Below are 72,089 nucleotides of genomic sequence, written 5' to 3' on the forward strand. Positions count from 1 at the left end.
ATGGCTTGTTTTTTTGCTGTCAGTGATGCAGAAATAACATAATGAATAATTGCATTGGATCATTTCATCAACTTGGAAGTGGACAGGTATTTCAAAATCCATGAATTATCACATAGGAAATTAAATTAAAAATGTAAAGATATTATGATAAATACATTGAACCAAAAATATAATTCTGGAAAACAAAGTATCACTATTGGTGACTATCTTATATTTGGGTTTTAGCTATAGTTAGGTAAAACAAAAAGAAATATCTGTTTTTATAAAATCAGTGTGTGTTCAAATTAATTTTTTTTCTGGCTGGGTATTTTGGGTTGGAAAGCTCTGATCAAATGCTCTTGACTTTGGCTGGAATATTGGTGATATTTCCTCCCTTCTAATTTGAGTTTCTCTGACCTTCCGCAATCTCTGTATTTTCTCTCTGCCAAACCCTCCTCCCAACTGTCAGGCCCATTTCATGTGATGGTAGTTCGTGCCCAGCTATTCTGCAGTGGGTGGGTCTCTCCTGGGAGGCTGTCGCTAACCTAGTCCCTTGCCAAGTCCTTTGTCATGTCATCCATTTTTAGCTTCTTTTCTAATATTCTACCACTCCTCTTCCCTTCTCTCCTTAAAAGTCTTTTCCCTCGGTTATCTTATTTTTACCTTTGTATTATGTAATAAATACGTTCTCTGCCCTTTTGAGTCTAAAACTGGGTAGCTAAATCTTGTAAGAGTGATGTTATACTAAGGCTGGTGATCTTGTCTTGGCTCCCTGCTTTTATGGTTTCTCTTATCACTAGGAGTGGTTTTCCCTGAAGCAATTCTGAAATTTATAAACATTCTAATAAAAGACTCATTCAATCCATTGTGTCATTAGTTTTTAGTTTCTTTTAACATTTTATTTAGAATTTTTTTTTTGCCTTTAGGGTCACACCTGGCAATGTATTGGGATCAATCATGGCTCTGCACTCAGAAATTACCCCTGGAGGCGCTTGGGGGACCATATGGGATGCTGGGAATTGAACCTAGGTCGGCCTTGTGCAAGGCAAACATCGTACCTGCTGTGCTATCGCTCCAACCCCCAGAACGGTTTTTATTTGATTAATGTGTTTGTATGTTTTTTGTTGATTCTTTTTTCTTTCTAACCCATTTCCAATAGTAATTATGGTGCTGTCCTCCAATTTAGTGTAAGATTAAACCAAGGAATGTTTTGTTTCTCTTAGTTTTATATTCTTACTGAAACAAAATATCTGTGCAATAGCTTGTCAGTGTTAAATCAGTTAACTGTTTTGAGAAAGCACTGTCACTGTCCTCCTGTTCATTGATTTGCTCGAGCGGGCCCAGTAATGTCTCCATTGTGAGACTTGTTGTTACTGTGTTTGGCATATGGAATACGTCATGGGTAGCTTGCCAGGCTTTGCCGTTTGGGCAAAATACTCTTGGTAGCTTGCCAGGCTCTCCAAGAGGGGCAGAGAAATCAAACTCAGGTTGGTCATGTTGGCCACTTGCAAGGCAAATGCCCTACCCACTGTGCTATCACTCCAGCCCTTCAGAAAGCAAGTGCCATAAATTTCAAATTAATTTAGTGACAAAGCAACAAGGCCCAAACTGTGGAATTCGTTTACAAATTTATTTGAGCTCATACACTAGAAATTTATGATATATGAAATATTAATTTCACAAATGGTATTGTCATTATTGAAGTATCCTATTATCTATAAATATATTATGTCATAGTTTTCTCATAGTAGCCTAATTAAGGAAAGATTTGTTGTATGTAAGAGATACTGAAGCAAAAAAGAATGGAATTATAGTATAGAAGTAAGCTGTTAAAAACTGGTAACAAGTGAAGAAGTTTTAAATTGAGTTTAGGCATTTTTGATGTCAAGGTCTAACTTTATATTTTAAGTAAATATTTTTAAAAGATTTATTTTAGAATATTTGAAAATTATTCACCGTATCTAGTCTATTTCAGTTCTCTGAATTTTTGTCGAAGATTTTACCATTGGTCAGTATCAATGATCCTATGCTAATTACATGCCAGCTCCAACAATTTTCCTAAATGTGTAGCTTAAATTCAGTTTTCAGCATACAATGGGTAGGAATTAAATAACAATTGCTGCTTGAGAGGATTTACAAATTTACAAAGAATTAGACCCACTACCTATTATGTATGAGGCATCGGCTCTACCACTGCTTTATATTCCTGGAGAATAATAACTTTTTTTTTTTTTACTAATCCCAGTGTGCGGAGAGTGGTCTCAGCATGGTGGTGGCTGGTCCTGGAGGTCTTCGGCTGCCGTAGCCCTGGTCGGGGCGGGGAGGAAAGCTCAACCTGCTCCCCTCAAGGGACTCCGGGAAGGAACACCCAGGCGCGGGGGCAGAGACTGCACTTTTCTCGTCCGGGATCTGGATTTTATAGTCTCTGAGTCTTGGCCGCTGATGGGACTACACGGCGCCAGGGGGCCAGGTGGTGGGTGTGACCCCCGCCTACTGGAATTTGGAGGATCTGGGTGGAAGATGCTCGACTCCAAATCGAGTAGGCTTGGAGGTCTCGGCCCCGGAACACCTGAAGGTACTGGCAGAGGGACAAAGCCACGCGGGTTCCGGGGCCGAGACCTCCAAGCCTACTCGAATTGGAGTCGAGCATCTTCCACCCAGATCCTCCAAATTCCAGTAGGCGGGGGTCACACCCACCACCTGGCCCCCTGGCGCCGTGTAATCCCATCAGCGGCCAAGACTCAGAGACTATAAAATCCAGATCCCGGACGAGAGCAGTGCAGTCTCTGCCCCCGCGCCTCGGTGTTCCTTCCCGGAGTCCCTTGGAGGGGAGCGGGTTGAGCTTTCCTCCCCGCCCCGGCCAGGGCTACGGCAGCCGGAGACCTCCAGGACCAGCCACCACCATGCTGAGACCACTCTCCGCACACCTGAAGGTACTGGCAGAGGGACAAAGCCACGCGGGTTCCGGGGCCGAGACCTCCAAGCCTACTCGATTTGGAGTCGAGCATCTTCCACCCAGATCCTCCAAATTCCAGTAGGCGGGGGTCACACCCACCACCTGGCCCCCTGGCGCCGTGTAATCCCATCAGCGGCCAAGACTCAGAGACTATAAAATCCAGATCCCGGAACCGCGCGGCCGCATTCGCGGCCGCGGGACATCTTATTACCTCATTCCCACTTTGGACAAACTTGCAGGCTATCGAATGTAGCCTGCCCACAGGGCAGAGTCTGGCAAACTCCCCGTGGCCTACCAAATATGCCAAATACCAGTAACAATGATGGGTCTCATTCTCCTAAAGAGCCGTGAATATAATCTCAGGGCTAGGATGAAAGAGACGTTACTGGGGCCTGCTCGAGGCAATCGACTAATCCCAGTGGATTAGGATTGTTTTCTTTAAATGTCCTCACTTAGGGAAAATAGCTCTCAAATTGGGATATATGAGTTGAGAGATTGATTAATCAAATTAAATATAATGAGTTTCCAAATTTAAAATATTTCGATCAATAGCACAGTGGTAAGGTGTTTGCCTTGTGTGCAGCAAGCCTGGCCGAGCCAGGTTCAATTCCTCCACCCCTCTCAGAGTGCCTGGCAAGGTACCGAGAGAAACTCGCCCCCATGGCAGAGCTTGGCAAGCTACCCGTGACGTATTCGATATGCCAAACACAGTAACAACAAGTCTCAAAAAAATGGTGACATTACTGGGCCTACTTGAGAAAATCAATGAACAGCAGGAGGACAATGTTTGACATGTTAGCATAAATTATGTCCCAAAATACTATTCATGGTGAAAAAATGTGAAGATTAAAAAAATTATTTTTTTTAGTTACATTATTGGTGGGGGCTGGGAGTTAGAATCATACTTACTGGTGTGCTGGGCTTTCTCCCTTGCTCTGTGTTCAGAGTTTACTGCTTGTAGTGTTCAGGGGACCATACGTGGTGCTGAGGATAGAACTAGGGTCTGACACATTCAAGGGAGGTGCCTTCACCCTTGTACTATGTCCTCCTCCCTGAAGATTTTGTTTTTAAATCTGCTGCCATGAGCTTTTTTTGGTAAACTATTAAAGTCTGCAGTCATTTATTAAATGTTTATTTTTCTTCGTCTGAACCTTTTTGTTTTCTATACATACAACTTTGCTTATTCCCCTTGTTCCTCAACGTACTGATTTCATTTTTAAAATTTTCTAATCTTATTTAACCCACCAATACTTTATTCTCTTAGGTTTGCTTTTTTTCTGTTTTGCTAAACATTACCTTATTTTTATATGTGCCCCTGGAAGTCAGTGCTGGTAAAGTCACTCTAAATCCCTTCATGGCATGAATACTTAGGTGCTTTCAGCTTCACTAAGGTAGCCGCATCAGTAGATAATTCATACCTGACAGCAGATTTCAGGAAACATTTTCATGTTGAGGCAAATTCATTTGAGTGTGCGTGTGTGTATCTGTGTGTGTGTGTGTGTGTGTGTGTGTGTGTGTGTGTGTGTTAGAAGAGAGTTTGCCACCATCTCAACTTGGAGTGGAGGTATTTGATTCCATCGCAAATATAATTTAGCTTTGTTCTTCAAATGCATTATCTCCCTTTTCTGCCTGTTTCCACCCTGGAGAAGCATATGCCCTCTCTTTGACATATATTTCCCCATCCTCTTCCACCATATATTTCTAAAAAAAATTCAGTAAAAGCAATCTTGCTGCAATCACAAAAATAGAAAAACATTTAATGGAAATAAAAGCATAAAACCGGGACAGTTTTATTAAAGAAAGATAGTACATAGCCAAGATAGGGGTTGAGGTAAGATGAAATTTTTGTTTCTATTAATTATCCCAGGACTAGTATACTTTTGTTGAAAAGTGACATGTCAAGTTAGAAAGGAAACTGTCCCTACCCTTAAGGGTTGGTTTTTGTTGTTGTTTATGTTTTATGTGAGTCAAAGGGTGAGATGATTCTCTTCATAGGCATGTACTGGAGAAATTCATCTACCTCTTTTTGCTATTATATCTCAAGCATATTCTAGTCTGGTTTGTTATCTCTTTCTTGCATATGTCATGATTCAAGGATATAACACACTAAGATACGTTTTTTTTCTTTTCTTTTTGGGTCACACCCAGCAATGCTCATGGGTTACTCCTGGCTTTGCACTCAGGAATTACTCCTGGTGGTGCTCAGGGGACCATATGGGATGCTGGAAACTGAACCTGGGTCGGCCACGTGCAAGGCAAATGCCCTACCCACTGTGCTATCACTCTAGTCCCATAAGATATTTTTTTTTTTTTTGTAGCACCGTAGCACTGTCCTCCCATTGTTCATGGATTTGCTCGAGTGGACACCAGTAACATCTCACAACAAATTGTGAGACTTGTTACTGTTTTTGGCATATCAAATAAGTCATGGGTAGCTTGCCAGGCTTTGCTGTGTGGTCGAGATACTCTTGGTAGCTTGCCAGGCTCTCAGGGAGGGACAGAAGAATCGAACCTGTATGGGCCCGTGCAAGGCAAATGCCCTGCCTGCTGTGCTGTCACTCTAGCCCTACTTTTTTTTCTGTATCATCTCTTAATAGCACTCAAGATGAGGTGGTGAGTCATTCCTTATTTTTCACTCCTAAGACTGTCTCCTTCAGTGTCCATTTTGCTAATCCTCTATGTTTAATGACCCATGGGGAACTAAGAAATGATCTGAATTCCAACCTATACTCACCTACCACCTCTGTCCCCATTCATTTTATCCTATGAAAGAGTTGAATTCTTGAGCATATTTTTGTGACTAGAGACACATGTGTCTTATGTCTTTAAAATTCTCCAAAATTCTCATGGCAATTAAAGGGGATCAATATAGGTGAATCAGTGAAGTAATCAAAAATTGGCATAAAGGCTCATGTATTTTTAGAAACCAATACATAGTCTCATGCTCTACCGACTGAGCTAACCGGGCACATGCATAGTAGGGGTTTTATGTTTTGTTTCTTTAGTTGAGAAATTTCTACCATTCTAGACATATATGAGACTTTTTAAAATAAGGATGAAGGGAATAGTTTCTTGCCAATTTTCTACTTTTATCATTCTGTATATATAAGGAAGTGCATCATAGAAACTTTATATAATAACATATATAGAAAACAATAAGGCTGAAATATTAGTCCTCATGGTTAAAATTGTTTATCATTTCTATATGAGCACAGATAGGTAGAAATGAAATTTTTATAATCTATCATTTAGATTGGAAATTTCCTATGTGTCTGGAAGTCAACTGCTATTCTTTCTGTTCAAGTTATTTACAGTTTTAATTAAAAATAATATTTTTTATTAATTAAAATTTTTTGAGCGTGATCTTCCCTGAGGTTCTTGGAAGCCCTGGGTTATTCTCATCTGGCTCTGCGTTAAGACATTTTCATGTAATACAAAAGGTCATAAAGATTCATAGAGATTATTTGATTTTCTAGTAGTCCGATATTGGGAGGTTGGATAATCTTTCTGGTCTGTTGCCCATAGACTAAACCATGATAAGTATTTTACTCAGTTTCTAATGTAAATTAATTTATTAAAAATATTATTGAAACAAATGTATTACCAAGTTATGAAAGGTTGAGTAGAATCAGCATCAGAATGGGTAAATTATTCCCATTATATTGATATATTTTTAAAATGTCCTTTGAATAAGCCTTAAATTCATAAATATTCAGTAAATATTTGTTTCCCAAAAATGATCTGTATCTGAAATGTTAAATATCACAAGAATTGGAATGCTATTTCTATTTTAGAAAAAGCAATTATGGAAACTCATAGACATTCTCACTATTTTGATATCAACTTATAATTATTTAAGATTTGATGATCTCCTATGTGAAATGTGAAGGTTCCTGCTTTCTGATATTCTGGTTTTTTTTTCATTTTGTTATTCATTAACACCTGTCCTAAAGTCAGAGAAAAGAGCAAGGAGAAATGATGAAGCTCCAGGCATTCAGTGTATTTACTTGTTAATGATAACTGAAAAAGGAGAAGAGGATAGGCAGAAAAGCAGTTTTATTATCCTTCATGCATTTAAATGTGGCTCACTGCAAAATAAAGAGAACACAGGGAGTGATGGTGCAAAATCTTTTAAGATTATTCAACTGCTAAAGAAAAAATAAAGAATATTCAACAGCTAAACAAAAAAAATGTTCAATTGCTAAAGAAAAAGGCCTATTATCTAGTAGATTAATCATCAATAAAATATACATTGATGGTATTTTTCACATTTTTGTTGACTTCTGTTTTTCATCAATATAAATGCAAAGTAACCAAGCATATTTTCTTGTGGTGACTCAGTATAAGTCACTCCAAATTATGCCACTTTGGGTATGTTATTTTGAATTAAAGTTACTGTAGAAATAGCGATGCAATAAGGACACTTCGAGATAACTCTTTGCTCTGAAAGCAGGAAATCAAACTCCCGTATGAATGGTAAACCCTTATATGCGGAAGCAGCATTATTGCCAGTTAGAGGAAACTCAAGGCATGAGGGTTGCACAAACTTGCTCAGGTTTCTTTTCCTTACTAAAGAGTACCAAGCCTGTTTCTCACTGTTACCAGCTCTTCACAGCACAGCGGTAGGGCGTTTGCCTTACAAGCAGCCAACAAGGCTGACCCGAGTTCGATTCCTCCACCTCTCTCGGAGAGCCCGGCAAGCTACCGAGAGTATCTCGCCCGCTCGGCAGAGCCTGGCAAGCTACATGTGACACATTCGATATGCCAAACACAGTAACAACAAGTCTCATAATGGAGACGTTACTGGGCCTGCTCGAGCAAATCGATGAACAATGGGAGGACCGTGATCGCGACATCTAAAGAGTATAAAAACTGGACTGTAGAAACTGTACAGTGGTTGGTGTTTACCTTGCATGTGGCCGACCCGGGTTTGATCCCTGGCACCCCATGGGTACCCTCAGCCCTGCCAGGAGTGCTCCCTGAGCACAGAACTGGGAAAACCCTTGAGCACCTGCTGGGTGTGGCCAAAAAATAAAACAAATAAGTATAAAATCTGTTTTCACTTTGATTACTTCTTAGGTTTCATCATTTATGAGGACTCTATTCATGAAATTCATTTTTTGTGTTAATTTTTTTGTGTCTGTGGTTTTGGAGTCAGACCTGGTGGTGCATTGTAGGATAACACAATGTTTATCCTAGTTTTGTCCTTCCTGCATAGCTTCAGGTAGTTTAGGTATATTGGGTTGCTCCCATCACAGTGTTCCCATTCCTCTGTGTTTATTTGTGACTTCTTTCTTTGTGCTCTGTTGACTTGTAAATATTGTTTTCCTCCCATCTAAGTTCTTTGCATAGTTTATTCAGAGCAATGTCCTTTTTGTATGGACACAAGAAGATATGCTTTTCTAATGTGAGCCTCAGTGATATTTCCCTCCTGGGCATCTGTTCTCTCACCTAAGCCTCAGCTGCCTTTACTTCCTAGTGCCCCCTCCAACATCTCCACCCCCTAAAACAGGGTCCGACGAGGAACTGGATGGAACCAGAGCAAGCATATGTGCTACCCTGGCATCGAGATGGGCCTGGTCAAAGTGCCATAATGCTTCACTATAAGTTAAGAGCTTGGTCATGGAAAAATGCTGTCATGATCCAAAAACTAATAACTAGATTTGGACCCCATTAGGGTTAGGAACGATTAGTCTGGCCTGAGTGCTGTAGTCTGAGTCTGTGGCAAGATATTCCCAGGAGAGCTGCTCTACAAGCCTCAATGTTATCTCTTACGGTGTCCATACAAAAATAACTATTATTGAGATGTTGATAGAGTTATTGGACTGAGGAAAGGAGAAAAACACCTTAGGAGGCATTTTGCCTCTAATGAACAATGGGAGGACTGTGATCGTGACATCTAAAAAGTATAAAAACTGGGCTGTAGAAACTGTACAGTGGTTGGTGTTTACCTTGCATGTGGCCGACCCAGGTTTGATCCCTGGCACCCCATTGGACAGCCAGGAAGGGCTTTGGAATACCTCTTAAGTGGTGTTCCCTTTGAACCTGCTGGACCCTCAGGAAGGGCTTTCTTGTTGATTTTGCTACCTGACTGGGTGCCCCGTCACCCCAAGAGTGCTTGGCCCTTGTCTCCTCCACTGCCCTACGGCTCGGGCCACCCTGGCTACTGGAGCAGCTCGGGCCCACCCTGAACGCTGGTGGCGAGGGGGAGAGCCATCGGGGGCCCCTGGCCACGCCTAAAGATTTTATACAGTGCATGACTGCCTTCTGGATTTCCATTCAGGGATCATTCCTGGCATTATCTGGGAATCATAGGTAGTGCTTGGGATCGAATTCAGGTTGTCTGCATACAAGGCAAGCACTCTACCCACTGGACTATATTGCCTAGGCCCCTCCTTGTGTCAGTTAACTACTAGAACAAAAAAAAGTGGTATAGAAGAGAAACTTTTCTCCTCTGAATGCTCTTTTTTTTTTCAAAAGAATTCTTTTCTTTTTCCTTCTGAAGTTCAAATGACCGGAAAATCATCGGGAGCAAGTTCTTGAGTCAAAAGAAAGTATACCAAAAGAAAATGTCACTATTTCTGAATACATTATCCTTTCCAGAGGTCAAAGCTATTATAAATTTGTTGGGAATATTTCCAAATAATTTATTACAAATCATTATAAATTTAAATGCAAAATTTTATTTTATTTTTAAGCATAGAGATAATGTATATAATTTTTGTTACTGATTTTTATTTTTTACTTTTTAAAATTTTTCATAAAAGTCATTCTAATTCAACTATAATGCCACATGTATATGATAGCCCTATATACATAAAATAATCTTCTTCAAAATATCTTTTTTTTTCTTCTTGGGTCACACCTGGCGATGTACAGGGGTTACTCCTGGCTTTGCATCTGGTGGTGCTTAGGGGACCATATGGGATGCTGAGAATAGAACCTGGGTCAGCCACGTGCAAGGTAAATGCCCTACCCACTGTGCTATCACTCCTTAATCACTTAAATCACTTAACTTCCTGTTAGTCGTCGATTTGCTCGAGCGGGCGCCAGTAATGTCTCCATTTGTCCCTGTCGCGTGCTAGTGTAGCCCAATGGCATCTCTTCGCTCCGGGAACATGGAGGGCCTCAAACCGATCGTTCATGATCTTGACAAAGAAGTCTGACCATCTGGTAGGTGGGCGGCCACGCGGTCTCACTCCAGCCCCCAAAATATCTTTTAGTAGCATTTATTTTGGCTATTTCATGGGTGGTAATAGGAAGTTACAATATAAACTTTTAATAGTTTAGGATTAATTCAGAAATAAACTAGGTGAAAAGAAATTCTAATTTGTTTTTCCTAACTGCTAATGTGTTCTAGAACTACGTGAACATTTCCCTACTAAATGTTTTTAAAAATATAACTAGTACATTACTATGTACAACAAATTATGCATTTAAATAAGGTAAATTATAAAGGATCATAATAAAGTAATTGTAAAAACATTCACATCTGAAGAACTATTAAAGTGTGGATATCACTAAAGCAACTAGAATATACTTTTTTATCTTTCCACTGACTTCTCTTTCTGTTATCTCTGTTAGGACTTTTCTGTAGTTTTTTTTAATTGCTGGATTGGAAACTCATTTTCCTGCACAGGTACATATTCATAAACAAATTACAGCTTACTATAGATGAAATTTGGAGCTGGCAGAAGCATGCTCTGAAGATAGACTCCCCTGCATTTCCAGCAGACTTAGCTTGATGGAGAGAAGGATTCAGTTAGCCTGCTGTGCTGTTAAAATCACTGAGATTTAGTATCTGTCCGGGTGCCCAGCTACAGAAAGCTACATGGAGCTTGCTGTCTATCTGTGCAGTCCTGGAGACTGGAGTCCTGAGACTGTGGTGTCCCCAAGTTCTTTACCTTCTCTTTCCTTGGTCTGCGCTCTGTCTGTTGTCCTTCTATCCATGGATTTTGACTGCCACCTTTTCCTATGCTGCTTGTATCTCTGGCTTTTCACTTTCCATCTTTACAAACCAGGTGTGTGGGTTACTCCTGCAGTCTCTGATAAGCTGAAAATGACTTCCATAAAATAGCAATAACCGACCATAGTCGCTTGGTATTGTATTTTTGGAACTTTTTTTCCTGTGAAGTTTATATTTCACCCTGTTTTAATGTGTTTTTATTTATAATAAGCAGTACCTCCATGAATATTCATGTATGTCTGTAGTTCACACGTGATTAAATTTATTTCAGAGATGTAATTAGAAGTGCATTTTGTGAGTTGTGGGACATCTTCAGCTGTAGAAAATAATGATGAAATTTTTTCCAAAGCAGGTGTGCAATTTAAAGTCCCATAAAACACTGAATAGAAGTTCCCAGTGCTCTATAGCCTTGCCTAGGCTTCACCTTCAATAAGCATTTGTCAATAAATCAAATTTCAGGACCACTGTTTTCTTAGTTGTAGTAATCATATTCTCTTTCTGTGACTACCAAACAGCTTTTTCTAGTGAAAATTACCCTTTTACTTTAGGGTAATTTATGACCATGGTAATACAATTTTACAGCCTGTGGTGCTCAAAGCTTACTCTTGGCTCTGTGTTCCGGCATCACACCTGGTAGTTCTTGGGGAACCATACATGTTCTGGGGATCAAATCAGAATTGGAAGTATATAAGGTAAGTTATTTAAACCCTGTCCTGATTTTCTGAGACTCCTCAAATGTTTTTATTTTCTTCTTTTTTCTTTTTTAATCTTTAAGGATATTTATTCTTCCTTTTTGTTTTTCATCTGGTGGTGTTCAGGACTACTCTGCACTCAGAGATCACTCCTGGTGGGACCATATGAGAGGACTATTTGAGGAAGCAAATTGAACCTGGGTCTGCTGCCTACAGGCAAGCACCTTACTGCTGACCTCAGGATCTTCTTTTTTCCCCAATTTTATACACTTTTTTCCATTTTTTATAATTTTATTTATTGAATCACCGTGGGACCCGTTACAAAGATTTCAGGTTTAATCTCAGTCAATGAAACACCCGTACCTTCACCAGTGCCCATTCGTCACCCCCGTATACCTCCATCCCACACCCTTCCCCTACCTGTGGGGCAGATGATTTCCACATTACTCTCTCTCTCTCTACTTTGACCTCCAGAATCAGCCACCACCGTGCTGAAACCACTCTCCGCACACATAAAGGTACCGGCAGAGGAACAAAGGCATGCGGGTCCCGGGACTGAGATGTCCAAGCCTACTTGGATTGGGGCTGAGCATCCTCCACCCAGATCCTCCAAATTCCAGTAGGTGGGGGTCACACCCACAACTGGCCCCCTGGCACCGTGTAATCCCATCAAAGGCTAAGACCCAGAGACAATAAAACGCAGCTCCCGGAAGAGAACAGCGCAGAGTCTCCTGCCCCGGCGCCTGGCTGTCCTCGCCGGGGCCCCTTGGAGGGGAGCAGGTTGAGTTTCCCTCCCCGCCCCGACCAGGGCTCTGGCAGCCGAAGAGCTCCAGAACCAGCCACCACCATGCTGAGACCACTCTCCGCACACATGAATGTACTGGCAGAGGAACAAAGGCATGCGAGTCCCGGGACTGAGATCTCCAAGCCTACTCGGATCGGGGCTGAGCATCCTCCACCCAGATCCTCCAAATTCCAATACGCGGGGGGGGGGGGGGGGGAGGAGTCACACCCACCAACTGGCCCCCTGGTGCCGTGTAATCCCATCAATGGCCAGGACCCAGAGACTATAAAACCCAGCTCCCGGAAGCACGCGGCCACATCTTATCTCATTCCTACTTTGGACAAACTGGCAGGCTACCGAATGTAACCTGCCCACGCGGCAGAGTCTGGCAAACTCCCCGTGGCGCACCCAATATGCCAAATACCAGTAACAATGCAGGGTCTCATTCTCCTAACTCTGAAAGAGCCTTGAATATGGCACTTTTTTAAAGATCTCAGGGGTAGGACGAAGGAGACGTTACTGGGGCCTGCTCGAGGCAATCGAAGAATAACAGGATGGTTGTGATCGTGATTGTGATCGTGATCTCTACTTTGATTACATTCAATATTTTGACACCACACCCACCATTATTATTTGGGATTTTACCCCAACACTCAGATCTGCTGAAAAGGCAACAGTAGACAATTTGTTTTCTATTGCTGGTTATGGATAACATATGATGTCACATAACTGCAGTAGTGGTTGTGTGATTTTGAAATTTTGAGATTTTAATAATTAAATCTGGAGGGATTTCTGCCAAAACCTTCTGGGTTCCGAGATTTGTTCTTGAGTCTCTGGGATTATGGCCATTAAGCAGCTTGATAAGGAGCCAGAGAGGCTATTCATGGGTGGCGACTTGGGGTCTCGTTGGGACGGGAAGGAAAGGGCCGACTCCAACCCTATTTGTGAGGCCTCATATGTCTCGTCACTGCGGGCCCACACCTGACTTTCCAATGGCCTCTGGAGGATGGTGGTCACTGAGCCCCCAAGAGGTTAGTAGGTGAAGGGACAACACCCTTTCCCCCCAGAGGTGGCCCAGCAACAGTAACCTACTGCAACTGCAAGGTCTGGACACATTTCTGCCTAAAGCTGCTTGGTTTCAAGATTTGTTTCTGAGTTTCTGGGATCATGGCCATTAATCAGCTTGATCAAAAGCCAGAGAGGCCGTTTGTGGGCTGCGACTTGGTGTCTTGTTGGGACAGGGAGGAAAGGGCTGGCTCCACCCCTATCCCATGAGGCCCCATGTTTCTATCACTGCGAGCCCAAACCTGACTGTCCAGTAGTCTCTGGAGGATGGCGGCCACCGGGCCGCCAGGGGGAACAGGCTAAGGCATAATACCTATTCCCACCTGGGGTGACCCAGCATCGATAACCTACTGCAGGGACCAGACACATTTCTGCCAAAAGCTGTTGGGTTTTGAGATTTTGTTTCTGAGTCTCTGGGATCAATGGCTATTAAGCAGCTTGATCAGGAGTCAGAGAGATCGTTTGTGGATGGCAACTTGGGGTCTTGTTGGGATGGGATGGAAAGGGCTGGCTCCACCCCATCCCGTGAGGCCCTGCATGTCTCATCATTGTGGGCCTAAACCTGACTATCCAATGGCCTCTGCCAGATGGCAGCCACCGAGCTGCCAAAGGGGAGCAGGTGGAGGGACAGCATCCTTTTCCCCCAGGGGTGGCCCGGCAACAGTAACCTACTGTGTGGTCTGAATGCATTTCTACCAAAAGCGACTGGGTTTAGAGATTTGTTTCTGAGTCTCTGGGATCATGGCCATTAAGCAGCTTGATCAAGAGCTAGAGAGGCCATTTGTGGACAGCGACTCGGGGTCTTGTTGGGGTGGGGAGGAAAGGGCTGGCTCCACCCCCATCCCATGGAGCTCTGTGTGTCTCATCACTGTGGGCCCAAACCTGACTGTCCAGTGGCCTCTGGAAGATGGCGGCACCAGGCCGCCAGGGGGAACAGGCCAAGGCACGAAACCTGTTCCCACCACCTGGGGTGCCCTGGCTCTTGTACCCTACTGCAGGGACCGGATGCATTTCTGCCAAAAGAAGCTGGGTTTCAAGATTTGTTTCTGAGTCTCTGGGATCATGGCCATTAAGCAGTTCGACCAGGAACCAGAGAGGCCATGCCTGCAATTATATAGCTGAGCTGGAGGTGGTTTGTCGGTGTGTCTCCCACATACCTAACTTTTGGCCGTTTACTTTCTCGGTAAACTTTGCCCCAAGTTTTTGGGGTCTGGCCAAAGGCACAGCAGCAATTCTGGGGTATCTGGAAGTTTGAAGGCACCATCAGGCTGCTGATGCGCTCGCCTCACAGGTACAGATTGACCTGCTGGTGGCACCATACCCCCTGAGCCCAGGATCTTGATTCTTGTTTGTCTGTTCCTTTTTATGTAATTTAGAATCAGCTTGTAAACTTCCTCATGTCCTTTTTTTGCGTTTTTGTTACTGGAAATTATTTTGACTTTAAAGATCAAATTAGAAATTATTACCTTTAAATACTGGACTTTTCATCTACAAATATGCCGTCTCTCCCTGTGATATGAAGGGTTCTCTGAATTTGTTTTTCCAATCTGGATTTTACAAAGCAGTGTGTCAAAATTATTATGCAAGACAAAATTATTCACTTTCTACTTTAATTAATTCTAAAAATTTTCCATATCCCTTTATAAGTTTCACACCTGCTAGCCCAGATGTCATTATTACAAACATGATGGTCAGCTAACATCTGACCAGGTACTGGTTCCCTCTCTTCCATAGAATAGAAATTAGCTTGTCCTTGCAAATAAGTTATTAATCATAACAGCAGATGGGAGGGAGAATTTGCCTCTTCTGGAAAGTAATAATAGAGCCAATGTTTCCAAAGGAATCAAAGCATTCTGCTTATTCTCATAAAACTAAGAAAATAAGACTGAAAAAAAAAACTCACAACATCTAAAATAATGACAAAATTTAATTTAAAACAAGGAACGACATAGATTACTTTTGGGTACTGAGTTTAACTACTGATTATTTATTTTCAGTATCATAGTGAGGATTTGTAGAATGTTATATTTATAAAATAATTATGCAGGTGATTAGATTATATCAATATCACATCTTGAGACCTTGTCTAACCATCAGGGTATACTTGTCCTAAAAGTACAGATACTAAGTTCCAGGTGAACCTGTTGATAATAACTATCAATGCAATTTTATCTTTGTCTTTCATAGTACCAGATGGGTCCGACCTACTTAATATATTTTGTATGTCTATAAAATTTTTCAGTAGCTTAAAAATGCAAAGAGCAAAAATTTTTACCAATATTTATAAGGACTTTTTTTATTTTAAATGCTGAAATGCATGTCTTTCTATTTGCCTCTATATCAAATCTCACATAGAGATAATTGAACATTTTGTTTCTTTATAAGTACCATTCAGAAAGACTATTTCTATATTATTTACTTAAGTCCCCAAACTTCTATTTTCTTTCCTTTTTTTTTATTAGTGAAACACCATGAGGTACAGTTATAGACTTACAAATTTTTGTGCTTGGGTTTCAGTTATACAATGATCAAGGACCCATCATTCCACCAGTGCCCATTTTCTACCACCACGGGTCCTAGTATCCCTCCCACCCCACATCCTCTCCGTTTCACCCTGCCTCTGTGGCAGGGCATTCCCTTTTGTTCTCTCTCTCTCCTTTTGGGTTCTGTGGTCTGCAAGAGAGGCATTGAGTGGCAATCATGTTTGGTCTATAGTCTACTTTCAGCATGCTTCTCCCATCCTGGGAGGATCCTCCCAACACACTTTATTTGGTGCTCCCTTCTCTATCTGAGCTGCCTTTACCCCAGCACGTGTGGCTGGCCTCCAAGTCATGGAGCAAAATTCCTGGTACTAATCTCAGTCACTCTTGGGTGATAGTATCCTATTTTGTTACTTTATGTTCCCCAGATGAATGCAATCTTTCTGTGTCTACCCCGATCTTTCTGACTCATTTTGCTTAATATGATACTTTCCATGTAGTATCACTTGTATGTAAATTTCATGACTTTATCTTTTCTAACAGCTACATAGTACTCCATTGTGTAAATGTACCAAAGTTTCTTTAACCAGTTATCTGTTCTCGGGCACTCAGATTTTTTTCAGATTCTGGCTATTGTAAAGAGTGCTGCAATGAACAAACAACTGCAGATATCACCTCAACTATACTTTTTTGCCTCTCTGGGGTATATTTCCAGAAGTTGTATTGCTGGGTCAAATGGCAGCTCAATTTCTAATTTTTTGAGAATCGTCCATACTGTTTTCCAAAGGGGTTGAACCAGTCAGCATTCCCACCAGCAGTGAAGGAGGGTCCCTTTCTCGCCACATCAGCACCAGTATTGGTTGCTTTTGTTCTTTTGGATGTGGGCCAGTCTCTGTGGTATGAGATGATATCTCATTCTTGTTTTGATATGCATCTCCCTGATGATTAATGATGTAGAGCATTTTCTCATGTGCCTTTTAGCCATTCAAATTTCTTCTTTGAGAAAATTTTTGTTCATTTCATTGCCCCATTTTTTGATGGGGTTTGGCGTTTTCTTCTTGTGGAGTTCAATCAGTACCTTGTATATCCTTGGTATCAACCCCTTGTTGAATGTGTATTCGGCGAATATCCTTTCCCATTCTGTAGACTGTCTTTGTATTTTGGTCACTGTTTCTTTGGAGGCAGAAGCTTCTTAGTTTAAGATAGACCCATTTGTCGATCTCTGTGTTCACTTGCTTGGCCAGTGCTGTGACGTAATGAAGATACCATTAGCTTCAATATCATGGAGGGTTTTGCCAACTTTGTCTTCAATGAACTTTATGGATTCCGGTCTAATATTGAGGTCTTTAAGCCTTTTTGATCTTAGTTTTGTTCATGGTGTGAGGCAGAGATCTGAGTCTACTTTTTTGCATGTAGCCGTCCAGTTTTGCCAGCACAATTTGTTAAAGAGCCTTTCCCTGTTCCACTTCACTTTTCTTGCCCCCTTATAGAAAATTAGATGATCATATGCTTGGGGGGAGATGTCAGTATATTCAACCCTGTTCCATTGGTCTACAGCTCTGCCTTTGTTCCAGTACCATGCTGTTTTAATTATTACTGCTTTGTAGTAGGGCTTGAAGTTAGGGACGTTGATTCCTCCCATTTTCTTTTTCCTAAGAATTGCTTTAGCTATTCATGGGGGCTTATTGTTCCATATAAATTTCAGGAGTGTTTGCTCCATTTCTATGAAGAATGGCGCATATCCTAATAGGGATCACATTGAATTTGTACAGTGCTTTGGAAAGTATTGCCATTTTGACAATGTTAATTCTCCCCATGAGCAGGGGATATTTTTCCATTTCCTCCTGTCTTCTTTTATTTCCTGAAGTAGTATTTTGTAGTTTTCTTTGTACAGGTCCTTTACTTCCTTAGTTAAGCTGATTCTTAGGTACTTGATTATTTGGGGCACAATTGTGAATGGGATTGTTTTCTTCATGTCACTTTCTTCTCTTTCACTATTTGCGTATAGGAAAGCCATGGATTTTTGGGTATTGATTTTATAGCCTGCAACTTTATTATACAAATCTATTGTTTCTAGGAGTTTCTTGGTAGAGGTTTTAGGGTTCTCTAAGTATAGTATCATATCATCTGCAAATAGTGAGAGCTTGATTTCTTCCATCCCTTCCTGGATGCCCTTAATATCTCTTTCTTGCCTAATCGCTATTGCAAGTACTTCCAGTACTATATTGAACAGTAGTGGAGAGAGTGGGCATCCTTGTCTCATCCCTGATCTTAGGGAGAAGGCTCTCAGTTTTTCCCCATTGAGGATGATGCTTGTTGTAGACTCGTGATAGATGGCTTTAACTATATTGAGGAAAGTCCCCTCTATCCTCATTTTGCGAGGGTTTTCATCATAAACGGGTGCTGGATCTTGTCAAATGCTTTCTCTGTGTCTATTGATATGATCATATGATTTTATCTTTTATTTTATTGATATGATGGATTATGTTGATTGATTTCTGAATGTTAAACCATCCTTGAATCCCGGCATGAATCCCACTTGGTCATGGTGTATGACCTTTTTGATGAGTTGTTGAATGCTATTTGCTAGTATTTTGTTGAGAATCTTTGCATCTGTGTTCATCAGGGATATCGAACTTCAGTTTTCTTTTCTTGTGGTGTATTTGGTTCCTTTTGGTATTATAGCGATATGGGCTTCATAGAAACTGTTTGGGAGAATTTCTGTTTTTTCAATTTCTTGGAAAAGCTTGAGAAGTCCTGGCAATAGGTCCTCTTTAAATGTTTGGAAAAATTTGCTAGTGAATCCATTTGGACCTGGGCTTTTGTTTTTGGGAAGTCTTTTGATTACAGTTTCAATTTCCTTGATGTGGATAAGTCAATTCAGGTACTCTATATCTTCTTGATTCAGCTTTGGGAGATGGTAGGAATTCAGGAATTTATCCATTTCTTCTAGGTTCTCTTGTTTTGTGGTATACAAACTTTCAAAGTAGTCTATGATGATCCTTTGAATTTCTTTGGTGTCTCTTGTGATATCCCCATTCTTATTTCTGATTCGATTTATTGTCTCTCTGTTTCTCTGTGAGTATTGCTAGTGGTTTTCCTTCTTTTGGGGGTGTAAAACCCTGTATAGGTCTATACGTCCTTTCTCTTCTATTTCTTCTTTCAAAGCCAATCTTTCCTTGTGGAGTTTTGTTCTTGTTGATCTATCCAGAGGTGATAAGGCAGATGTTGAAATCTCCAGCTACTATTGTGTTGCTAGCAGTGTCCACTTTAAAATCTGTTAGCAGTTGTTTTAAATATTTAGCTGTTCCCTCATTAGGTGCGTATACATTTAAGAGTGTGATTTCTTCCTGTTGTACGTATCCTTTGATGAAGAGAAAATAGCCTTCGCTGTCCCTTCTAATCTTTTTCAATGTGAAATTAAATGCTGTCGGATACTAGTATGGCCACCCCAACTTTTTTGAGGGAGCTGTTTGCTTGCAGGATTCTTTTCCATCCTTTGACTTTTGTGTCTGTGTTTGCTGTGACTGTTGAGATGAGTTTTTTGTAAGGTAAAGGTAAAGGTAAAGGCCCTCCCGTTGATCGTCGATTTGCTCGAGCGGGCCCAGTAACGTCTCCATTGGAGACTTTGTTGTTACTGTGTCTGGCATATCGAGTACTCTCGGTAGCTTGCCGGGCTCTCCAAGAGGGGCGGAGGAATCGAACTCGGGTCGGCCATGTTGGCCGCTTGTAAGGCCAACGCCCTACCCGCTGTGCTATCGCTCCAGCTGTAGGCAGCGCAATGTTGGGTAGTGTCTCTGAATCCATTTTTCCACTCTGTCTCTTAATTGGTGCATTAAGATCGTTGACGTTGAGAGAGATTATTGTTATGGGGTTTTGTGTCATCTTTCTGTAAGGGTGTGTTGTGCTTGTAGGGTTTGTCTTGTCTTATAGTAGCCCTTTTAGCCGTTGTTTTAGGTTTGGTTTTGAATCGATAAATTTCCTGAGCTGCTTTTTATCTAGAAAATAGTGTACTGTTCCTTCTATTTTGAGTGAGAATTTGGCTGGATAGAGTATTCTTGGTGAAGCATTCATTTCACTGAGTTTTTTCAAAATATCCCGCCATTGCCTTTGAGCTTGGAGGGTTTCCTCTGGTAGGTCTACTGTGAATCTAAGGGGTGCTCCTTTGTATGTGATTTCCTTCTTTGCCCTTGCTGCTTGCAGTATTGTATCTCTATCAGCACCATCAATCATTCTAACTATGATATGTCTTGGAATGTTTTTGTTAGGGTCTCTTTTAGCTGGCATCCTTCAGGCTCCTTGAAACAGGATGGCTGCATTGTGGAGCTCTGGGAATTTTTCAGCGATGATTTGTTTAACCATGGCTTTTTCATTGGGATTGTTTCCCTGAGCTTCCGGTAGTCCAATGATTCTAATGTTGTTCCTGTTGGAATCATCTCCTAGGACTCTGATTCTCTGTAGAGTTATTTTGAGGTCCTAGCCACTGTTTGTTGTTGTCTGTTGGCTTGGTGTAGCTGATCTTCCAGCTCACTGATTCTCTCTTCAGCTACGGTCATTGTATTGTTGAGAAAAGAGACTGAGTTTTTTATTTCATCTTCGGAATCTTTTATTCGTGACATTTCTGCTCTCATTTCTTAGCGTAATTTGTTGATTTTTTTCGGTCATGTTACTGGATAACTTTCTGACTGTTTCGTTGAGTTGATTGAACATCTTCATGACTTCATATCTCAATTCTTTGTCAGAGAGGTCCCTTAGGTGAGCAGTATCGACAGAGTCTCCTGGATTCTTTTCATTGTTCTCCCCATGTGGTGGGGATTTGCGTTGTTTCTTCATGTTGGTGTGTAGGTTGGGGACTAGGTTCCTTGGTATGGCTAAACTTCCATATGGCTAAACTTCCTTTGATACATGTGGCCGCATGAGCAGCTGCCTGATGAAAAAGGCCATGCCCACTTCTGCAGAACCCACGCCCACTTCTGAAGAGGCCACACCCCCCAAAGGATCCTGGGTTTGGTAGAAGATCAGCGCAGTGTGAGGGGCAGAGAGGGAAAAGCAGACGCTCAGAGCTGTGTTTCTCCCAGCGTCTGGGAGGACGCCTGGGGGGCTTGCAGGGAGAGATCCAAGTCCGAGGTTCAAGTACTAGCGGATGAACTGACCTGGGTTTGGTAGAAGATCAGCACAGTGTGAGAGGGGGAGAGGGAAAGGCAGACACTCAGAGCTGTGTTTCTCCTAGCATCCAGGAGGATGCCTGGGGGGCTTTCAGGGAGAGATCCAAGTTCTGGCTTCAAGTACTGATGGATGAACTGACCTGGGTTTGGTAGAAGATCAACGCAGCGTGAGGGCCGGAGAGGGAAAGCCAAACTTCTATTTTCTTATGTGCAAAAAAGTGACTTTAAAAAGAACCCCAGGACAACTGGCTTACTCTTGCCCTTCATCTTTGGTGATTATACGGCAAGTCTGGATTTTGATTATCTGTGGCTAGTGTCATACTTAGCAGTGACATTTCTGTTTGTTTCCTCACCTAATGCTTGACTTGATGGTTTTATATAAGATCAGTCATGCCACATTTCCTATTTTAGTTCTGGAAAGCGTAAATAGTGCATCATCTTTCTTATTTGAAAATAGGACTTATTGATATACAGCATATGAAAGCACTGGATTTTGACTGAAAAGAAAAGGTGACATCTGCTAAATAAAGCAAATATTGTCTGCAGTTATTTTATACTGACAATTGCAGTGCACCTCAATACCTACTTTCTTGTGATGGCTAGTATAACAGCAACACTGGAATCAGCATAATTTACCTCCGCACGTTATTTGTCCATGATGAAACTTGGCAAAGGAGACACTCTTTATTATAACTAGTGACAAAAGCTAAAATGTTAAGCAACAAAGAAAAACCACCCAGTATGTACCAATAGCTATTTCTTTTCTTTAACCATAACGTACTCTTTAGAGATCATCCAATATGCTATTTGGCTTGCCTTATAAGCATAGCTCTTTTTCATAGTATTCAATATGCCAAACACAGTAACAAGAAGTCTCACAATGGAGACGTTACTGGGCCCGCTCGAGCAAATCCATGAAATTAAAAAAATTTCAATTTCATTTTTATTATTGTAGTTTAGGAAACAGCCTGGCAAGCTTCCTGTGGTGTATTCGATATGCCAAAAACAGTATCAACAAGTCTCACAATTGGAGACTTTAGTGGTGCCAGCTTGAGCAAATCAATGAACAATGGGAGGACAGTGCTACAGTGCTAGGTAACATATTTATAACAGTGTAAACAGTTATGATTTTGATACATGTGCCACGAATAGCACATTAGCCTTCTTGCATGAATAATTTTTTTATTTAAATTGGGCCCACTCCCAATGATGCTCTAACTGGCAGTGCTGGCCTGATTATCTGAGCTTGAATTTGGTGGTGCTTTGGGGTCAACAGGGCCACACTTGGCAGACTCTTGGAGTATGTGGTGCCATGAATAGAACTCATGGCCTTGCACATATTAAAATGTAAATTACCTCTTGAACTATCTACACAACTCAAGTTTTTCTTTTGAAAGAAACTGAGCAAAAATTCATCAGAGGTATACAAGTGGAATAGAGAGCTTTGAGAAAACCAAGGAAGGATGAAATCTTAATCTTCATTTCATTCTTTTAACAAATACCTGATTCAGCATAGTTTAGGGAGAAGGGAAATAGACCTAGCACTTGTTATCTTTTGAGTACCCATCAGTAGCAATGTTAGATTGTATTAAAACATTGTTATTATTCCCTTGATAATTTAAGTTTAGGAGTAGTTGGTTTGTTGAATTGATTAATTGAAAGATCATTTAATTATTTATTGAATGGTTATGGCCTGCCCTCAGACAACTTATTTTTTCAGAAATTACAACAATATGTTATATACTCTATATTATTATATCATCATAAATTTAAAAGATTAACATGAAGGCCTTAGAAGAAATATTAATGTATACTAAATTATAATTTTAATAGATTTTATTAATTACAAATTTATCAATCACAAATACTTAAGCACAGGCATAAATACCCCCATTAATACATTCTCTGTAAATTCTAATCTATACAGGAAGGTGTTTTGCTATTTTGAGTCAAATTGACTAAACTGAATTGTTGTAAGAGTTGTGAGAGGTAAGTATCGCTGTATCACTGTCATCCTGTTGTTCATCGATTGCCTCAAGCAGGCCCCAGTAACATCTCTTTTCTCCTAGCCCTGAGATTTTAAAAACTGACACATTCAAGACTCTTTCAGGGTCAGGAGAATGAGACCCAACATTGTTACTGGTTTTTGGCATATTGAATATCCCACAGGGAGTTTGCCAGACTCTGCCGTGTGGGCAGGATACTCTCGGTAGCCTGCCAGGTTCTTTAGAGTAAGAACTGGATGATAAGATGTCGCATTTGTGGCTGCATGCTTCCAGAAGCAGGGTTTTATAGTCTCTGGGTCTTGGCCGTTGATGGGATTACATGGCGCCGGGCGCAGTTGGTGGGTGTAACGCCTACTTACTGGAAGAGGGGGGATCTGGGTGGAGGAGGTCCCAGTCCCAATCCAAGCAGACTTGGAGATCAATGCCCCAGGTCCTGCACACCTGGATTCCTCTGTCGTTTCCTTCATGCCTGAGGCTCATCTGAACATGTGGTGAGTGGTATTAAGCATGGCTGTGGCTGGAACCGGAGGACTTCAGCTGCCGGGGCTCTGCTTGGGGTGGGGAGGGAAGCTCAACCCACCCTCCTACAAGGAGCCCCAGTGAGGACAGCCAGGTGCGGAGGCAGAAGACTCTGCACTGTTCTCTTCCGGGAGCAGGGTTTTATAGTCTCTGGGTCTTGGCTGGTGATGGGATAAGTAAAGTTAAAAAAAAATGTTAAAAAAATAGGTAAGTAAAAATTATAAAAAGAAACAAAAAGGGGAGAAGAGGAATGCAGAAAGAGAAGACTGAAGGAAGTGCCAGAATGTTAAATAAAGTGAACATCAAGATGTCAGAGGAAAAAAAGGACAGAGGGAAGGAAATGATAAAGGAAGACTACATGCATGGACGTAGGTGGGAAAGATCAAAATGGCATGTCTGGGCTTGAGAAAATCATAAATTCCGGAATGATTACTTTCTTACTGTATTCTGAATTCCTAGTGAAACGTGACTATGTTAATGCTTTGTTTCATGGATTATTGCATTTTTATTAGTTTTGTCACTGAAGTCACTTAACAACCACCTATAGCATGAACCCTAATTTTTGCTCTGAGACTCCTATGCTGGCTTCATAAAAACTCATCTGATTGCTTCAAAGAAGTAATGGTTAGAATTCAGAGTATTATTTTGTTATTTTGTTTTTAACAGAGCAGTGTAAAAACATCTTACACAAGATTTGCACATATCAAGCTAATTGATTTTAAAATATTCTGCAACAAGATCTGGTTTCCAATTTTAAAATGGACTTAAAGATAAAAGAAATATTTTTGTTCTTTGGGGGGACACATCCAGACATGTTCAGGTATTACTCCTGGCCTGGTGCTCAGGATCACTGCTGGTATTGTAGGGGATCAGTTGGGATGCAAGGGATCACACCTGGGTTAGCTGTATACATCCGAGCACTTTAGCCTCTGCACTATTTCTCCAGGCCCAAAATAAATTTTTTTAATGATTTATGTTTTACCAGAATTTTGTAGCTTAATATGCATGATGGAACTATATATCAGTAGCTTGGATCATGTACACGATAATTTTTTTTTGATAGGCACTCCAGTCTAATGGTTGGAAACTGCAAACTTTGGAATCTGATTACTTGTCTACAATCTGACTATGAACATCCCTAGCCATGAAATCTTCATGACTTATTTAGCCTGCTCAATGATCGCTTTCAAAGTGTTGGAAAGGATTAATGACAGTACCTACTTCAAAGAATTGATATACTAGTCACATCTTATTTTATTGTGTTGATTGTCTTATTTTTGCCATTTAACTATTTACATATTCTAAAATGTAAGGTTCTTGGTAACCTTTCACCCAATAATCCTATTGACACCATTTTTCCGGACCCATTTGTTAATCTTTGCTTTCATTTGCTTGGTCAGTGGTGTTTCATCCTTGAAAATACTTTTAGCTTCAATATCATGGAGAGTTCTGCTTACATGTTCCTTTGTGTACCTTATGGGTTCAGGTTTGATATAAAGGTCTCTTTAATTCATTTGGATCTGACTTTTGTGCATGGTGTAAGAAAGATCTGAGGTCATTTTTTTGCATGTAGCTGACCAGTTTTTCCAACACCACTGTGAAGAGGCTTCCCATGCTCCGCATCATATTTTTTACTCCTTTATCAAAGATTAACCAATCATATACCTTATGGTCTGTCTCAGGATATTCAGCAGCTCTATGCATCGATCTGAAGGACTGTCTTTTTCCAATACCATGTTATTTTAATTATTATTGCTTTGTAGTACAGTTTGAAGTTGGAAAAAAAAATGTTGTGGGTATCCTTATAGGGACTGCAATGAACCTGTACAATGCTTTGGGGAATATTGTCATTTTAATAATATTAATTCTCAAAATCCATGGAAAGGGGATGTGTTTCCATTTACTTATGTCTTCTTTTATTTCTTGAAGTAAAGCTTAGTAGTTTTTTGTTTGTTTGTTTTGCTTTTTTTTTTTTGGTAGAGGACTTTTTACCTCTAGGTTAAGCTGACTTTGTGTCACTCATTCTTTCAAATAAAAATATAGTACACGATAAAGTAGCTAACTTAACTCACAATTTAATTTTTTCCTCCATTGTGCAACTGGTCAGTTATAAGAAATCATGCAATCTCTTTAACTTACTTTGATGGACTCTTATGGAACGACAATTCTCTGTGTATACTTTGCTGAAACTTGCAAATAACATAAAGGTTAGTAGTCTATTTTCAATGTACTGTCAATAAAACTGAAATGACTTACCCTATATCTTTTCATTGGTAATGTTTGTTCTTCCGAGTATATATACAATAGATTAGAACTATTAAGTGATTGTAAAAAGGGATCTAATAAACAATTTGCTAGTTGGGATTAAAATTTTTATCATTTTGGCATACCATTGTATTTTTAGCCAAATATTAGCCATTAAAAATAAGTGTGCTCAAGCAGTTAAGATTTAATAATATTAATAATATTATCTTTTGTGACAAAAATTCTTGATTGATACTGGCATATTTTAAATATGAGTGTAAAATGTGATAAATACAGTGACTATTGAATTTTCTTGCCTTCAAAATAATTCTTTTACACTTTTATCCATTGAGAATTTAATTCAATTTCATTTTCCATTGCATATTAAAAATTCTGTACAACATGACGTACTTGACAATGTGCATATGGCTAATTAACCTTTCTATATAGTCAGACTGTGAATTCAGGCACACTATTAATATTAAGTTTAGTATAGAGAGTTAAAAATAAAGAGTTGATGTTGGCATTTACAAAATGTATTGTGCCCAAAAAAAAGCTAATGAATACTTTGAAACTAGGTTGTGTCATTCAAGTCAAATAAAAAGGACACCTCTAGTGTAAAGGTCAGTGTAATAATAGTTGTGGCTGCTGTAGAGTGATAAAGATTAATCAGCAGTATTGTGTGAATGATACATACCAGTAAAATTATGTTATATTTAAAGGGCAGAAATCTACCAAGGTAATTGCATAATACTTATGTCATTTTGTATAACCACTATTAGAGTGTTAGATGTATGTTTGGTGAACTAACATATACTTTATTAAAACTGCCATATTTGGAAGTTAGAAATTTAGCTTACAGATTGTTAAAATAATTAAGCAGAGTAATGAGCCATCAGATCTTCTTGGTAGCAGTATGGAAGATACTTTGGTGGTTGATGAAATGTAAACAGGATAATCAATCAGTAGATAAATTGGTATGATACAAAATTGACCCCTTTAATGAGTGAGGTAACAAGATATCTGAACATATCCTTTCATTTGGTACATAGAATTGCATATGTAAGTTGCTTAAAGGTTGACATCTCTTCATTAGCCTTCTGAATTCTCAGAAGTTTTTGAATTCCTTTGAACATCTAACCCAGCTTTTCCTTTAAAGCATTTTGATTTTTGTTTGCTTCAGCTCTTATTCACTACTCATGTAGCAATGGTTCTCAGTTATTTCCTCATAATGTTTTCCACAAGGCTGTAGAAAATTTATCTGTACTGTGTATGATATTAATCACGCACTGTAAAGATGACACAGCATGTTAGGTTTTCCAGGGAACTATCAGGCAGTTCAATGACAACATTTGTTTATGACTGGGGCATTGAGAGAATTACAACCCCATTCTTCTCTACTGACTTACAGATTTTTGGTTTTAACTCTGACGATAGTCTTGAGACTATGACATAGTTTCTGAGTGTCAGATATGTTTACAAAGCTGAAACATAAAATGTGCACTTCTGATTAAGAAGCCATTTTTCTTAAATAATACTAAGATTATTACAACTCTTTAATCAATTTTTAGAGTTCCAAAGACATAATACCTACAATTTCATCAGTATTAACATTTTTCTCTTAAATAAATAATTGTTAGAAGTGCAGATTTGTTAAAGGCTTATTCCTGGGTTTAAAAACAATTTTTATATTTTCTTCCCCTTACTCTAAGCCTAATCCATTTTATTCCCAAATTTATTGCCATATGATTGAAGTAGTTATTAGGGAGTTTATTTCTGATGTGCTTGAGGTTCTAGGTTTCTGTTTTCATCTGGCAGTGCAGGTCAAATTTTCTGCTCCTTCATTATGCTTGGCATTGTGAGAGTCTGTGTTTTAGCTGGTCTGGGTATGTTTGGGGATTCACCATCACAAACACAAGGCAGTGAAGGTGTCTTTGAATTTGTGTAGGCCTGCATCACTGTGAAGATGTATAATAATTAACACTCTGTGACAGCTATGGCACTGAGGCTTCATGGGCTGGACGTGGTGACTAAGGGTTCACAGTTGCCAGGGCCTGTAGAGAAATGGGGCTTGTGGCCCTGAATGCTTAATACCAACGTTGGCACTAAGAAGACCTGAATAGCTACTAGGCTTTGCATTTGCAAGCACCTGGCAGTTCCAGCAGTACCAAGATTAAGCAGCCTTAATTGCATCCCGTGACATAATATTTTGCAAAATATATGGCATTGTGTTTGAGTAAGTCTGGACCATAAGTAAATGTTCTTTATCATGGGTCTGGGAACACCTGTGCTTCAAAGTTGTGTAGATAGAGATTTATTTTGCCGCTTTAGCAGGCACTTTTTTTCCCTATTGAGTTTGTTTCAAAACCTTTACTGGTACAGAATGTAAAAGCTGGAAATTATTAGTCAATTATTTATTCCTTTTGGACACTGCACAGAGTCATAATATTTAAAATTTCTCCTTTTTTAAAGAAATTGAATCATCATGAGATACACAGTGTTCATGATCAGATTTCAGTTATACAATTTCTAACACCCATTTCTCTACCAGTGGACATTTCCCACCACCCAGTTTGCCTCTTGCCGCCTCCAGCCTCCCTCTATGGCAGGCAGTTTTCTCCTTTCTCCCTTTCTCTTTTTAGGTGTTATGGTTTGCAATTCAGATACTGGGAGGTTATTATGTTTGTTTGTTTTTTACCTTCTCTCAACATGCAGTTCTTATGCAGAGCGATCATTTCCAGCTATCATTGTATGGCAGACAGCTTTTACTTTTACATTTTTCCCCTCTCCCACACCCTATTTTAGGTAATGTGGTATATAATTCTGTTACAGATAAGGTATCGTGCATGTCACTTTATCTCATCTCAGCACTTACTCCTGGTGCAGAGCAACAACTTCCCTCTCTCATCCTAATGGTTCCTTCCCTGACCTATCCCACCTCTTCACCTCTCCCTACCACCTCTTCCAGTGGCAGACTTCCCACTAGGGACCAGTTCTCTTCTGTTGGATAACATTGGTTTGTCATTTCTCCTCCACTGCATGGAGTTTAGGTTTATTGAGTTACTCCCACTGCAGTGCTCTAGAGGCACACCCAATTCCATCAGACATTCATAGCCTTATATTGTTTTTCTCTTTTCTTTAAGCCCTTTGCACAATTTAGCAATGTACTTTTTGTACAGACACAAGAAGACAGTTGATGCTATGCTTTTGTAACATGGGAGTTAATTGACTCTGAATAATATTTGTTCCTGTGCATCCATCATATGTACTTGATTCTAGCCTCAGTTTACCTTACTTCCAAACACCCCAAAAAGGAGGGTCCTGGTAAAGGACTTGAATGGACCCAAGGCAATCTGTAAGCTACACTGGCATCGAAAAGGGACAAGCTAAGAATAATGTTAAGAGCATGGTCATGTTATAAACTCTGTCATGACCCCAAAAGATGTAACTAAATAAAGATCCTGCTGGGGTTAGGAAAGATTAACCTGGCCTAAGGAGTGTAGCCTGGGATATATATAGCAAGATGTCCCCAGAAAGAGCCAATTATTAAGCTTAATATATCTTTTACTGGGCTGGAGCGATAACACAGCAGTAGAGTGTTAGCCTTACACACAGCCAACATGGACAACCTGAGTTCGATTCCTCTGCCCCTCTTGGAGAGCTCAGCAAGCTACCAAGAATATCTTGCCCTCATGGCAAAGCCTGGCAAGCTACCCGTGACGTATTCGATATGCCAACCACAGTAACAAGTCTCACAATGTTACTGGGCCTGCTCGAGCAAATAGATGAACAACGAGAGGACAGTGACAGTGATATCTCTTACTTGTTCATACAAAATGACTAGAAACTACTATTCAGTATGACTGATTAAGTGCATTACTAGATAAGGAAAGGAGAAAGCAATATGCCCTAGATAGGATCCCATCCTTGAGCGGATCTCCTACTGATCTAGAGTGCTGAACTACCAGATGAGATTTTTGTCCTTGAATTAATCTCCCAAAAGATCTTCCCCTGAAGGAAGGGCAAGCAAAACTGTAAGCAGATATAAACTTTTTTGCGTGTGTGATAATGTTCAACCCCATCTATGTCTTTCCCACCCTTCACGATTTTTATATAACAGCTCAGTAAGAGAGAAGTCGGGGGAAGGAAAGAAATAGTCACTCATTACTAACCAGCCTGTGACCCTGTTCATTCCTCTATCCCCTGTTCCTTTGTTCTCCTGTCACCTTTGGTGGGCTGTGGAGACAGTTCTCAGCTACCAAACGCACGCATCACACACCCACACTTTTTGAACTAACACCTTTTTTTTTTTTGGCTTTTGGGGTCATCCCTAGAGATGCTCAGGGTCTACTCCTGGATCTGCACTCAGGAATTACTACTGGTAGGGCTCAGGGGACCTGGATGCCTGCAAGGCAAATGTTCTTCTGCTGGAGCCTTTCTCTTCAATTAATGACCATTGGGATTTAAACCTGTAAGAATTTGCCATTTTATAAATTATTATTTTGTTGAAGTTAACATGAAAAAAATGGGTCACAGAGAAGTTAAGTAGTTGTTCAAGCTTACAAAACTAGAGTCTTATAAAGCAAAAATCAAACTCTTAACTCTTTTCATCCAGAAGCATTAGCTTTTTCCATGCAGTCATGCTGTGTCTTGAACTAGTTATTTTTATTGACTTTATTGTCCAAACAACTTAAATAGTTGAACTCTGTTCATACATTTCTCATTCATTTTATTGTCATTAAATACTGAATGCTTAATAAAAGAGACCTGTTAATTAGCATCTGTTTTGTCTGTGGAATAGAAATTTTCATAGCCAAATTTCTTAAACATGGGGGATAAGGCCCTTTTTATGAGAGACTCGTGGCCTGATGAGTAATCACAGCACACCTGTCAACATTATGAAAACACTCTTTTGAAAGTTGTGATTTTTTTCCCAAAGACTGTCATAAAAAGAGTCAGTCTTTTTAAACTTCATGTGGTGATGCCTCTTTGCTGTCACTCAGCAGGTAGTCTTGTGACTCCCGAGGCATAAGATGGTTTTGAAATGATTGCATCAGATCCTCAAATTCAGCAGTCTTCTAAGAACATTATTTTAAAAGATTTATTTGTGTTATTAAATAGATTTGAGAGGTCAAGTAATGCCTGAAATAGAATCATGCGATTGAAGATTGTTTTCGTTTGGCCAGTTCTGTTATATTTATCCATGACTTTTTTTCCAATTAAAAATATTATGTATTTTTATAACTCTGTTTCTTTTATAACGGGAAAGTGAGAGATGGCTTCATTTATATTTAGATGTGCATAGAGAACACGGCATGGTTAAACATTTTATTTTTAAATGACATAATAAATATTTTGAAAAATATAGTAGTACTGGAAATTTTTATAACTGCCAGGGAGCCTTTCTTGGCCCCTTTCCCTGTACCATGTGTTGTGGCTTCTCTTCTCAGCCTTTAGTATCTGGGGAGTTGGAGAAAGGTTTTCCTCAGGGTGCAAAGTACTTTTTTCCTCCTTCTCAGTCACTGATACATTGAAGATGACTGGTTAAAATGTTCACTTTCATCTTGGATCAAATTAAACACCATCTTGTCAAAAGCAAAGTGATGATTTTGCATAGTGGAACTTTATAAAATTCTATGAAAATAATGGTTGACTTGATTATTTTGGAGCTTTTCACAGTGTTAGTTTTATTTTCTCAGAGACATGTTTCTCTTCATTTCTACGTTTTTCCTTTTTTCACTGCTTAATTGCATACACTCATGTCAAAAGTAATTACTGTTGTGAAATGAGAAGTGGTATGGCTAATCATTTGAGCATTTTTTCAAAACTCAGAATACATGTACTTGGGGGATCAGTACTGAAGTCATGCCATCTGCCTCAGAGCATCCAAGATGAATACCTGACATTTAGGCAGGGCACAAGGGGTTTTTTTCTAATGCATCTTAGGGTGACTTGACTCAGTAGTAAAAAGACTTCTGATAGTTTTATTTAGTTAGTTATTGTTTTTGTAGTAGCTTATCTTAATGTCCAAATTTACTGTAACTTCACCACAACAGGAAACAGTCCAGCACTGTCATAGCATTTTTTTCCTATTCCTACTTTGCAAACTAGCCTTATCATTTCTCTTGTTTCTCAAACATTTCTTGTTTGTTTGAGAAACAGATGATGTTTGGCCCCTACGTCTCCAAAACATTAGACTCACCTCCTAGACACTTAGCTATTGTCTTATCAGCCTAATTTCCTCTGATAATTTTAAATAATATATATTTTATTGTAAAATTCTAATTTATACTTATTTAAATTTTGTTGTATCTTGAAAATGATTGTTACTTGGGACTATTATAATTTGTATCATTTTTAAAGTTATTAATATCCCAGAAAGTAAATATATATTCATAATTTTAAAGTGGCTATCTTAAAATAAATTTTAATTAGATTATTATATTAAATATTTAAAAAATAGACCACTTCTAATTTTGTTCATACAAATGTAAGATCTACATTATTTACATATATGTGCATATATTCAGTACATAAACTTACTATTTACATAAAGATGATTAATAATTTAACATTCTACTCCTATAATGTAGGCTATTATCTTTCAATCAAATCGTTTATTGTTCAAATTTATAACAATTTTATAGGTACTTTTGTAATTCGCAATATTAGGAGGTTTTTTCTTCTTCAACTGGATAGTATCTGGTTAAGTTCGTGAAATTAAATGTCTTTCTTTATTTCTATCTATGTAATCTGTTTTCTAAAACTTGCGGCATGCAATATACTCTAAAAACTATACATGTACTTATTACAAATGTTCCCCAGTCTGCTTTTAAATTGAAAACCAATTACAAGTTTTAAAAAATTGTTCTATACCTAGCAGTACTCATGCTTTCCTTTCTGATTCTCTGCTCATGGAGCACTCCTGGTGGTGTTTGGGAAACCATATGGGGTTTCAGGGGTTGAACCCACTTGGGCGCCATGCAGGGCAAATGGCGGACTGGCTGTACTATTTCTCCATCCTACAACTAGAATAGTTTTTAAGCAATAATCATTATATGCAAACCTTTACTAAGGTTTCATGTTTATACCCTTGGTATAGTTTCCAAATTTGACTTTGGAAGTAAGGGGAAAAGGACTTCAAAAAGAAAAATTCTTTAAGATGGAAACAAATATAATATAGCTCATACTGTGTTAAAAAAGAACATAGTAAGATATAAGTGTACTCTGTATTGCCTTTGCTGTTTTACAGTGTTTAAGAACATGCTACTTTTCTTCTTGTGGTAAAACTAGCCAGACACAAGGAGAGCATAGTTTAAATTTCTCATTAGTCTGCTCTTGAATATTTTCAGTTCTGTTCTCAGACTTCTTTTCTGAAAATGAATTCATCACTCATTTAGATGTAGATCCTAAAACATCAAAGTCCTTCAGATGGTGATTTTCATATTATATTTCAATTTTCTCCATGAGTCATTCCTCAGTCCTTTTTTAAGCAACTGATCTGGGACTTCTTTCCTCTCCTTTAATATGGGTAGGCAGATCATCTTCAAGACTCTTACAACCCACCACCACAACCTGCCTTGCTAAATTCTGCTTAATTTTAGCCCTTAACTTGATGGAGATCCTTAATAAAGGAATAGTGTACAATATGTCCATTTCAAAACTTTAAAGATAGTGTAATTATCAAATAATTCTTTGATAATTATTAGTCTTCTTTGAGCTTCGCTGTACCTGTCTCTTCTACCCCAAAGCAACTTTCTTAGTATTCCACTTGGGTCTGAGTGATTGAATTTATGGAATCTTGCACAGTTGAGGGGTATTGTGATAAAGAATTGTGACCATTTTATAATGTTTTCAGATTGCATTAAAACAAGGAAAAAGTTCTTGCTTTTTTCAGCCCATGTTATCTTTTTTAAAAAAAATTAATTTTAATTAAAAACACCGTGATTTACAAAGTTGTTCATTATACAGTTGTTTCAAGCATTTAGTGTTCCGACACCCCAGCAGTGTGACCTTCCCTTCACCAATATCCCATTTCTCTCCCAATTCCAACTTGTCCCCTTAGGCATATAACAGATTTACTATATATTTATTATGCCAACAAGACTTTGTAAATGGCTGAGAGAAAATAAATAGAACTGTGTTTTCTCTTGACCACATATCTTGCTTGTTCTTTCAAGCTCAGGTTCTCCCTTCAACCCATATTCCTCTCTCTTACCACACATCTTTCTAAGTAAATAATGTTCCATAAAACTATGTTGCGTTTTTGGGGCTGGAGTGATAGCACAGCGGGTAGGGCCCTTGCACGCGGCCGACTCAGGTTCGATTCCCAGCATTCCATAGGGTCCCCCAAGCACCGCCAGGAATAATTCCTGAGTGCAGAGCCAGGAGTAAACCCTGAGCATCGCTGGGTGTGACCCAAAAAGCAAAATAAATAAATAAATAAATAAAAGATAAAAATGGAGAAAATCTTTCTTTTTTAAGCTTTATATAAATTACTTTCTGGAGTGTCTCAAATTACTGTAGGCAATTTAAAAATTCTTTAATAGATATATAGCACTGTAGCACTGTCCTCCCGTTTTTCACTGATTTGCTTGAGCAGGCACCAGTAACGTCTCCATTGTTAGACTTGTTGTTACTGTTTTTGGCATATCGAATATGCCACGGGGAGCTTTCCAGGCTCTGTCATGTGGGCAAGATATTCTCTGTAGCTGACTGTGCTCTCCGAGAGGGAGGAAGGAATTGAACCTGGGATGGCCACATGCAAGGCAAACACCCTACCCTCTGTGCTATCTCTCCAGCCCAAGTAGACATATAACAAAAGAATTGTAGTAAGAATTGAAAATCAACATATGACATATGGGACTAGATACTTTTTTTGAATAATACCTTCAAATAATTAAAAAATCAAAACCAGCACTTTGAAAACTCAGATATTAAAGGATACTGAATATTTGACTATTGAATCCATGATATAAGTTTTATGTGATACTAAAGTTAGACAAATGGGTCTCAAGAAAATACAATATAAACTGATATCCCTCAATATTTATAAAAATATTATTACCCTCAACAAAATATTATTAAACAGTGTTCTAAAACATATAAATATGTTAGCATATCCAACCCATTCCACACTCTTGCTTCTATTCCTTTTCCTTCTCTTCTGTTCCACAAGCACCAGGCCCTCCCTAAAACAAACATATATGTTTATTATTTTATTGTTCTATTATTTCATCTAAATATGGTCTCTGCCAACCTCAACTATCCTTCTGCTTCAATTAGAGACTTTTCTTTAACCTGATTCTGCACACTGTTACACTTTACCTATCACTGAAAGACCCATTTTTCATTATAATGAATCTATAATAAAATTTTAAAATAAATTAACTCTCTAAAATAAATTTAGCATTGTAGTTTTCCCTCTGTTCCATGTGCTAGATTACCATGACAATTCCAAAACAATCATACATGGCAAGAAGATGAATGCCACCCAGTTCTTACAATGCAGAGGGAATCAGGTTAAAGAAAGAAGTTCTGGTAACAGAAAAACACTAGAGAAGCATCAGCTTGTGGAATGAATAAAAACGTAAGTCAATCAAAATGACTGAGGAAAAATACAAGCTTTCTATGATGCCACTTTTTTATTAATCATTATGTGCTCTGTAAGCTCATACCAAAAATGCTTACTTAGGCTCTTCAACTCTTTTCTGCAATTATCTTCTAGAAGCATAATATTTCAACTCCCCCACAAAACGTGTGAAATATTTGAAAGCAGGTGGACATGGACAGTATATTCCCTCGTTTCATGCTTTGATTCTGTGTGCAAATGATGTGGTTAATCCTGCCAAAGTAATTCCTAAAGATTGCCTTTTCTTTGATTTGCAGAATTAGTAATTTTCTGAGTCTGAGCATCTTCCTGAAAATGCTTTTCAGCTGCTGTATATGGCTCCCCTCGAGCTAAATTCAAAATTTGTAAAGAGAACAATGTCAAGGAGTTGAACAGGGCATACCTCCTTTTTTTTTGTGCCCGATTTATAGGTACAGGAAGACCAGAATGAGATCTAATATCAGTAATAAAAACATGTTCAGAGCACTTTTGTAAAAGAGCCTGTTGCTGCTGAAGCAATTGTTGAGCTATATAGCATATGATGTATTTAAAAATTCAGTCACAATACCAGGGAAGAGACCAACAACAAAAACTGATTCTGAGATATTATTAGCAGGCCCTGGCACATGAGCGAGTGAAAAAACCAATGTGGCAAGTTATAGCCTTCATTGGAAGCTCCTTCCTGATATCAAAATAATCCGCTTCATAACCATAAACACACACACACAAGCAGAAGTATCCTTGTGACGATGCCTTTTGCCCCTCACCAAACTCAGCGTCTGTAATGACTGAGTGGGTGAGCACTCAGGAACGAGGCGTCTCTGTGCCTCCTGGGTCAATAAGCAATGGCCGAGTGGGAGAATAACCACGTACCCACAGGCCTTGAAGCCGTTTTCCCAGAGGTGGCATCTCATGAACTAGAAGTAGAAGTTCACTTCCCCAAAAGTAAAACTGTACCAGCCTGAATCTTTGAATAACCTTCCTTGGAACTAGCACTTCACCATTGGTTCTGATAAAAAACCTGAGAGTCAGTTGTCCAGATTGAGTTCCTGGCAGATGTTCTTGGGAACCAAGACTAGAAACTAGAGAAGGCTTTCTCCACCTCTGACCTGACAGAGGGATCTCAGGGTAGCTGAGCCCTTTTACACAAAGTTCTGCTTGGTTTGCCAGTGCAAATTCACCAATAGACACAACGCTTTGATCCCAAAGTTTCTCAGTTTTGTCCTGGCTCAAAACCTGGTGCACATTAGGTGCAGAACTCAGCTCCGCATGTCCCATACACGGGATAGCTTGTTCCCTGAACCCAACCACTTGTTGGTGAGCCTCTAAATGCTCTGCATGAGGAATGGAGTCAGGGATCGGAGATGCCTTTCCTTGCACTGTCAGGAAGTCTTCCAGACAACCATGAAAACCTAATGTGCTGCTTGTACCGTTTGCTTGAGCAAACTCCCTTTCTACCTGGGGGTTCAAATCTTGTCCCTTTGCACCAGAATTTGATCTGCAGGGACTCTGGGTGAGAGAAATGCTAACTGTATCAGAGCAGGGAATATCCAAGGTGGCGCTCCCTGCTGTGGCTGCTTGCAGTGAATCTACTGACTGGAGCTCTGAAGCTCCACACTGGGGAGAAGGGCTGCAGCTGGGAATGTCCCCTGATTTTACGGGGCCTGGGGCTGGCCCCACTGCAAGTTTCCCGAATTTGGGTCACCAGCTACACCAAGATTGAAGGGGCAATCTCTGGCCCAGTGGTTTCCATTACGGCATCGTGGACAAGGTCCAGGTGGTGGTCTCACAGTTGCACGTTTGGGAGGTGCCCTGCAATCCTTAGGGAAGTGGCCTGATTTCCCACAATTAAAACATTTGCCCTGATTTTGTCTCTGTATGGCATAGGCCTCAGCAGCATTAATGCGTGCCTGATGTTTGATAGAACCAACATTCTGACAAGCCTTCAAGTACCCCATTATGTCCTCCTTCTCCTTAATGGAACACAGAATGGCCTGGCAATCCTCGTTAGCATTTTCAAAGGCCAACTGTTTAGACAAAAGCTCCTGAATTTCCTTACCCTTAACCTGTCTTTCAATGGCTTCCATCAACCTCCCTATGAAATCTGCATATGGTTCTGTGGCACCCTGAATAATCTTTGTATAGCTTCCCTTAAATTCAGCATCTGCATCAATCCTCTCCCAGGCCCACAGGGCGGCATCACGGACATGAGCAAAAACAGCACGAGGCAAGGTGACTTGCTTCTTAGGGTTGTGCCATTTCCCTTCACCTATTGACATCTCATAAATCAATTTAATCCCTGAAAATTTCCATCCAGCATGGCCTAGGCTCTAAAGTTTTGCCTTGGCCTCATCACTGAACCACATCCTCCACTGGATGTACTGAGAAGGGCTTAAGCACGTCTTAGCAACCACATGAAAATTTTGAGGTACCCAGTGAGCCTTTTTACTCCAGCCTGTAAGATACTCCTTACAGTACGGAGATGTAGGTCCATACAGGGCACAGGCCTTTTTGAAATTACTGAGTGAATCCATTCTTAACCCTTCATAAGACGGAGACTGATTCTCCTCCAGCTGGGTGGGAAAAAAGAGACGGAGCTCATGGGGTCTGGGTGGGATTGACCACTCACGGTCGAGAGGTCTCAGCTGTAAGCTTCTATCAGGAGCTGTCCCGAGCGGCCTGGAGGCCTCTTGGCTGAGTGGCGGCTCCTGTGAGAAGCCTCCTGTACCAAGTCGCTCTCAGACTCAAAATCTGAGGAAGTGGTAGCTGGCTCATCATATGCATCACTTTCCTCTGACGTACTAGAAGTAGAGTCGTACAGAGGAGGTGGGGGTAAAGGTTTCTCTGGCGCGATATCAGTAGGGAAAGTTAATTCATTAGTGGCAGAGAGATTTTGGCTCTGAGAACATGTTTGTACTGGAAATGCCTTGAGCTGCTTTCGGGTCTTGGGTATAGGAGCAGTCAAGCATTGAGCATCAGGCTTCTTTCTAGGCTTGGGTATGGGAGGAGCCGAAGGTATGGCTCTCTCAGTAGTAGGAACTTTTTTAATTTCATCCTTGATCTTAAAATCCTCTCTGTTTAACTCCGGAGGAAAGCTTCCCATATTATATCTAACATCCTCCTCCTCCGAGGTATCTTCCAAAGCCTTAAGAATGGAGTTAACAATTTCCCAAGTTACCCAGAACTGTTTGGGGATCTGAGCCCCTTCTTTAAATTCCTTGAAGACATTACTTTTAATCTTTTCCCAAACCTTAGGCTCCAAAGTACCTTTATCTGGAAACCAAGGATGATATTTATAAACAGTTTTTAGGCAGGACCGGAGTTGGACCCGAGAAACACGATGTCCAGTTCTCTTTGCAAGATGCTTAATCAATTCAATAAAAAACTGGCCACGTTCACTTTGGTGCGAAACATTTTGAAAGGACTTCACTCGGCACTGTTTTTGTCCCATGTTAGTGGGGATTACGGCTAGCAGTTTAATTCACCGCACCACAAAATCTTAGTTCTTTCACTAAACTTTTCTAGAGTAGGGGTTCTCCCAAACGCTGTTCTTACCTTTAGTTGCATACCGGTTGGAGGCTTGTGCCGGCCCAGGGACGCCAGATGTGTAAACTCACACAAGAGGGGGCACGCAGCACCCACAGCGGCAGTGGCTCTATCTCTCCCGCCGCCCGCGTTCGGTAGTCTCACCCTTCTCCCACCCCGGAGAGGTCGGTGGCAATGGTCAGGCGGAGGAAGGAACGAGGGCCAGGCTGGTAGGTATTAGTCGTAGTTTATTCTGATTCTCTCTTCATCTGTCTCTGCTCCCTTCTCCTTCTGTCTCTGCTCCTGTCTCTCTTTCTCTCCATGCTACTTCATTCTCCTTCTCCATTCCCCTTCATCCCCCTCTTCCTTCTGATCCTCTCTGAACATCCAGCCCACTCCTACAGTCTAGTTAAATCCTCTCTCCATGAGGAATTGGGGAAACAATTACACATAGGTGTGGTCACAATCAATAGGGGCAGAAATCAATAGGGGTAGAAATCTTAGACTCAGGGAAGACCGCTCCTAGGACAGATCCTTCCTCAGCAGGAGGACCCACCCTAGAGCATAATCCCATGGGCGTGCCTCTCCTCTCCTTGTCAACAAGCATATAAGAATATAATATAAATCATTTTGTATGGATACAGTAAGAAATATCTTAAACTTATAGAATTGCTCTCCTAGGGCCATCTCGATCTCAGACTACGGTGCTCAGGCCAGATAATCTTTCCCACCCCTAGTAGGATCCTAGTCTTGTCGTTACCTTTGGATCATGACAGCATTTGTCTATGATCAAACTCTTAACTTAGAGTTAAGAATCGTGGCACCTTGACCTGGCCCATTTCGCTGCCAGGGTAGCTCACCGCTTGCCCTGGGTCCATTCAGTCCCTTGTCAGGACCCTGCTTTTGGGGTGTTAGGAACTAAGGGCAACTGAGGCATAAGTCGAGAAAGCAGATGCCCGGGAGTGAATAATATTAAAGGCCAATCAAATCCTAAGTTACAAAGCATAATGTTAACGGTCTTCCTGTATCTATACAAAAAGGATATTACTTTAAAGTAAACTGTTCATAAGGCATAAGGAGAGGAGAAAGGCAATATTTCACTCATAAATATAAAATCATAGATTTCTGGGAAACTGATCTTACAAATTAACAAAGTCTGATTAAGGGGAAAGCTGATTAACTGGGTGGGAAGGAGAGCATAGGGAAGTCTGTTTACAGATAAACACAATGGAAGTAGAAGTGCTTCAGGAGCACTGAGATGGGTGTAACCAGATTGATGGGCATAACCAGATTAATGGGTGTAACCAGATAAACCTAAGCTTCTTGTGGAAGGACAAAGCAATGTTACCCAACAGTCCTTGAAACAAATCCTGTGAATGCACACTAAAAGACTGACTGGTATACTTGTACTGCTTTCTATACTCACATTTTTACTATGCCATTGTATTCGCTGCTATAAGGATTCTGAAATATAAGATATTTTCTATTGTAAACATTTTAAATAATAGAATATCTTGCTAATATAAAAATCAGATTGACGGTCATTTAATACCATGGATACATATACTGAATTCTTGTTTTCTCGAAGTGTTTTTAATGCGTGATTGTTTTTGTGTTTTGCATTTTTGGCCACACTCATTAGTGTTCTGGACTTACTCTTGGTTCTGTGCTAAGAAATCATTCCTAGAAGGTCTCATGGTAGTATATTGTGGTGCAGGGGATTGATTTCAGGTCAGCAAGTACTTATATGTTATTCTGTCACTCCAGCCTGTTTTTGGGAAGCTTACATCTCTTTGATTTGTTAAATAGCATCTTTTGTAGTCACTGAAAGAAATGACAGTGATATAATACATATGTATGGGGATTTTTTATATATATAAACACATTAAAAGTTGCAATTACAATTAAAAAATAAAGATAAGTATAAAGGCCCTCCCGTTGATCGTCGATTTGCTTGAGCGGACCCAGTAACATCTCCATTGGAGACTTTGTTGTTACTGTGTTTGGCATATCGAATACTCTTGGTAGCTTGCCGGGCTCTCCTAGAGGGGCAGAGGAATCGAACTCGGGTCAGCCATGTTGGCCACTTGTAAGGCAAACGCCCTACCGCTGTGCTAGTGAGACATTATGAGGTACAGTTGCAGACTTACACATTTTTGTGCTTGGGTTTCAATTATACAATGATCAAATACCCATCCCTCCACCAGTGCCCATTTCCCACCACTACAGATCCCAGTATACCTCCCACTCCCCATCCCCCCCATCCCACCTTGCCTCTGTGGCAGGGCATTCCCTTTTGTTCTCTCTCTCTTATTGGGTGTTGTATTTTGCAAAAGAGGCAGTGGGTGACAATCATGTTTAGTCTATAGTCTACTTTCCGCATGCTTCTCCTATCCTGGGAGTATACTCCCAACACCTTCATTTGGTGTTCCCTTCTCTAAAAGATAAGTAATTCTAATAAAGTATCTTTCCTGGCTGGCAAATTTCCAAAAGATGAATATTAACAAATTAACTACTTTTACTTACATGAATGTATCTTTACTTGCATGAATATATCATATATTAACTGACAAATAATATTTATGAAACAAATGGTATTTATGAAACGGTAGTTGAGTCTGCATTGGTATTCAAGGATCCAGAGAGGGACGAAGTTATGTCACAATAGGACTTAAGTTATGATCATTATTTTTATGTAGATATATACGCATTATATATGCTTTTCACAAATTATATGTCATAGTACTGGAGTATTTAACTAGTTGTTAATATAAAGTATGGTTAAGGGAATAATGATTATTTCACATAGAATAAGAATTTTATTTGTAGACTGTAGGCAGCTGCTGATCCCCAGTTTTGGATGGAGTCAACTTATTTTCCTGCTGCTGGTGACTTGGCTGTTCTTGTATTTGAGCTGAGTCCCATTTTGGAAATACCTTCAGCTAAAGATGGTGTCCTTGGCAAAATCACACCTCTTCCATAAGAGTAGCCAGTAATCAATACCTGGGGATGCCTATTGTAGAGATACATCCCCACTGGTCTTGGTGTTACAACATTACAATTTCATTGTCTAACTGTGGAATCAACAGTCTTCAGATGTAGCTGCACTGAACTTCAATTTCTCCTTTTGGCCTGTTCTACTTTCTCAAAAGTATTGATTCTCAAGTTTTCTTCCCTACTGTCTGTTCTTCTTGAAGATGTATGTCTTGGAATGTTTTCTGGTAAATAGGCTCTCTTAAAAGTGATACCAGAATGGCCCAAAGAATCTGAGTCTAAGATGGTTTGTGAAATTGAATTCCTACACAGCTAAGTTAAGGAGCTCTCACTATTAATAGGTAGAAAAATGTGATAACCTTTGGTATGCTTTAAGATGCAGTAACAACATTCCATGGGATAAAAACCAAAGGAAGGGAATGTAATTGTTGATACAAGATCTTAGGCTTTTGAATGTGCAGAGTATGCATTATTTATAAAGACAAGGAAATTGAGTTATTCTTCGATAAATGCCATTTATGCACTAGAGAATGATAACAAAATGTGAGGCAAATTATGATAGTGTAAGGGTCTTCTCAAAAGCTTAGAGAGCAGTTATAATTTCCTGCAGCTGCAGGACATAAAAGCTCTAAAATTAAGTCATGGACTTATAGGAACATAAATACTGAGTTTTCAACCCAAAGATCTATTAGAACAAAAGCAGGTCCACAAATGACAAGTGTACAATTATGAGAGGGAATTCCCCCCATAAAATTTCTGCTATAGATCCTCACTTACCTCACCCTAGACTTGGTATTGGCTCTGAGAAGGAGAACCTGACTGTATTTTGCTGTTTTTTTGAATGGAGATTGAAGAAGCCTGTCTTACAAGCTTCTAAAGTACTACTACTACTGTAGTAAAGAATCACTGATTCACATGCAAGGATAAAAGGTAAATAGTCAGAAAATCAAAAACCTAAAGAGAGAGAGTAGAGAGAGAGAGAGAGAGAGAGAGAAAGAGAGAGAGAGAATTTCCTCCTCCAATTGTCAGTCTTTCTCTAGTTCTTATATTAAATGATTTACAAATAATCAGTAGGCAAAGTAAAAATGTCACTGGATTTGAAGTTGAACTTGAAATGTTATACATAGAGGGGAAAGCTGAGAGACAAGCATTCAGTAGCTTCTTTGGAAGAACAATAGGAAGTAAAATCTAGGAAGAGGATTGAGGATTAAGGACTTTGAGAACATGAGTTTAGAACATAAATTATTCAAGTTTCTATAAATTAATGTTTATGTGTGCCGCATTATCTTGCAAAGTTATAGGAAGTTAAAAAATATTTGGCGAGCATCACTTGGCCCAGCAGTGCCTTTGCACCTCATAGTTCATTGCTAAGGCCCAATAGTGCTAGATGTCAAGACAATACCCATGTGTTATTGGGGGTAGACTCCAGAGCACTTAGACTCATCCTTTTGTATCTTTATTTTTTAAATTAGAAGCTACAATACCATGTTTATATTCATAGAATGACTCCATCAATGGGTCTCTCTATTTAAAAAGGGAGAATTGGTAGAGTTGTTCTCAGTGATAGGATAGAATAGTGGTGACTTTTGCTTGGATAGTGTTTTTGTACTTATTAACAAGGAGTATGGAGTTCTTTAGAAACAAATAAGTTAGTTTTATTGATGATGTAGTAGGAATAGATAAATTTTCTCATGTCTTTTCTCAGTGAAGTATAAAGTGAGCTTATCTAAACCATTTGTGCTTTAAAGAGAATTCCCAGATTAAAAGATGATGCAGTCTGGTTGACACATAAATAGCAGTTAAGAGACCTGGGACAGAGAAGCCTGCCAAGTCATGCCTTTACCTCAGGAAATGGTTTGTTAATAAATATTTTTATTATGCAGTAATAGAGAATCTACATACTAAATTAAATGAAAGCATATTTATCAAATCTCACAAATAACTAGCATTGAAATATTTTCCTCTCTGTTGCTCATAATTCTAAAATATCATGAACTCTATAATTCTGCCCAATCTAATCAGTTACTCACTGTGTGAAAGCTTCCTTAAAGATACTTAGCCTAGCTCTAAAACTTAGCCTAACTTTTTTCTTACTCTTTTTTTAAAGATAGCAGCAAGAATATCAAGTTGATTTTCTTGCTTAGTAAGTTACTTTTTTTTTAAATTTTTATTTTGGGGGTTCCCATCTTGTGATACTCAGGGGTTACTCCTGGATCTGTACTCAGGAATTATTTCTGTCAGTGCTCAAAGGAATTTATGGAATGTCAGGAATATAATCCAGGTCAGCTATGTGCCAGGTAAGCACCCACCCACTGAACTATTTCTTCAGTCCTGCTTAGTAAGGTTTTCAAAGTGCGTTTTACTTTGAACCACCGTGGTTTTTGGTAGTCTTTTGGAGAGTTAACATGACTTTATCTACTAATATTTATAATAATGTGAATTTTAAAGTAATTATATAGTAACATTAAAGAATAAAAAGGATTTTAAAAGTGTTCTAAATCAATATTATAAAAAATATCAATCACATTAAACATGTGCTCTACTGGTTTTTTTTCTAACCACTAGGAGATTTCAAATTCTGGTTCAGTTTAGATAGAAGGTAAAGGATTATAATCTGGAAGCATGTTGTAGTAGCCCCCTCACAATCATTGCCTTGGAACTATATTAACTATTTTTTTATTAATTAATTTTTTAAATAGTGAGACATCATGAGGTACAGTTGCAGACTTACACATTTTTGTGCTTGGGTTTCAATTATACAATGATCAAACACCCATCCCTCCACCTGTGCGCATTTCCCACCACCACGGATCCCAGTATCCCTCCCACACCAGAGCCCCCATCCCACACTGCCTCTGTGGCAGGGCATTTCCCTCTCTCTCCTTTTGAGTGCTGTGGTTTGCAAAAGAGGCATTGAGTGGCAATCATGTTTGGTCGATAGTCTACTTTCAGCATGCTTCTCCCATCCTGGGAGGATCCTCCCAATACCCTTTATTTGGTGTTCCCTTCTCTTTCTGAGCTCCCTTTTCCCCTAACATGTGTGGTTGTCCTCCGGGTCATTGACTAAAATTCCTGGTACTAATCTCTGCCATTCTTGGGTGTTAGTTTCCTATTTTGTTACTTTATGTTCCCCAGATGAATGCAATCTTTCTATGTCTATGCCTTTCTTTCTGAGTCATTTCGCTTAACATGATACTTTCCATGTAGTACCACTTGTATGTAAATTTCATGACTTCATCTTTTCTAACAGTTACATAGTACTCCATTGTGTAAATGTACCAAAGTTTCTTTAACCAGTCATCTGTTCTCGGGCACTCAGGTTTTTTCCAGATTCTGGCTATTGTAAAGAGTGCTGCAATAAACAGACAATTGCAGATGTCACCTTGGCTATACTTTTTTGCCTCTCTGGGATATATTCCCAGGAGTGGTATTGCTGGGTCAAATGGGAGCTCAATTTCTACTTCAGGAAATAAAAGAGGATACGAGGAAATGGAAAAACATCCCCTGTTCATGGATCGGGAGAATTAACATTGTCAAAATGGCAATACTTCCCAAAGCACTGTATAAATTCTATGCAATTCCTATTAGGATACCCATGACATTCTGCAAAGAATTGGAGCAAACACTCCTGAAATTCATATGGAACAATAAACCCCCACGAATAGCTAAAGCAATTCTTGGAAAAAAGAAAATGGGAGGAATCAACCTTCCTAACTTCAAACTCTACTACAAGGCAGTAATAATTAAAACGGCATGGTACTGGAACAAAGGCAGAACTGCAGACCAATGGAACAGAGTTGAATATACTGACATTTCCTCCCAAACATATAATCATCTAATCTTCGATAAGGGGGCAAGAAAAGTGAAATGGAGCAGGGAAAGCCTCCTTAATAAACTGTGCTGGCAAAACTGGACGGCTACATGCAAAATGTGGGCTCAGATCTCTGCCTAACACCATGCACAAAAGTAAGATCGAAACGGATTTATGACCTCAACATCAGACCAGAAACCATAAGGTACATTGAAGACAAAGTCGGCAAAACTCTCCATGATATTGAAGCTAATGGTGTCTTCAAAGATGTCGCACCGCTGGCCAAGCAAGTGAAAACAGAGATAGACAAATGGGACTATCTTAAACTAAGAAGCTTCTGCACCTCAAAAGAAACAGTGACCAAAATACAAAGACAGTCTACAGAATGGGAAAGGATATTCGCCAACTACACATCTGATAAAGGATTAATTTCAAGGATATACAAAATACTGGTTCAACTCCACAAAAAGAAAACATTCAACCCCATCAAAAAATGGGGAGATGAAATGAATAGAAACTTTGACAAAGAAGAAATCCAAATGGCTAAAAGACACATGAGAAAATGTTCCACATCATTAATCATCAGGGAGATGCAGATCAAATCCACAATGAGATATCACTTCAAACCACAGAGACTGGCCCATATCCAAAGCAACCGGTGCTGGCGAGGATGTGGTGAGAAAGGGACACTCCTTCACTGTTGGTGGGAATGCCGACTGGTTCAGCCCTTTTGGAAAACAGTATGGATGATTCTCAAAAATGTATTAACTTTTTACAGTCATAATAATAGAGAAAATGTTCCCAGGTATCTGTACATTACCCAAGTTGTTTCCACAGAATGCAGTGTTCCAGGAATAACTTAATTTCCTTGTGCTACTTTTCAAGGATGCAAATCTGAAGTAGCACTGTAGCATTGTCCTTCCATTGTTCATCGATTTGCTCAAGTGGGCCCAGTAAAGTCTCCATTATGAGACTTGTTATTACTGTGTTTGGCATATCGAATACTTCACGGGGAGCTTGCCAGGCTTTGCCGGCAAATCTGAAGTAAAAGCAATCAAATAAATAAAATCATTTGATCACTTGCTATCCCGTTACTCATCAATTTGCTCGAGTGGGTGTCAGTAATGTCTCCATTCATCCCTGTTGCATGCTAGCATAGCCCAATGGCATCTACTTGTTCTAGGAACACGAAGAGCCTCAAACCGATCATTCAGGGTCTTGACAAAGAAGTCTGACCATCTTGTAGGTGGTCGGCCACGCAATCTTTTGAAGTCCTGTGGAATCAAGTCGGTAATGGCTCTAGTCCAGCAGTCATCTCTAAACCTTATTACATGTCCAGCCCATCTGATTTTTGATGCCTTGGCAAATGAGACAGCGTCCCTGATTCTTGAGTGTTGACGGAGATCGGAACTCCAGATTCTATCTCTCATTTGAGTGAACCATGATACTCCAAGCATAGCTCTTTCTTTTACTCTTTGAGAGACCCGAATAGTGTTCTCATCCTGTTTTCGTAGGTCTCTGAGGCATATGTTAATGCAGGAATGACAGTGGAATCGAAGAGATGTGCTTGGAGCTGGAGGTTCTTTGTCCTCTTAGTTATTTCTTCAACGCTCTTGAAGACATTCCAAGCCGCTCTCTTCCTCCTGCATAACTCAGGTGCCAGGTCATTCTTCATGTTGATTTCTCGGCCTAGGTATATATAACTCTTGCATTCGGAGATGGTGGTTCCGTTGAAAGTGAATGGAACATCAGGAACAAGATGTTTCTCATGAACATTGTCTTTTTGAGATTCAGTTGTAATCCGACCTTTCCACACTCATGGTCCAAGTCGGTCAGCATTTGTGCCGCTTGGCTGATGTTTGGTGTTATTAGAACGATGTCATCAGCAAAGCAGAAGTGGTGTAGTTGCCGACCATCTATCTTCACTCCCATTCCTTCCCATTCCAGTCACTGCATGACATTCTCGAGGGTGGCACGGAAGAGTTTTGGTGAAATAGTATCACCCTGCCGAACACCTCTCTTGACATTGATGATCACTTCTTTGTAGAATGGTGAGATCCTCGTAGTGAATCCATAATACAGCTCACAGAGGATCCTGATGTATTGAGTTTGAACGCCCTGATTGGCTAGGGCTTCGATGACCATTTTCATCTCAACAGAATCAAAGACCTTCTTTAAATTAATGAATGTTAGACAGAGTGGCATCTTGAACTCCCAAGAAACCTCAATGAGCTTGGTTATCATGTGGATATGGTCAGTGGTACTGAATCCTTTTAGGAACCCGGCTTGCTTGCATGGTTGTCCTTCATCTAGTGTTCTGCCAATCAATTCAGGATGACTCGAGTGAACAGCTTGTAGACAACAGACAACAGGCAGATTGGGCGATAGTTGCCAATGTTGTGGATGTCTCCATTCTTGTACAGTAGTACAGTCCTGCTGGTTTTCCATTGGGATGGAACCTTACATTCAGACAGGTAGCATGTGAAGAGCCAAGCCAGTATGTTGATGAGTACTGATGGTAGGTTCTTCAGGTGTCCAGGTCTGACCTTTTCTGGGCCAGGTGCTCTTTGTTTCTTTACCGATGTGATGGCGTGTCAGATTTCGGAAGGGAGAATGTTGGGAACAACATATCCATCCTGTGGAATTTGGTATGTGGGCAGGTGGACGTGGCTATTAAAGAGATCTGAGTAGAAGTCATGAATAATCTTTTCCATTGGCCTTCTGGAAGATGTGATAGATCCATCAGGATGTTGGAAGGCAGTCATCTTGGTCTTGTAGTTGGTGGACAGGCTGGCATTATGAATGCTTTTCCAGGCTTCTGCCACATCTACCAGCACTTCTGCTCTTCTCTCTTTGAGGTCTTCCTTGATTGCATCTCTGCACTGCTTTGCGAGTTTGGATGTTCGCTTGCAGTTGCCTGAGGCATGTGTCAAGCCATGTTGGCGAATAAGCTCAAGAGTTTTCGAAGACAGGATTTTTTTGGGGGGGTTATCTCTCTCTTGGTGTTCCTCGCACAATCATGGAGGTACTGAACCAGTCGATCGTATTCCTCGTCAATGTTGTCAATGATGGCATCTTTCCATGTTGCTGAAACAGAGCCAAAGAGCTCCCAGTTGGTTGTCATTCTGGGAGTTCTCTTCTTAAACTTTGCATTCCTTTCTCCCCGCTCTGTGAAGTAGAATTTTGCACGAAGGAGATGGTGGTCCAATCCCATTTGGAATTTGGGGATAACAGCAACATCAGTCAGGCAAAACCATTGATTGAATATGATGTGGTCAATTTCGTTGTGGAACTGGGAGATTCCCATGTCCAATGTTTAGATTCGGCCTTCTGGAACTGTGAGTTACTATGAATGGTCTTGATCAACATGATGAACTCAGACAGTCTGTTACCCTGTTCATTCCATTCTAGGCCATGGGTCCCAATGTGGAGTTGTTTGGCTGATCTTCTCAGTCTTATCCTGGCATTAAAATCACGGACAATGATCTTATAGAAGGTGTGGTCTTCTTTATAGAACTTCTCTAGCTTCATGTAGAGCTTTTCAATTTCTCCTTCATCATAATTGGATGTTGGTGCACAGACAACAAAGATAGAAAATGCCGGCAGTGAGCCACATCTATTCAAGTGTAATCATCCAATTCGGGGTGTTAGGCATTCAAACATAAATAAATATCTGCATTTATTTATTTTATTTATTTTGTAAAGCTGGCCCTTTCATGTTTTGTGCAAAACAATGTATGATAGGGAACTGGAGTGATAGCACAGCAGGTTTGCCTTGCACACAGCCAACCAGATTCGATTCCCAGCATCCCAAGCACCGCCAGGAGTAATTTCTGAGTGCAGGGTCAGGAGAAACCCCTGTGCAATGTCGGTTGTGACCCAAAAAACAAATTAAAAAAAGTATTATTTCCTTGATGCCTGCAGACTTATGAAACTTTTTGGTGGTCAGTGGTGTTTTTCTTGATTGGTGTAGAGTCCCCAGTAATGATAAGAAACCTGTAAGAACCTGCTGTCAAAACAGTAAGGCTGCATTTTTGCATTAATCATTTTCAGAGTCATTGGTAAACAACCTTATTTTCCCCAATAACTTTCATTATCTTCCTGTTCAAAGCTCTGTTCACACATGTTGAATCAGTGATAATATCTTGGGAATAACAACCCAATTTGAATACAGTGGAGATGAGAGACTCATCTTTATACCAAATATTTTTAAGCTTAAGGTGGCTTTGGGTTCAGGAAGTGTTAAGAGGAACTTTTCTGAAATGTAAACTGATAGGTCTAATGAGTTTGCATTTATTTTAGCGGTTTTCATGTCAAAAGAAAACTTTAGTAACATTAATTTAAAACTTTAGTCCTCTCAGCTTTCATCTTTCTCCTTCCTGCTGAAAGTACTTTCAATGTTACTGTTTCTTCCTGGATATAGACTTTGAAAGAGAACTGAAGGTTTTCCTGCTTTCTCTTTGCATTTTTTGTTTAATAATGTTGCGAAGTATACTTTAGCTGAGGATTTTCCATTTCCGTTCAGCAGATATGCAGACACTTACTGTGTGGAGTCTTTTCATCATCCTGCTGTTTGGTGTTTCACTTTTCCTGCATCCTTCTAGTCTTTTTCAATTGCATTTTCTCAGCATGGCACTGTTCATGATAGGTACTAGCTTTTAGATCATCGTCATTCTTGCCTCTTTGAGTGTTTATGAGCCTCGTTACCCCTCTTTTACTCATCGTAATCCAAGTGCTTATGGTGCAACTCAATATATTCATTTCATGACATGGAAATAGCTTCAGGACTGCCAGGTGCAGCTGCCTGGACAGCTAGAAGCTCTTAAGTTGGGGTGAAAACATCTGAACTTAAATAGCTGCAACTATTGTTTCATCATTTCCATCAGCGGTAAAAATTTTATTATTTTTAAAAATTTAGATATGTTTTGTGGAGCATAGATAATAAAAGTTTTCAAATAGTTTAGTATTTATCAGTTTAATCCTCTCCAGTAGGTTGAAATGCATGAAGATGATCTCAAATTATCTTAGTCTTAATGGACTTCACTTGGCACAAGAAGTCAAATAGTTTGCTTCTTTTTCACTAACAGATGCTTCAGAATTTACTTTTGTTTCCTCACTGTAGTCGTTTTCATTTACAGAGTAGAGGTGAAACTCATTTATACAAACTTTTACTGTATTGGAATGCTATTTCCAAAAACCAGCTAGTAGTTTTTGATTCTATACTCTGTAGATGAATGCATATTTAGCGCAGTGGGTATATCATGGTACAACAAACTATGCCCTCAAGGCTCAGTGGAGTTTGCTAGTAGGTTCTAAGTCTAATGTGTTAAGAGTTTTTTTAGATTTTTTTTTAAATGGTTGAATAACAACAGTAAAAACCTCAAGATATTTATTAACACATAAAAATCTCATGGAGATCATTTTAATAGCCCACAAATAATTTTTAGTAGGGGAGTGTCAACAGTCAATTATTTCCATGCTGTGTAGGTCTATCTCTGTACTTCAAGGGCAGAGCTGAATGACTGGAAGGAATACATTCTGTGGTTTTCTGCTTCTCACTGTGCACTGCTGCTCAGAACACTTCAAGATCATATTGGATGTGATTATAACAGTTATATTTCAAGAGCCATGCATATTGCAAAAGTCCTGTATTTTTGATTATTCACGTGTGTATGTACATATTTATTTATGTAGATGTTTTTAACCAGTGATCAATGAGGTCAAAACAAGAAAAATAGATATGAGTACTAGTATGTCAGTGCGCACATACACATGTGGATAAGTGGTACCTTGGACTAAACCTAGGGTATCAGACATGTGAAGTAGGCATTCTACTGCTAAGTCACATCTCCTACTGTTTTTCTCTTGAGGGTGAAATATGGATTAATTTATCAAAGAAAATGACAAAACTTTATTAAATAATGAACTGATACCTAAGAAAATGTCAGATTATTATCCTTATGTTTGCAATACAGAAGAAAACAATGATCAAAGAAATTAGAAAGTTTTAAGTGAATTATCTTAAAAAGATAGATTATTCTGAGAAGTAAAATCATAAAAATGAGGCTACAGGGCCAAAGAGATGAATAGCACGTAAGGCACCTGCCTTCCATGTAGTTGACCCGAGAACATTCTATGACAACTTAGCTGGTGCCCGAGCACCACCAGGAGTGATTCCTGAGTACAGAGCCAGGAGTAAGTCCCAAGCACAGCTACTGTATGCCTCCCCTCCAAAAAGAAGAAATATAACAAAGCAAAATTCCCAAATAAACCATAAAATGAGGTAATAGTAGTTTTTCAAAGGAAATTCATAAGTCAAATTTTTCAAAGGAAATTCATAAGTAGTTTTTCAAAGGAAATTATTTATGAACCAAAGAAAATTTCCATTTAAAATTTTTTTATTCTAATAGTTTGTTGATAATTCTAATAGTTGTGTTGTTCAGCACAGTAGGAGGAATATAAAAAAGTAAACAGACAAATGATTCAGAGTGATCATTCATGGTTTATTAGTTGTTCATTGCTACAACTTTCATTTTATTCTAAGTAGTCAGTTCTGTTTGATGACTGAAATATTAACCTTGTAAATAGTACACAAGAATGTTTATAGAGTTTAGAAAAACTCTAATTCAATTTTACTTAAGTGAAATCTACTAAATATTTTAATGCCAATAATTTTATAAATATGTATGAAGCAACATATTTACAAAGCCTATGAAAAATGTCATATATAAAAGCTTTATTATTTGAGTTATTTATTAGCCAAAACTTTGTGAAAAATATTTGAACATGTCTTGTATTAAAAATATTTGAGGGTCTGGAGTGATAGTACAGTGAGTAGGGCATTTGCCTTGCATGCGCACAGCCGACCCAAGTTCAATCCCCAGCATTCCATATGCACTGCCAAGCACCGCCAAGTAGTAGTTCCTGAGTTCAGAGCCTGAAGATTTCTGGGTGTGACCCAAACAAGCAAATATACATATATATGTATATATATGTATATATATATTTGAAGGACTGGAGCAGTAATACAGTGGGCAAGGCACTGTGTATCTTGTGCACAATCCACTGGAATTTGATCCCCAGCACTAAATATGGTTCCTTAAGCCCTTCCAGGAGTAACCCTGAGTCAGAACTATAAGTAAACCCTAAGAATCATTGGATATGGTCATCCCAAACCAAAAAATAAGAATAATGAATTTAGATACAAGTATTTGAGAATCTGTTATGTTAAACCAGTGTTGTCATTGAACTGTGCTCCTCTTGTACATTTGGGCACTCTGACTTGGTCACTAGAGGGCAGTTTGATGGGTTAGCAGTGGGGGTTCAGCCTTGTGTGACTATTTTTTATTCATTTATTGCTCAAGGATGAGAGTGAATGTTCCTGAAGAATCATTTTCAAAATCTATTATCAAGTGCTAAATGGTTTTGAAAATCAGTTCTTGCTTCATATTTGATATTGTTTATTTGTTCAAGTAAATTAAGTTTAGACATTGTGATATAAAAGGTTGTTAATAAAGAGTTTTAGACAAGCAATGAATCAGCTCTGTACCCACTACCTGTCATCATCCTTCTACCAATGGCCCAAGGCTCCTTCCTAATTCCCACCCTATCTCCTTAGCAAACTCAGTACAAAAATTAGTTTATTTCAGAGAGAGACAGAGACAGAGAGACAGAGAGATACAGAGACAGAGAGAGGCAGAGAGAAGAAAGACAAGAAAAGTAGAAAAGTGCCTGCCATAGAGGTAGACTGGGGGGGGGGAGGGAAGCTGGGGACATTGGTGGGGAGAAATATACTCTGGTGAAAGGACAGGTGTTGGAACATTGCATGACTGAAACCCACTCATGAATAACTTTGTAACTGTGAAAAAATAGATAATTGAACTTAAATAAATAATTAAAGTGGAAACACTTGCTATTAGAAGAAATATATTTCCGAGTGATGAATATGTTCAATTGAAGTTCCATGCTAGTAGATTTCTGATAATACATATTGGTGAGGAAATATTTTCAAAGATTAAATATATATGTATATATATAAGTTCTAGTACAAATAGCTGTTACCAGTTTTGATTAAATTAATAATAGTTTTGAACCCAAAATAAAATTTATCATTGCTTGCACATTTATTTTTATTTATTTATTTATTTTTTGCTTTTTGGATCACACCCGGCGATGTTCAGGGGTTACTCCTGGCTCATGTACTCAGGAATTGCTCCTGGCGGTGCTCGGAGGACCATATGGGATGCTGGGAATCGAACCTGTGTTGGCCATGTTGGCTGCATGCAAGGCAAACGCCCTACCAGCTGTGCTATCGCTCCAGCCCCATACTTGCACATTTAAAATATTTTTAGAGGTAGCTATTTTATTGATGTATTTTAAGAGTATGGTTTTCCATCTCATATAATACATGTTAAAATATTGCATGTCCACCACCTAATTACTAATAATTAGTAATTAGTATAATCACATTTAGACTCTGTCTCCTATTTCTTACTTCATTACCACCTTTGTTAAACTGAGTTGTTCAGTCGAAACCAAGCATGTATGTGTGTGTATTTTATTGCTGTTATTTGCTTAATAATTTAATATTTCATATGTGAATGAAGGTAAGGTAAGGTAAGGTAAAGGCCCTCCCGTTGATCGTCGATTTGCTCGAGCGGGCCCAGTAACGTCTCCATTGGAGACTTTATTGTTACTGTGTCTGGCATATCGAATACTCTCGGTAGCTTGCCGGGCTCTCCGAGAGGGGCGAATGAAAGCATATATATTTAGGGGTTTAGGCCATATTTAGGTTTTGGGGTGCTTTTCAGGGCTACTTCTGGTGGGCTTGAGAAACCAGATGGTAAGCCAGGGATCAAACCGGGGTAGGCCATGTGCAAGGTAAATACCCTATCTACTGTACTATCCCTCAAACCTGAAAGCATTGAAATTATATCTCCTCTGTCTTCCTATTTTTTTCTTAGCCTAACTTCCTTCATATTCGTCCATGCTGTTACAAATGACAAAACTTTGTGTTTTTTAAAAAATAGTTCAGTAGTATTCCATTACACATACACTTTGTTGGATATTAATCCTAAATGTTTTAGGCTTCATCAATGAATTGCCCCTTTTTCTTCCCCCAAGGAAGCTTACAGTGCTTTTATGAGCACCTCTGTGTTTATCTTTAAACTTTAAAACACCCTGTGTTTTTCTTTAAACTTTACTTTGTATTTTACCTCTCATTGTCACAATTTCCCAAGTCTGGGTTGGTTATTTATAAATTCAAAACCTTCTGATGACTCTAAACTTTGTATTTGTAGTGAATTACTAGCTTTTCTATTCCCCTTATAGCCTTTTCATATTTTACTACAGAATAATGTTCTTTTATTAAATACAGAGAGAACAGTAATGCTATGCTTCTAATATTTGGGAGTTGATTGACTCTGAAATATATCTACTTCTGGGCATCTGTCATAATTACTTGACTCAGGTGTCAGTTGTCATAATTCCTAATACCTCAAAAAGGGAGGTCCCACCGTGGACCTTGAATGGGCCGAGGGTGAGTGGCAAAGCTATCCCATCATTGAAATAGGGTCATCTAGAAAGCATAAAAACATAGTCTTGTTGCAAGCTATTATGGCTTAAGAAACAGGATCCTCTGGGGAAGGGCAAGGTGAACCAGCCTGAGGTCCTAGTTTGGGATTTTTGGTAAAGCCCCCTGACTTTCCATCAGAGCTCAGAGAACTAAGTTTTAGAATCTATATCTCTTACTGTGTTTATCCAAATAACTGCAAATATTAAGAAGTAAACTTAATTTTTTAATATGTAAAACTAAATGGAAAGAGAAGAGGTATGTAGATGTCCCTGGGAGAAAGTGTCTCCTTGAGTTGATCCCCTAAGAGGATTGCCTCTGTCGAATGCTTTACCTCTGTAATGATCAGTCAGACCTATATGCAGATCTACACCTTGAGCTTCCTCAAATGTGCTATAAGTATATTAACAGCTCTGCATTAAACAGGCTATTTTGGCCATCAATTTGTTGTCAGCCATCTCTTTGTTCCTCTGCAGGTGAGTCTGGGGGGGCCATTCTTAGCCACCAAACACACACATTGTGTCCCCACTTGTGAACTCACACACAGTTATAAAATCATCTCTTCACATTGGTAAGTTATCTATCTTGGTTATTGTAAAAATTGATTCAATGAAAATCAGACTGCAAATACCTTTTCAAGTTAGTATTTATATATTGTTCAGAGAGATACCTAGGGGTAGAAATGCTGAATCATGTGGTGGATCTACTTTAATGTTAAGATAAACCAATATGCGATTTTCCAAAGCAACTGGGCTAATTTACATTTCCCATAGCGTGTTTGGGTTCCTTTCCCCCCTTCCTCCACACTCTCTTCAGCACTTATTGTCTCTGGAATTTGTTCTTTGTTTTGTTCTGGCAACACACCCAGCAAAGCACAAAGCTTACTCCTGGCTGTATACCCAGGGATCAGGGATCAATTCCCCATGATTTCTGTAGATTTTTCTATGGAAGCTCCCAAATTTTGTGCTTAGTTATTGTTATATTTATAGCTTATGAAAATTTTTGGATCATCAGTTTTCTCTCTGTTTAATGACTATATAGGTTCTAAAAATATTTTCTATTTGGCTGCCATAAGGAAAAAAATATAACCTTCGATATCTAAACATTTAGAAGAGAAGGGTAAAAGACATAAAACAATGCAAAAGGTTTTAGTGTGTCAAATGAGACACTGTATCACTGTCATCCGGTCTCTCATCGTTTTGCTCCGGTGGGCGCAAGTAACGTCTCCATTCGTCCCAGCCCTGAGATTTTAGCAGCCTCTCTTTACCCGTCCTTCCCAACAGTGCCTTATTGGAGGCTCTTTCAGGGTCAGGGGAATGGAACCCGTTATTGTTACTGTTTTTGGCATATCGAATACACCACAAGGAGCTTACCAGTCTCTGGTGTGTGGGCAGGATACTCTCGGTAGCTAGCGGGACTCTCTAAGAGGGACAGAGAATGTATACAAGAGAATACAAGCAAGTATGTTAAAACCAAACACATGTGTGCTTCTTTTAGGTACACAGTGGCCTGGACTACAAGAGGTCTAGTTCTTCCAGAAGCTTTGTTTTATAGACACTGGATCTTGGCCGTTGATGGGTTACATGGCGCCAGGGGCAGTTTGTGGCTGTGACTGCCAACATACTGGAGAATGGGGGATCTGGGTGGAGGAGACCCAGTCCCTGTCGAAACAGTCTTGGTGATCTCATCCACAGGTCCCGCATACCTGGGTTCTTCTGCCGGTTCCTTCATGCATGAGGCTCATCCGAGCATGTGGACAGTGGCCTTGAGCATGGCTGTGGCTGGGTTCTGGAGGTTTTCAGCTGCCCGGGTTCTGCTTGGGATGGGAAGGAAAACCCAACCCACGCCCCCTCTGAGACACATTTGCAATAAAAATATTGGGATAAGTGAAGATATCTCAGCTTGGGATTTAGGCTATGAAAGAATGAGTATAAGAGGCAAATAGTAGAAAATGAAAGAGGTTATATATACAAGAGACAAAAAAAAAACACAGAAAGTTGTTTTAGTCATATATGTTTTGTGATATCCTAAATTGTATTCATTGACACTCAATGAGCTGGGCCAGGAATTTTAATAGTAGGGTTTGAGGATGTGGTGCTTTTAGGCCATGTGGTATTGAGGACTACCAGGGTCACACACTACCGGTATTCCTGAAAGCCTGGGGACCCTTAAGAGTAGGACCAGCTAAAATGCCTTCACTCATATGTGGAATATAAAATACTCTAACTAACTTGAGACTAACTCCTAAGGACAGTAGAGACAAGGACCAGGAAGATTGCTCCACAGTTGGAAGTCTGCCTCATGAGCTGGGGAAAAAGGCAGCTGGGATAGAAAAGGGATCATGAAGTCAACGATGGCTAGAGGGATCAAATGGGATAAGAGAAATGTGTTGAAAGTAGACTAAGGACAAAGTATGATGACCCTCTCAGTAGCTGTATTGCAAACCATAATGCCTCAAAGTAGAGAGAGAGAGAGAGAGTCAAAAGGAAATTGCCATAGAGGGAGTGGGTGGGGTGGGGTAGGTGGCGGGAGGGATACTGGGGACATTGGTGGAAAATTTACACTGGTAGAGGGATGGGTATTCGTTCACTGTATGACTGAAACTCAATCATGAAAACTTATAAATGTAGCTCACGATGATTTAATTAAAAAAAAGCCTGGTAATATTCAGGCCTCCAGGTAGTGCTAAGGATCATAACGAGGTTCAGCATCAATGTAAATGATGTCTGCTTAACTCTTGTGCTATTTCCCAGCCCCATAAAAGTTAATTTTAGGAAATTATATTACAGTGAGTTGGGAATCTTCCCTAACCTGAGTGATTCCTGAACACAGAGCCAGTCCTTAGAACTTGTACCCACCCCCAGTCCCCAAATATTAATTTTCCAGTTTAACTATTTAAGAAACCAGTTAGAATGGTGAAAGAAGGAAAGGAAAACGGGAATGTTTGTGAAAGACCTTTGACTATACGGAGCTTATAGACCTTCTATTTGTTTCTCCCACAATTTGTACATTGAAACTTTACCTTCAATGTATTCATATTAGTATGTGGATCATATTAGTATGTGGAGTACTTTTTTTAATTTAATGAATCACAGTGGGGTACAGTTACAGACTTACAAACTTTTGTGCTTACGTTTCAGTCATAAAATGATCAAATACCCATCCCTTCACCAGTGCCCATTCTCCACCACCAATGATCTCAGTATCCTTCCCACTACCCTCCCCCCGTACACTGCCTCTGTAGCAGGGCATTCCCTTTTACTCTATCTCTTTCCTTATGGGTGCTGTGGTTTGCAATAGAGGTACTAAATGGCCATCATTTGGTCTATAGTCTACTTTCAGCATGTATCTCCCAGCCCGAGCAGGCCCTCCAAGCATCCCATACTTGGTGATCCCTTCTCTATCTGAGCTGTCCTTCCCCCCAGCATGTGAGGCCAGCTTCCAAGCCATGGAGCAATAGGATGTGGAGTATTTGAGGAGCGTATGGAGTTGCATGAGATTATGAAGGTAGAACTCTCTTTAATTGACCTAGCATCCTCATGAAGAGAGTGATGTGTTGCTTCTCTCTACTCTGCGATGTGAAGAAACAGAGAAGGCAGTTAGAAGGGTCCTTTGCCACAACTATTCCATGTTGGCATCTTTGTCTTTTTTACAGAAGGCTGAGAGACTTAGAAACAATATAAATAAATTCCTATTGTTTCTAAGTCTCTCAGCCTTCTGTAAGTGCAGCCTGATCTTATCAAGACACTATGCTAGAGTTGCAATTTTGGATATTTCACATATTGAATAAAACAGTTATCATTTTACCATAGTTAAAAGGTACAGCTGAAGAATATCTGACAGTAATTTTAATGTTGTATGGTTCAAGACAGCTGTAAATGATGTGTACTCCGAAATATGAAATTTTAAACCAAGAACTTGAGATTTAAATTTGTACACCTTATGGTTTAATGAAAATATCTGAACATTTGATATTTACAAATTAGTTTTCTAGCAAGCATATGCTATACTAAGAATTTCACTGATAAAAATACCATGTAACTTTAATTAGTTCATTTTTATTATTTTTTAATAAAAATCCAATTTTTTGTTTGCAGAATGAGCTTTCATTTCAACAGAGTGTGGTTGAAAAATATAATAAAAAGTAGGGGAGTGGGAAGGGAAAGATTGATAACTTAATTTTCTAATGCCACCAATCATGATAACATCTTAAGGTGTGTTATATATTTCTGAGTAGCTGTCTCTGTGAAATATGAAGGAATTAATTTAATCTCTTCTCCAAAACCAGCTTTTTTTTTTATCTCAGAGAGAGAGAGAATGTATCAAATGCACTTAAAAAATGCTTCAGCTGGTTATAATCAGCAAAGTTTTACTATGATCCCACTTCATATCATTATTAATGTAAATGACAGTGTTCCTATCTTTAGCCCAAGGGAAAAAAATATCTAGCTTTTGTACAACTTTATTATAAAATTCAAGAATAAAACAGTTATCATTTCAGCATAGTTAAAAGGTACAGCTGAAGAATATCTGACGGTAATTTTAATGGTTCAAGACAGATGTAAATGATGTGTACTCTTAAATATGAACTGAATTATAACTATGTATTAGCTGTTTGTTTAAAAAAACATTGTAAGTAAAAGCATTTGTTTTTAAAAGTAATATTTGTTTAAATTTAGACCTATTTTGTTATATCTTGAGTATGTAAAAGTGGAAAGAGAAGTTAAAAGCATTTTCCTAGGGGTATGGTGCTGCCAGCAGGTCAATCTGTACCTGTGAGGCGAGCGCATCAGCAGCTTGATGGTGCCTTCAGACTTCCAGAAACCCCAAAATTACTACTGTGCCTTTGGCCAGACCCCAAAAACTTGGGGCAAAGTTTACCAAGAAAGTAAACGGCCAAAAGTTAGGTATGTGGGAGACACACCCACAAACCACCTCCAGCTCAGCTATATAATTGGAGGCATGGCCTCTCTGGTTCCTGATCGAACTGCTTAACAGCAACGATCCCAGGGACTCAGAAACAAATCTCTAAACCAAATGGCTTTTGGCAGAAATGTGTCCGGTCCCTTCAGTGGGTTACCGGTGCTGGGCCAACCCAGGTGGTAATAGGTTTTGTGACTTGGCCTGTTCCTCCTGGTGGCCCGGTGGCCGCCATCCTCCAGAGCCCACTGGACAGTCAGGTTTGGACCCGCAGTGACGAGACAAGCGGAGCCTCACAGGAAGGAGGTGGAGCTGGCCCTTTTCTCCTGGTCCCAACGAGACCCCGAGTCATCGCCCATGAATGGCCTCTCTGGCTCCTGATCAAGCTGTTTAACGGGCATGAACCTAGCGACTCAGGAACAAATCTCAGAACCCAGCAGGTTTGGGCAGAAATCCCTCCAGATTTAAGTGTTAAAACTTCGGAATTTCGGGGCTGGGGAGATAGTACAGTGGGTAGGGCATTTGCCTTGCTCGCGGCCGACCCAGGTTCGATTCCCAGCATCCCATATGGTCCCCTGAACACTGCCAGGAGTAATTCCTGAGTGCAAAGCCAGGAGTAACTCCTGTGCATCGCCGGGTGTGACCCAAAAAGAAAAAAAAACCTTCGGAATTTCATCTCATGGGAAGAGGGGTGGTACCAGCTCGTCCTTCACGCCCTACCGAGGTGATGAGTTGCCCCCTACGAATGGCTCTCCTGCAGGGCCATGGCTCCAGAGGACTTAATCCAGAGCCCAGCAACTTGCGGCAGAAAAGTGAATGGACCACGTGTTAACCTTAGGCACCATGCCTCCCCGGGAGGGAAAGGGCATTGCTCCCTTCTTCCTCCCCCCCCCCCCCCCGCCCCCAACAGCAAGGTGACTGCCACCTCAGAGCGTATTGGAAAGCCAGGTATGAGCCGGCGGTGACAAGGCAACTGCAGTCTCATGGGAAGAGGGGCAGTACCAGCTCGTCCTTCACGCCCTACCGAGGTACTAGTTGCCCCCCCACAAGCGGCTCTCTGGCACAGCCGTAACTCCAGATGCACAGAAACCAATCTTGTGATTATTCTGGGTCTTTGCAGAAATCCCTCCAGACTTACCTAGTAAAATATGAAAATCCAGAATTGCACGGCCTCAAAGTGGCTGCGTGACATCATATGGTTCTCATAACCAGCTATAGAAATCAAATTATTTCACAGTGCCTTTTCAGCAATTCTGATTGTTAGGGGGGAAATTCTAAACAATAATGGTGCATCATTTGTTGAAATAATGAATGTAATCAAAGTAGAGAGAGAGTAAAGTAGAAATCATCTGCCTCACAGGCATTGGATGGGGTGGGAGGGGAATATATTGAGGTTCTTGGTGGTGAAAAATAAGTACTGGTGAAAGGAAAGGTGTTTGATCACTGTATGACTGAGACTTAAACCTGAAAGCTTTGGAGCAAGTGATCCAATAAATAAATATAAGAAAAAAAAATCTTCGGAATCTCAAAACCGCACAGCCACTACTGCAGCCACACAATATCATATGTCATTCTTAACCAGCAATAGAAAACAAATTGTCTACTGTTGCCTCGTCAGCAGATCTGAGTGTTGGGGTAAAATCCCAAATAATAATGGTGAGTCTGGTGTCAAAATATTGAATGTGATCAAAGTAGAGAGAGAGAGTAATGTGGAAATCATCTGCTCCACAGGTAGGGGGAGGGTGTGGGATAGGAGTATACTGGTGTTTTTGGTGGTGGAGAACGGGCACTGGTGAAGGTACGGGTGTTTCATTGTATGACCGAAACTTAAACTCAAAAGCTTTGTAACTGCTCTCACGATGAATCAATAAATAAAATTATAAAATAATGGAAAAAAAAGTAAGGTTGGAGTTTATGCCAATTCAATGAGCTAAATCAGTGGCTGAATAAATAGCAGTACTCCTACATTTTAAAAAAAGCATTTGCTCTTCCTCACAATCCCCCAAGCTGAGCTGGTCTTCTCCCCCCAATCCAGGTCAGTTTATCCACCGCTTCTCGAACCCGGGACTTGGATTTCTCCCTCAAGCTCCCCAGGAGTCCTCTTGGACATTGGGAGACAAAGAGCTCTGAGCCTCTGCCTCTTCCTCTCCATCCCCCAAGCTGAGCTGGTCTTCTCCCCCCACACCCAGGTCAGTTTATCTGCCCTTTCTCGAACCCGGGACTTGGATTTCTCCCTGTAAGCCCCCCAGGTGTCCTCTCAGACCTTGGGAGACAAAGCAGCTCTGAACCTCTGCCTCTTCCTCTCCATCCCCCAAGCTTAGCTGGTCTCCTCCCCCACACTCTGTCTTTTCTGCCCCCCCAACAAACCAGGTTCCTGTGGGGGTGTGGCCACTTTAGAAGTGGGCGTGGCTTCTGTAGAAGTGGGCGTGGCCTTATTTTGCGCGGGTGGCCACTTAAGTGGCTGCAGGTAGTTTAGTGATACCAAGGAATATAGTCCCCACACTTACACTCCAAAATGAAGAAACAACGTAAATCCCCACCACAAGGGGAGGGTGATAAAAAGAGTCCAGAAGCCTCTGTAAGTGCTGCTCACCCAAGGGACCTCTCTGAACAAAGAATTCAGTTATGAAGTCTTGAAGATGTTCAATCAACTCAATGAAACAGTCAGACAGATGTCCAGTAAATTGAAGGAGGGTATGAAAGAAACAATGGATAGCACAATCAAGAAAATAAAGGAAGAAATGAGAGCAGTAATTGGAAAGCTACGCACAGAAATGTCATGAATCAAAGATTCCGTAGATGAAATAAAAAGCTCAGTCTGTGACCTCAAAAGTAGAATGACCACAGCTGAGGAAAGAATCAGTGAGCTGGAAGATCAGCTGCACCAAGCCAACAGGCAACAACAAACAATGGCAAAGGGGCCTCAAAATAGCTCTATAGAGAATCAGAGTCCTAGGAGACGATTCCAAGAGGAACAATATTAGAATCCTTGGACTACCAGAAGCTCAGGGAAACAATCTCAATGAAAAAGCCATGGTTAAACAAATCATCACTGAAAAATTCCCAGAGCTCGACAATGCAGCCTTTCAGATTCAAGAAGCCCAAAGGGTGCCAGCTAAAAGAGACCCTAACAAAAACCCTCCAAGACATATCATAGTTAGAATGATCTATGCTACTGATAGAGACACAATACTGCAAGCAGCAAGGTCAAAGAAGGAAATCACATACAAAGGAGCACCCCTTAGATTCACAGCAGATCTATCAGAAGAAACCCTCCAAGCCCGAAAGCAGTGGCGGGATATAGTGAAAAATCTCACTGAAATGAATGCTTCACCAAGAATACTCTATCCAGCTAAACTCTCACTCAAACTCAAAGGAACGGTACACTATTTTCTAGATAAACAACAGCTCAGGAACTTCTTCGACTCAAACCAAACCTAAAACAAGGGGTAAAGGGGCTACTATACGACAAGACAAACCCTACAACTACAGCAGTCCCTTACAAAAAGATGACACAAAACCCCATAACAGTAATCTCTCTCAATGTCAAAGGTCTAAATTCACCAATTAAGAGACAAAGAGAGGCAAAATAGATTCAGAGAGAGAACCCAAGCTGCCTACAAGATATCAAGATATCTTGATATCTGATATCAGATATCAAGCTGCCTACAAGAAACTCATCTCAACAGCCAGAGCAAACACAGACTCAAAGTCAAAGGATGGAAATCAATCCTGCAAGCAAACAGCTCCCTCACAAAAGCTGGGGTGGCCATACTAGAATCCGAAAACATTAATTTCACCTTGAAAAAGATTAGAAGGGACAGCGAAGGCTATTTTCTCTTCATCAAGGGATACATACAACAGGAAGAAATCCCCCTTTTAAATGTATATGCACCTAATGAGGGAACAACTAAATATTTAAAACAACTGCTAACAGATTTTAAGGAGGATGTTGCTAGCAACACAATAGTAACTGGAGATTTCAACATCGTCTTATCACCTCTGGATAGATCAACAAGAACAATACTCAACAAGGAATCATTGGCTTTGAAAGAAGAAATAGAAGAGAAAGGACTTATAGACCTATACAAGGCTTTACACCCCAAAAAGAAAGAACACACATTCTTCTCCAATGCGCACGGAACATTTTCCAAAATAGACCATGTGCTAGGCCACAAAACACACCTCAATAGAATCAGGAAGATAGAAACAGTATCAGCCATCTTTTCAGGCCATGATGCACTGAGGATAGAAGTGAATCACACACAGACACGGAGAACCAAATCAAACACCTGGAGATGAAACAAATCAATGCTGGTGCCAACTGGTTCAGCCCTTTTGGAAAACAGTACGGACGACTCTCAAAAAATTTGAAATTGAACTCCCATTTGACCCAGCAATACCACTCCTGGTAATATATCCCAGAGAGGCAAAAAAGTATAGTCAAAGTGACATCTGCACTTGTTTGTTCATTGCAGCACTCTTTACAATAGCCAGAAACTGGAAGAAACCTGAATGCCCACGAACAGATGACTGGTTAAAGAAACTTTGGTACATTTACACAGTGGAGTACTATGTAGCTGTTAGAAAAGATGAAGTCATGAAATTTACATACAAGTGGTACTACATGGAAAGTATCATGCTAAGCGAAATGAGTCAGAAATAGAGGGATAGACATAGAAAGATTGCATTCATCTGGGGAACATAGTAAAGTAAGTAAGTAAGTAAAGGCCCTCCCGTTGATTGTCGATTTGCTCGAGCGGGCCCAGTAACGTCTCCATTGGAGACTTTGTTGTTACTGTGTCTGGCATATCGAATACTCTCGGTAGCTTGCCGGGCTCTCCGAGAGGGGCGGAGGAATCGAACTCGGGTCGGCCATGTTGGCCACTTGTAAGGCGAACGCCCTACCCACTGTGCAAACACCCAAGAGTGGCCAAGATTAGTACCAGAAATTTTGTTCGATGTCTTGGAGGCCAGGGCCATACATGCTAGGGGGAAAGGGAGCTCAGATATAGAAGGGGACACCAACTAAAGGATGTTGGGAGGATCCTCCCAGGATGGGAGAAGCATGCTGAAAGTAGACTATGGACCAAACATGATTGCCACTCAATGCCTCTTTTGCAAACCACAACACCCAAAAGGAGAAAGAGAACAGAGGGGAATGCACTGTCACAGATTCAGGGTGGGATGGAGGGCAGGGAGGGGTACTGGCATCCGTGGTGGTGGGAAATGGGCACTGGTGGAGGGATGGGTATTGGATCATTGTATAATTGAGACCCATGCACAAAATTTGTAAGTCTATAACTGTACCTCATAGTGTCTCACTAATAAAAAAAAAAAGCATTTTCCTACCCTTCTAAATAAAGGGAGGAAATAATGAAGAAGGATTCTGGGTAAAACATATGCTAATTTAAATGAAGTCTGTATACTTTATTATCTGGCTTGCTATTATCTGGCTTGTTCAACTCCATAAGAATTGGCAGTAAATATTTTAGAGGTAAACATATCTTACTATAGATAGAATTATTTATGTGAGATGGTGATATGTATATCTGAAATGTGATACTTTTTTTAAATCATATTACTATTCTCTTTTGTTTCAGAGAAGAGTATTGATAAGAAGGTTGAATCAACCAATGAAAGTATTTTTCCCCAGGGTAAAAATCTTTTCCCTAAGACCACAGTTATTATGAAAATGAATAAAAATTCCAAATCTATGAATTGTGAGATTTATAGTTAGTAAGAGTAGAAACAGGAGAACTCAGGCTGACTTTGAAAATAGAACCAGGGAACCAGGTATCCAAGATTATAAGCGCACAGTTTTTTGATATCAAGCAAATAAATACCTGAAACTCCACATGTTCCTGAGATTACCACTTATGGTTATTCCTTAATCAAGTTAGGTTAGGAAGAATTGGAAAATATGAACAAACACTGAGTATTCGAGTTAAATGTAGTGAATTAAATAAGTAGGCTGTTTCATGAGAGAAAACAAGTAAGACAACTAGCCTACAATGCATTAGCTCAGTATATGTCAAGAAGCATGACTCAGATTGTTCTTCATAAGCATTTGCACATATACACATATATGTATGCACACAAACTTTCTGTGATAAAGCAGTGATTTCCAATTTTTTTGAAATATCAACTTTCATGGAATAGTTATTTTTTGGGTAAGCAACATTTTAAGAAAGAACCTTGAAATTTGGAACCAGATTTTGTATCATGGTAACAAAAAGTAGCAATCGAGTATATATTTTTCAATATTCTCAATGCTAGGAAATTCTAACCTGTCATAATTTGTTGGTCCTACTTGCTTGGTCTAATAAAGTAGGCAATTCTGTGTAATAAAGTAGGGAATAAAGTAGGTAGGTCAGTAAATTTACCTTTATTGTTGAGAAACTGAAAGAAAATAATCATTAGCCCTCTATCCAAAGACTAGGCGATTAAACACAGGCATATTCTGCTGTGCTGCGTTAGGGATTTGCCCTTTGCCTAGATAAAGTGTTTCTGAAACCCTTGCACACAAGACCAAGAAACAACATACAGAAGAGCAGCTCCCTGAAGCTGTGTCACATGCTCTCTCGCAAAGGCTGTGCATTTTCCATTCTCCTGCTGGGTGTTGTTTCTCTTGTCCTTCATCCTCTCACAATTGTCCAGCCGAACAGAGTTAATCAATTCAAGGTAATCTGTGTCCAAGTTTGACCACCAAGAAAGAAATATTTGATATTTATTCAAAGACTATTAGAAGCTATTGCCATTTCTTGAATAGCATAGATTTATATTCAATTTCCATTCTTTCTAAAGAGCACAAAAATGTGGTATTCTTTCATTTCTCCCAGAGCAATGCTTCTCAAACTTTAACATGCATACGAAGTATATGGTGAAATAGACTGTGGAGTGGGAGGGGCAATATGCTGAGACATCGGTAAAGGGACTCTTGGTGGGTGTGGTGGTGGAACATTGCATGACTGAAACTCAATTATTAACAGTATTGTCTGGAGCACTGTAGCACTGTCCTCTGGTTTGATTTGCTGGAGCAGGTCCAGTAACGTCTCCATTGTGAGACTTCTTGTTACTGTGTTTGGCATATGGAATATGTCACAGGTAGCTTGCCAGGCTTTGCCCTGTGGGCTAGATACTCTCAGTAGATTGTAAAATTTTAAAATCATGGTGCCAGGTCAGATCGATAGTACAGTGGGTAGGTGTTTGCCTTGTACCTGGCCGACGCAGGTGTGATCCCAGGCATCCCATATGGTCTCTTGAGCACTACCAGGAGTAATTACTGAGGACAGAACCAGGAGTAACCCCTGAACATCTCTGGGTGTGACCCAAAAAGAAAACAGAAATCATGGTGCCTAAATAAAATTTTCAAAAAAGAGGAAAAATTAAAATTTTATTTTATAAAAAAAAATGTGGGCTGGAGAGATAGCACAGCGGGTAAGACGTTTGCGTTGCACGTGGCAAACCCAAGTTCAATTCCTCCGCCCCTCTCAGAGAGCCTGGCAAGCTACGGAGATATCTTGCCAGCAGGGCAAAGCCTGGCAAGCTCCCCATGATGTATTCAATATGCCAAAAACAGTAACAACAAGTCTCACAATTTGTTGTGAGACATTACTGTTGCCTGCTCGAGCAAATCGATGAACAGCAGAGGACAGTGCTGCAGTGCTAGAAAGAAATGTAAGCTGTTTATTTTGTAATAAAGTGTTTAAAAAAATTAGAGACAGAGTTCCTCCTCCCACCACAATATAACTCTTTTAAGAATCATTTTGATAGTCTTATAATGGTAAGTGATCACTTAATCACTTAATCCCCGTTATTCATCGATTTATTCGAGCGGGTGCCAGTAACGTCTCCATTCATCCCAGTTGCGTGCTAGCGTAGCCCAATGGTATCTGTTCGTTTTAGGAACATGTAGAGCCTCAAACCGATCATTTAGGGTCTTGACGAAGAAGTCTGACCATCTTATAGGTGGGCGTCCACGTGATCTTTTGATGTCTCGTGGAATCCAATCAGTAATGGCTCTAGTCCAGCGGTTGTCTGTAAACCTCATTACATGTCCAGCCCATCTGATTTTTGATGTCTTGGCAAATGAGACAGCGTCTCTGATTCTTGAGCGTTGACGAAGATCAGAACTCCGGATTCTATCTCTCATTTGAGTGAATCGTGATATTCCACGCATAGTTCTTTCGATTCCTCTTTGAGAGACCCGAATAGTGTTCTCATCCTGTTTTCGTAGGGTCCAGGTCTCTGAGGCATATGTTAATGCAGGAAGAATAGTGGAATCAAAGAGATGTGCTCGTAGTTGGAGGTTCTTTGTCCTTTTAGTTATTTCTTCAATGCTCTTGAAGGCATTCCAAGCCGCTCTCTTCCTCCTGCGTAACTCAGGTGCCAGGTCATTCATCATGTTGATTTCTCGACCTAAGTATATATAACTGTTGCATTCGGAGATGGTGGTTCCGTTGAGAGTGAATGGAGCGTCAGGAACAAGGCTGTTTCTCATAAACATTGTCTTCGTAAGATTCAGCTGTAGTCCAACCTTTCCACACTCACGGTCAAAGTCTGCAAGCATTTGTGCCGCTTGGCTGATGTTTGGTGTTATTAAAACGATGTCATCAGCAAAGCGGAGGTGGTGTAGTTGCCGACCATCTATCTTCACTCCCATGTTTTCCCATTCCAGTCGTCGCATGATGTTCTCGAGGGTGGCACTGAAGAGTTTTGGTGAAATGGTATCACCCTGCCGAACCCCTCTCTTGATATGGATGATTACTTCTTTGTAGAATGGTGAGATCTTGGTAGTGAATCCGCAATAGAGCTCACGAAGGATCCTGATGTATTGAGTTTGTACGCCCTGATTGGCTAGGGCTTCCATGACCGCTTCCGTCTCAACAGAATCAAAGGCCTTCTTTAAATCAATGAACGTTAGACAGAGCGGCATCTTGAACTCCCGAGATACCTCAATGAGCTTGGTTATTGTGTGGATATGGTCGATGGTACTGAATCCTTTTCGGAATCCAGCTTGTTCACATGGTTGTCCTTCATCTAGTGTTCTGCTAATCCTATTCAGGATGACTCGAGTGAATAGTTTGTAGATGACAGACAATAGGCAGATTGGGCGATAGTTGCCAATGTCGTGGATGTCTCCTTTCTTGTATAGTAGTACAGTCTTGCTGGTTTTCCATTGGGATGGAACCTTGCATTCAGACAGGTAGCGTGTGAAGAGTCGAGCTAATGTATTGATGAGTACTGATGGTAAGTTCTTCAGGTGTTCAGGTCTGATTTGTCTGGGCCAGGTGCTTTTTGTTTCTTTACCGACGAGATGGCATGTTGGATTTCGGAAGGGAGAACATTGGGAACGACATATCCATCATGTGGTATGTGGTATGTGGGCAAGTGGATGTGGCTATTAAAGAGATCTGAGTAGAATTCATGAATAATCTTCTCCATTGCCCTTCTGGAAGATGTGATAGATCCATCATGATGTCGGAGGGCAGTCATCTTGGTTTTGTAGTTGGTGAAGGACAGGCGGGCATTACGAATGTTTTTCCCAGCTTCTGCTGCATCTACCAGTACTGCTGCTCTCCTGTTTTTGAGGTCATCCTTGATGGCTTTTCTGCACTGTTTTGCCAGTTCGGACGTTTGCTTGTGGTTGCCTGAGGCACGTGCCACGCCACGTTGGCGAATAAGTTCAAGAGTGTTCGAAGAAAGACGGTTTTTTGTGGTTATCTCTCTCTTGGCATTCCTTGCACAATCATGGAGGTGCTGAATCATTCGATCATATTCCTCATCAATGTTGTCAATGACGGCATCTTCCCATGTTGCTGCAACAGAGCCAAAGAGTTCCCAGTTGGTGGTTGTTCTGGGAGTCTTCTTCTTAAACCTTGCATTCTTTTCTCCTTGTTCTGTGAGGTAGAATTTTGCACGAAGAAGACGGTGGTCTGATCCCGTTTGGAATTTTGGGACAACAGCAACATCGGTTAGGCAAAACCGCCGATTGAATATGATGTGGTCTATTTCATTGTGGAACCGTCCATCGGGAGACTCCCATGTCCAACGTTTAGATTCAGCCTTTTGGAATTGTGAGTTACCATGGAAGGTTTTGGTTGACATGATGAACTCAGACAGTCTGTCACCTTGTTCGTTCCATTCCAGGCCATGGGTTCCGATGTGGAGTTCATCGACTGATCTTCTTGGTCCTATCTTGGCATTAAAATCACCGACAATGATCTTGTAGAAGGTGTGATCTTCTTTATAGAATTTCTCCAGCTCCATGTAGAATTTCTCAGTTTCTTTTTCACCATAACTGGATGTTGGTGCGTAGACAACAAAGATAGAAACTGCCGGTAGAGAGCCACATTTATTCAAGTGTAATTGTCCGATTCGGGTTGTTAGGCATTCAAATGAATCAATGCTTGTGACTAAGTTTGTGTTGACAAGGATACCGACACCACCGACGCCTCTTTTATCACATGTTCCAAGGAACAGTTCTTCTCCAGTGTCGAAAACAGCATGATGGGATTGATGTCTTCTCGTTTCGGTCAGACCAATGATGTCGTACTTGATCTTTCGTGCTTGTACCATAAGGTCTTCAATGGATGCAGCAGATGCCAGCGTACGAGCATTAAAAGTACAGACAATCATTTTTGTTTTTCTGCGTTTTGGCAGCCCATGTCTGCCTTGGTGTTTTATCAGCTTCTCCTTCCATATCCTTCTCGACTCTGCATAATCAGGGCTAGGGGGATGAGATCCATTTATTACTGGATTTGGCATATCAATTTGGTCTATTTGGCATAGATCACGGATAGCTTGCCAGGCTCTGCCGTGTGGGTTGGATATTTAAGGATATTTAAGGTATCCTGAAAATTATTAAATAAATAGTCGCGCGGCCGCGAATGCGGCCGCGCGCTCCCGGGAGCTTGTTGTGATAATCTTTGGATCCTGGCCTTTGTTGGGGTTACACGGCAGTTGGAGGGTGTAACTGTTTAGCTACTGACAGGTCCAGTCCCAAACCGTGCAGGCTTAGAGATCTCAGTCCCGGGTCCCACACACCTGGGTTCCTCTGCCAGTTCGGTTATGTCTGAGGCTTATCCAAGTGTGTGGAGAGTGGCTCCAGTAAGGCCTTGGTTGGGGTCTGGAAGTCTTCAGCTGTTGGGCCCTGGCGAGGATAGTCAGACACAGGGTAGGAGACTCTGCCTTGTGCTCTCCCGGGAGCTTGTTGTGATAATCTTTGGATCCTGGCCTTTGTCGGGGTTACACGGCAGTTGGAGGGTGTAACTGTTTAGCTACTGACAGGTCCAGTCCCAAACCGTGCAGGCTTAGAGATCTCAGTCCCGGGTCCCACACACCTGGGTTCCTCTGCCAGTTTGGTTATGTCTGAGGCTTATCCAAGTGTGTGGAGAGTGGCTCCAGTAAGGCCTTGGTTGGGGCCTGGAAGTCTTCAGCTGTTGGGCCCTGGCGAGGATAGTCAGACACAGGGTAGGAGACTCTGCCTTGTGCTCTCCCGGGAGCTTGTTGTGATACTTAAAGTTATTTATGAGTTGTAGGATTCAGTAGTGGAAAAGACTTGTTTTCCTAGCTTTGTCACGAAACTCAGACTGTTTCAAAGTATAAAGAAATAGTGATCTTTTACAAAGTTTCTACTTGCTCATCCTCATGACTTAGGAAATATTTAAAATAATAAATAATTCTGTACTAAGGTAAAGGTAAAAGTAAAGGCCCTCCCGTTGATCGTCGATTTGCTCGAGCGGGCCCAGTAACGTCTCCATTGGAGACTTTGTTGTTACTGTGTCTGGCATATCGAAT

This window comes from Sorex fumeus, unplaced genomic scaffold (assembly GCF_029834395.1).
Source record: "Sorex fumeus unplaced genomic scaffold, SorFum_2.1 ptg000015l, whole genome shotgun sequence".
Taxonomy (NCBI): domain Eukaryota; kingdom Metazoa; phylum Chordata; class Mammalia; order Eulipotyphla; family Soricidae; genus Sorex; species Sorex fumeus.